This window comes from Panthera tigris, chromosome A1, assembly GCF_018350195.1.
Source record: "Panthera tigris isolate Pti1 chromosome A1, P.tigris_Pti1_mat1.1, whole genome shotgun sequence".
Lineage (NCBI taxonomy): Eukaryota > Metazoa > Chordata > Mammalia > Carnivora > Felidae > Panthera > Panthera tigris.
The window spans coordinates 173668878-173740054 of record NC_056660.1 but is presented as its reverse complement, the minus strand read 5'-3'; the positions used below and the strand labels follow the sequence as shown (position 1 = coordinate 173740054).

At 45.6% G+C, this 71177-nt stretch overlaps 2 protein-coding genes across 4 annotated transcripts in view; one reads left to right on the top strand and one right to left on the bottom strand.

Moving 5' to 3' along the window:
• DRD1 (dopamine receptor D1) overlaps positions 1-47 on the bottom strand; it is a 1461-nt gene extending 1414 nt beyond the window's left edge. Inside the window, exon 1 of the mRNA XM_042959741.1 lies at positions 1-47. This exon is cut by the window's left edge and continues 1414 nt beyond it. The gene's annotated coding sequence lies outside the window, so the exon portion shown is untranslated.
• Positions 48-25542: 25495 nt separating this feature from the next.
• On the top strand, positions 25543-65317 carry SFXN1 (sideroflexin 1). Of its 3 annotated transcripts, none has more exons than XM_042992016.1 (11): positions 25543-25615; positions 38670-38844; positions 45258-45428; positions 46171-46269; positions 47570-47645; positions 48162-48247; positions 49211-49338; positions 51214-51263; positions 58268-58317; positions 58724-58771; positions 63155-65317. In XM_042992016.1, the coding sequence occupies exons 2-11, from the start codon at positions 38681-38683 to the stop codon at positions 63249-63251; spliced, it is 969 nt and encodes a 322-aa protein (XP_042847950.1). In that variant the 5' UTR covers positions 25543-25615; positions 38670-38680; the 3' UTR covers positions 63252-65317. The 3 variants fall into 3 exon arrangements, with proteins under 3 accessions (XP_042847950.1, XP_042847954.1, XP_042847940.1); XM_042992020.1 differs by lacking the exon at positions 25543-25615 and adding an exon at positions 30597-30669; XM_042992006.1 differs by lacking the exon at positions 25543-25615 and adding an exon at positions 31973-32031.
• Positions 65318-71177: the final 5860 nt, after the last annotated feature.

Here is a 71177-nt window from a genome sequence, read left to right as displayed (position 1 = left end):
CTGCAGTTCTCACCCACTGGGCGGCCCCTCGCACAGCCCCACCGGCTCCCGGGGCCGCAGGACCTCACCAGCATCCCATCAGAGGGCTGCAACTATCGCGGGGCAGGAGCCTACCCTTGGCCACCCACGTCAGCCCCTTGGAAGGTCCTCCCTGCTCTCTAGAACTGTCTTCTGACTCCCTTGCTCCAGGTCACTGTTGCATTCACCAGCTGACCCTTCAGTTCCCAGTGGAAAGCACTGGCTTTTTAGCATATTCTAGGCTATCAATCCGGAGATTCCCAGGCCTCTGCGGATCTAGTCAATCGTGGTCACATTTTGGGGCGGTTGCCTCTCTGGTGGTGACAGAATTCTCCCCTCTCTGAGGTGCAGCTGAAAATACACGCCTCACTCCTCCAAGTCCCTGGCTCCACAGCAGCCCTCCATCCGCCCTAGAAAGCAAAAAGAAGGCAAAGGTCGTTCGCCAAGCCTTGAGCAGATCGCAGCTTTACCCACATCAACCCCAATTCAACGCAGAGCGAGCCACCTACCTTGCCTCGAGGTTGTGTCTCCAAAAAGCCCCCGGAGCTCCGAAAGCGGGCTTCGCTAGGCGCCGCAGCACCACAACGCCCAGGAGGCGCGCCGGAGTCCTGCCCGGCGCGCGCAGCCCGGGTCTGGCTTCCGATGCGCAAAAATCGCAGGGCAGGTTCGGAAAATGATCCCGGGCCAGGTCCCCCAGAGCCGGCGCTGCCCTACCTCTCCAGCGGCCAGAGACTGTTCAAGCCAATGACACCCGGGAAAAGGGCTCCCAGGCGTTCAGCTCCTCCTCGAGAGAGGGCACCTCCAAGACTAGTCACTTGGGCAGCTTCTCTTCCTCGCTGCCTTTCCCCCGGGGCCGAGCGCCCGGGCGCCCCTTGGGTGGCCTCCGGCCCCTCGAGGCAGGGCTCTGCGCCTCTCCACCGCACTGTCCGCTACCTCCCGGGAGCCCGTGGGAACACCAGGCGAAGAGAGCCGAGCTGGCACCGGAGGGCGCACGGGCCAGCCGGGTTCCCGCGGGGCACAGCCCACCTCGCCCCCGCGTCCCCTCCCCTGCCCTGGGGGCGGGCTTCGCTTGACAGGCAGAGTTGCGGGCGACAGCCTGCACGTGGTTCCCTGGGTGATGTCGCGGGCGAAACGGGGTGGGGAACGCCCAGGTGAGCGCTCGCACGCCCTGGGTTACCCGCCAACCCCCGGACCCCCGGACCCCCGGACCCCCGGACCCCCGAACAGCATGCGGCAGGGCCCGCGAGAGAGATCCCCGTGTTAGAACCTCAAGTAAGCCCGAGTCTCCAAAAAGCGCAGCTCGGCCGGACACCCACCGGGCACGACCCCAAGCCCTTCCCAAAGACCGACGCAAGCAGGGACCCTGCCCACTCTCCCACGCATACCAAACCCTGCAACAGCCCGCGTCCGTCCGACCTGCGTCTCCAAGTGTCCCCCAACCAGGGTGAGGGGTGCCCCGCCGGCGCCTGCACTCACCGTTCGGAGAGGGTTCCGCGCAGCGGCGCGCCTGGCAGGCGCGCGCCGCTGCGCCCCGAGGGCGCTCACTTCAAGCTCCGCCCGGGCGGCGGGCGCGTCGCGGGCTGCGGTCAACGCCGGACTGCAGCCTGCGCCCCGCGCGGGGCGAGCGCCCCAGCCCCAGCGCCACGAGCTCAGCGGGCCCGGGGCGCCCTCTGCCGGCGGCGGCGGCGGCGACCCAAGGCCCGGCTGCGCCCTCGCAGGTACAGACCTCACCCGCCCCGGCTCCCTCCCTGATTCGCGCGGGACCCGCACTTCCTCGACCAGCACTGCCGGAATCTGGAAAAGGGGATGCGCAATATCCCTCACTCAGGGTTCATTGGGCTTGAGACACCCCTAAAAATTCATAAGGGTGAAAAATTCCTTTTGCTGGAGCTGCATTCACTGAATGGATATAGTCTCCTGAGCACTCATTAGGTGCCAAGAGCAGGGGCGATAGATAGGGTTAGCAAGATGCAAGCCTTATTCTCAAGGAGACCAGAGAGAACTGGCATTGGCTGAGCAGCCTCTGTGTCCCAGGCGCCCGCCTTCTGTTGTTCACCCCTTAAAACAATCCCTCCTCATAGGCCCGCTCACCTCCCCTTTGCCCAAATGGAAAATGGGGTTCAGAAAGGTGTTCAAAGTCACAGGGCTAGGGAAGGTGCTGGCTGCCTGACTCCCGCCTGCGTGTTCTTTTCACTTATGCGTCACTGCCGGTATACCGGGGAGCTCCGGGTCGAGTGCCGGAGCCAACAAGCTAAATAAGTAATTACCCACAGGTCTAAAATAGGGCACAGGATGGAGGCAAGAGGGCCTAGCAGAGAAGGATCTCCCCAGCTTCTTCCCAGCTGCCCTGGACTATGCCTCACAGGTCAGACTTCGAGCTAATCGTACATAAATGGCGCTATCGTCACGCCTTCCTGTGCAGGGGGTTTGCATGCCAGACTGTCTGGCCTCCAGCCCTTACCCTGCCACTGCTGGCTGTGTGGGCTCTCTTTTTTCCCCAAGCTTGGACTCTTCCTCTTTAAAACGGTGAGGACAGAGCAGGATGGTTCTAAGTATTAAATGAGATGATATTTACAGAGGGCTTGGTCCTGAGCCTAGTTGCTGCTCAGTCCTCCAGGGCAGAAATCCCTGAGGGCTCATTAGGAAACCAATAGCCTTAGCTCCACTGTGAGAACCCAGCACCACATCGGAAGCTACAATTTTCTCTGCAAAAATCCAGAACCTAATAATTCCATTCAAGTAATCAGTACAACCTGCACCTTGGCTTTAAATGAAAGGACTGTGTTCCTGATACAGACCTTGGGGTGTTTCCACCCCCACCTCTGTGCTCCCACCCTCAGCCTCGCTGTCGCACACAGGGACACCATGAGCCTCGAGCCCAGGTCACAGACAATTTAGCCACATACATGCTCCCAAAACCACATTCTTGTAGAGACTTAAGCCATGCTTAACATAATACTTCCAGATCGTTTTCCTTAAAGCAATCATTCCCCCAAGTCCCTTGTTGACTTCATTTCCTCTTCCTTTCCCTTTTACTACTAAGTCCAAATTACAGGATAGGCTGCTGATGCAAGATGGCCGTGTGAGCTTGAACATTTAACTCTCCCATTCTAACCGCCCCATCCTGAAATGCTTTCAATACATTCTACCTGGAAATACATGAGTAGGAGAAATTCAGCATGAGCCCTGGAACATTGGAAAGAGTGGGGTCTTTTTCCCATGATAAGGGGTAGATGGGATTGGACTAGGGGAGGGAGAGCATCTCTGGCATTTTCCATATGGGAAGACCTCCCCAAAAGAACATACTACCAAGATAGAGGTAACAGGGGTCAGGATAAGGCCAATCTGAGGGGGGAAATTTCTGTCTAGTGATAGCCCTTGAGAAGTGCCTCCGATGCCCAAGCCCTCCGGAGCCTATAGCCCCAGCAAGGCCCATTGCTTTTTAAAATTAAAATAAGGACAACAAACACAAGGAAACACAGGGGGGGGGGGGGTCTCATCTAAATAAAGCCCGGTGGTGACAGGTTTCAGGTGGCATCACATTTAATGAAATACCAGTTCCATGGTATTTGATATGGAATATTTGATATGAAATTTACCTACCACCCAAAAGCTTGTTCGAAACAAATGACATTCATAACATACTCCTTCCTGCCCTCGCTTCTCCCAAGCTAGGCAGCTGCTCCAGAAAAAGAAAAACAAAAATCTCTCTTTCTTTGCTTGAAAAAGCCCTTAAATTCTTTCCAAACTAGCCCACGCTGACCTTTGTCATTTTCTCTCAGTGCATTCACCCAACAGGTCTAGGTGATCAAATCAACCTACAATACTGCTGGGGTGGTTGAGAGGTATTTCTCGTCTACAAGTAAATGTCTGCCATTTTCAGTGTCAGACCATCAAATCTCCTCCTTACCCATAATACACACAAAAAAACTCAGGAACTCAGCTACAGAAGGAAAGAATTCCCAAGGGGGTATTTTACTTCTTGTCATCAGGAAAACAAGAGGGTTGAACCATTTCTTAGGATTCCAAGACAAAATACCTGAGCTCTCCTTCCAGCAGACTTAGTTCACTGATTTTTGAATACGATTGCCGAGGGAACAGGAAGGAGTAAGATGTAGCTTAAATCTCATGGTTTTTTTTTTTCACTTTGCAGAGGGTGAATTTCAGAGGAACTTACAGTTTGGCTAGAGATTTGGACTTTCTTCCATTTTTTCTCTCTTGAAGCTAAGGTGAAACAAAGGCTCCCGTTTTGTTCTATAAAAATCTCCCCCACAGACATCAAGAACAGGAATATAAATGCAAGCAGGTATTAGCACTAGATCATGCTGAGAATGTAAACCCAAACACAAAAGCACCTTTATTTCCCAAATTGGCATGTCTTTTAAGCTCTGCTGCGATTTAGGCACTGCAGGAAGGAGGAAGTGAAAATGATGCTTTTAAACAAGTTTTTATTTAGAGTTTGTAAAAGTAAATCAATACAAAGGGCATGTTATCACGGGGGTGTCTTAAGCTCATAAAAGAATAAATGAAACAACTGAACCGTCAGGTATAACAAATGATAAATTTGGGAGGCTTTAGGATTACTAAAGCTGGTTTTGTACCAAAAAGGATTGTTTATAATGTCAATGAAAAAAGTATAATAAAGCTTGGCTGCCCTTGACTAAGTAACCAGAATGCTTGTTTTCGACCAGAAATATAGCATCTCTGAAACTTCTAATCCCATGTCAAATTTTCTTCTCCTGTAGTTATTACGGAATTCAAAAATCGACATTATTAAAAATTTTTAAATCAACACATATTACTTTGCATAATGGTTGAGATGCAGTTCAGCACGCTATTTTGTGCTGTTGCTGCATTATGTTCATGGTAGCCTTTTTCCTCTTCTTCTTCTGCCTTCTTAAAGCTTAACTGGGGTGCCTGGGTGGCTCAGTCGGTGAAGCATCCGACTTCAGCTCAGGCCATGATCTCACGGTCCATGAGTTCGAGCCCCGCATGCGGCTCTGTGCTGAGAGCTTGGAACCCGCTTCGGATTCTGTCTCCCTCTCTCTCTGCCCCTCCCCTGCTTGCATTCTGTCCTTCTCTCTCTAAAATAAATAAACACTAAAATAATTTTTAAAAAAGAATTATGTTAGAGGGGAACCTGGGTGGTTCAGTCACTTAAGCATCCGACTCTTGGCTTCAGCTAGGGTCATGATGTCACAATTTGTGAGTTCGAGTCCCACATTGGGCTCTGTGCTGACAGCTCTGAGCCTGGAGCCTGCTTCGGATTCTGGGTCTCCCTCTCTCTCTGACCCTCCCCCATTCATGCTCTGTTTCTCTCTGTCTCAAAAATAAAGAAACATTAAAAAAAAAAATTTTTAAAGCTTAACTGAATAGTTTTTAAGATTCTATTTTACCTCCTGCATTGCCTTATGCTCTACCATTTTTTGTTATTTTCACCGTTGCTTTAGAGTTGACATCATATATATGGTAAGAGTTTTATGATGCAATTTACATGATATATATTATGTATCTATATAAGGCACTGGTGTATATGAATATATACGATACGTATTTTGTATCATACCACAGAGGGTACATATCTATATCTTACATCATGTATCCTGTCTAAAGCCTGTCTTCAAGTGATACGATGTCATTTCATGTACAGTTAAGACTCCTAAGGTAATATTCTTCCATGTTTCCCCGGCAGTCTTTACGCCATTGGCATACATTTAAAATTTTTTTTTAACGTTTATTCTTTTTTGAGAGACAGAGACAGAGCATGAGCGGGGAAGGGGCAGAGAGAGAGGGAGACACAGAATCCGAAACAGCCTCCAGGCTCTGAGCTGTCAGCACAGAGCCCGACGCGGGGCTCGAACTCACGGACTATGAGATCATGACCCGAGCTGAAGTGGGATGCTCAACCGACTGAGCCACCCAGGTGCCCCAATTAGCATACATTTTACTTCTACACATGATATAAACCCCGCAATACACCATCATTTTTCTTTAACCAGCCAATTATGTCATTAAGGGATTTAAATAGTAGGGAGAAAATACCTGTATATCATTTCTGATGTTCTTCATATTCTTTTGCGTAGACTCCTCCTTTCCTCTGGTATCATCTTTCCCACTTGCAGGATGACATCCTTCGTTTTTGAGAGATGTTTTTGTTCCGGTTATAGTTCTTGTGTCATTTGGAAATTGGGGGGCTATTAGTTCTTCAAATATTTTTTTTCTGTCTTCCCCCCTCCCTTTTTTTTTCTCTTTTTCGGGTTCTTCAATTACGTATATATTGGACGTATATATGAGGTTGACGTACAACTCACTGATGCTATTCTCTTTTATTTACTCATTTCCCTTAGTGTTTCATTTTGGATAGTTTCTATTGCCGTATCTTTAAGTTCGCTATATTTTTTTTCCTTTGACGTCTAAACTGTTGTTAATCTCATCTAGAGTATTTTTCATTCACATTTTGTAGTTTTCATTTCTATTAGTTCCTTTTGTGTCTTTTTTACATTTTGCATGCCCCCACTTAACTTTCTGACTCTATGAAATACAGCTCTAATTATTTTCACGTCCCTGTTTGCTACTTCCAACCTGTATGTCAGTTCAATCGATTGCTTTCTCCCCTCATTATGGGTTGTAATTTTCTGATTCTTTTCACACTTGGCAATTTTTGATTGGATGCTACATATTGTGAATTTTATCTGGTCTGGGTGCTAGCTAGGTCTTTTAACACTCCTACAAATATCCTTGAGCTTTGCTCCAGAACCCATTTATACTTAAGAACAGTTTGATCCTTTCAGGTATCGCTTTTAAGGCTCTTTGATAGAACCAGAGCAGAATTTAGTCCAGGGCTAATTCTTTGCCATGACTGAGGCCAGATTCTTTTGTGAACTCTACCAAACACCTTGCAAATTTTGAGATTTTCCAGTCTGGTTGGTGGGAACAAGTACTGTTCCTGGCCCGGTATGAGTTCCAGATACTGTCCCTTATAATCATCACACTCCCATTTCCTCATATCATGCACTGATGGGTTCTCTGCCGAATGCTCAAAAGGACTCTGAAGGAATCTGGAGTTCTCTCTCTCTCTCTCTCTGTCTCTTTCTCTGCATGTCTCTCCTCTCCAGTACTCTGTTCTACGACCTCTAGATCCTCTAGATGCCTTAGTGCTCCTGGACTTGCAATTCTGTCTCTCCAACTCAAGGAGTCCACCAGACTCCACCTGTGTCCCCCCACCCCCGCCCCACGCCATGGCCCGGAAATCCCGAGTCAGTAAGCAAGGGTGGTTGTCGGGCGGGCCTTATTTGTTTCCGGTCTCTCTGGGGTCCCTGTCCTTTGTCGCCTGCTGTCTGCTGTCTTGAAAACCATTGTTTCGTTTTGTAGATTCTGCCCATTTTATTGGCTGCTTCAGTTGGCGGGATCAATCCAGGCCCGGTTATGCCATCTTGTTTGGAAATAGAAGTGTTGACATTTTATTTTATTTATTTATTTATTTATTTATTTATTTATTTATTTATTTTATTTTTAGCAAAAGTGCCTTTGTTTTTATTTTTTTTAATATATGAAATTTATTGTCCCATTGGTTTCCATACAACACCCAGTGCTCATCCCAAAAGAATAGAAGTGTTGACATTTTAGATTTCAAATCTAAAAAAGCAAAGAAATCGGCAAGGGAAACTGGGATTGGCAGTGGAGACTTGTTAAACAATACTGATTTTTTTTTCCTGTGTTTTTTTGCACCCTAAGACTGCTACTGGCCCACTGCTCTGGGCTGCCACAAGCACTAAATCTAGCCCTGGCTCACTTGTTACTGTAGCTACAGAATTTTCCCTTCCCCTTGCCTAAATCCCTCAGTCTTGAGGGAGACAAGGAATCAGTTTGGCCAAGCATGGTCTTCTGGGGCTGTGGACAGAGTCAACTCTGAGAAAAGACGGAATGTTTACAAATGCCGTCACACATTCCATAAATGTTTATTGAGTGTCTATTATTGGCTAAGCACTTTTCTAGGTGCTGGGAATACAGAAGCAAACAAAACAAACATTCTTATCCTCACAGAGTTTATACTTCTGTGATAAATGATAGATACATTTCACACAACACAATATAGCCTTGCTAGGAGTCTCAGTTTCGTTGAAAAAAAAAATTAATGCTCTTGCTGGCAAAATCATAAACTGAGTTAAGATGAAAGACAGCCTAATTTGAGAAAATTGTTTATACTGTGTAAATATAGAATCTATTTAAGTCACCTTAAAGATACTTCTTTAGGCCATTTACAGAAAACATGAAGCCCAGGGGAGATGCTTTGCAGAGAAAATGCCTCAGCAGGCTCTTAAGGCAGTAAATCGATGCTCTGTGGAGAACAAAAGCTGATGATTTGTTTGTTGGGTCCATGAAACAATGTATGATTGGAAAGGCCCAGAGAATCCTTCAGAACAAACTTCGTAAGCTGAGGCCCGTCTCCCAGCCTACCTCTGCCATTGGTTACATTACGTCCCCTCCTCAGGACATAATCACCAGTCAGTCTTACCCCCCAGCTTCAGGTGTCCCAACTCTGCAAGAAAACAGCATGGACTGCAGAAGAAGGGACAAGGAGTCAGACAGGCCTGGCCCTGAATCTTGGCTCCATTCGTATCTAGCTGTGGGAACTTAGTCTAAGAGCCTTCACCTTTCTGACCTCCTTTGCTCACCCCCCCCCGAAAATGCAAACACTACTATTTGCCGTACAAGGTTGTTGAGATTAAATGGGATCCCGGCCAAGAAATGCCAGGTAGGTAGGCAGGCGGAGATCAGGAAATGTCACCTCACTTTCCATTCTGTCTTAGTACATGCTGTTGGTCAAATGTCATTTGTTGGGTTTTGGCAGCTCAGCAACCGGTCCCCCTTCTTCTGGTAGAAGCATCGAGATTTGTAGCAGGGAGTTTCCTGTTCTCTATTGATCACGTTCTCCTGGTGCGATAAGGTCGGTTGACCCTCTGTAGCAGAAAGGGTGGGCAATGACCCGAGGATGCTTCCTCCCTGAGACTTGACTCGCAAGCAGGAGGACAGAGAGGCTGCAAGCATTTGGCAGTCACCCATCCCATCGGGATCACCCTGACCGTCTGCTGTGAGACTTTGTGTGACTCTTGCCCCTTGAGAACGCTTTGTTCCCCATCCACTCCCAGGCTTGTCCTGCCACCTTGCCCTCTGTCCAGTGCTAACTTTCCAGGGAATCTGTTTTCATTGAGGTCAGCCACAGTGCATTTCTGTTACTTACAACAGGGAGCTCTATCTGATGAGAGAAACAAAAGAGCAAAAAACCAACAAAACTCGCATCTTGTGTTTTATTTGTATTCAAATCAATGAGAGACACCAGTGTTACTTGCCTGGCCCACAAGGAGAAATAGTAGATACAGGAAGTGCCTGAATCTTCCTAATTGACAGAAGAGCCTGTATATTCTCTATAGTGGTGGGTCCTCCCACTGACTTATTTCATTTAACGCCGCCATTCCCTCCAACAATCACATTCAGTAGATTCCGTGAACAATGGAGCGTACCCACCTGCTTCCAGTGATCCTTTGACTTGCCCCAGCCACCTCCACCTGGAACCCTTGGAGCCAACGTTCACTAAATCCCCACTTTTGGACACTGGGATTTTTAACTGATTGACTGCTTCTCCAAAGAGTAGAAGCTCCCACCCCAGCTTTTGGAGGCTGGATTGGGCCCAAGGGAGACTTCCCAGAGAAGACAACACTCAATCTCATGGCAAAATAAAGGCAGCAATCATCTAGGTGAAGAAGGAGGGAAAGGTATGTTTGGCCGAGGGAACGATATGTGCAAAGACTTGGAGAAAGTGATGGTCAGGGAGAGAAGAGAAGAAATGAAAGATGAAGTCGGACGATCGGAAGACATGTAAAAAGCTCCCACCCCTTCTTTGGAAACCCAAAAGCATTTTTAAGGCCAATATGTTTTTATTCAGAGGCTTATGGGGACGGGGAGTCTCAAGCATATCCAATAGGTCTTGCGTTCGTGACGCAGAAGCCCCCATATGTCTCAGCGGCTCCGGTTTGGAAGAGATAAGGAACTTTGAGACGGGCTGGGAGAATGGCCAATAACCTTGCAGCCAGAATCCTGGGGGCCTCGGGAACGGGTTTCCTTTCCGTACTGCCCATACGTTGTGTAGCCCCAGTGTTTGGCCGCCCACCTCTCGGAAACTCTTGTGTTGCACACTGTCTACTCAACATCTCCACCAGGTCATACAGCTGTGTCCTTTGTTAATTCGTCATCTTCCTTCAAGATTTGCTGCTCTTCTCATGATTCCTTTCTTGGTCAAAGACACCTCTGCCCTCCCAGGTACCACAACAGAAACCTATGCGTTACCTGTTGTCTTTTCTCATCTCGTATATGACTTTGGATGTTCAAAGTCATACACCTCTGCCCGTTCTTCTGGGATTCACGGAGACATCTGCCCCCTTTTCTCTACTTCTGCAAATACTCGTCTAATTCAGGTCTCACCATTTCTCACTTGGTTCCCACAGCCAGCCTCCCAATCATATGCCTAGGACACCAGTTTTTAAGTCATGGGTTATATATAGCTTTAATCGTCAGAGCCACCTTGTGAACTGGGATTGGCAGGGATGAGCAGAATCTTTCATTGTTCCCTCCATGTTGTTACCTGAGGCTACCAGATATCACGGCAAATATTATTCACCCTTTGCCCCTTAAAAAATCTATTACTTCCTAATGTATTATTTTTTTTTAAATGTTTATTTTATTTCTGAGAGAGAGAGTGAGACAAAGCGTGAGCGGGGGAGGGCCAGAGAGAGGGAGACACAGAATCGGAAGCAGGCTCCAGACTCCGAGCCATCAGCCCAGAGCCCGACGCAGGGCTCGAACTCACAGACTGCGAGATCATGACTGAGCCAAAGTCGGACACCCAACTGACTGAGCCACCCAGGCGCCCCCTAATGCATTATTTTATTAGGTCTTATATTTCTTTAGGCATCACCCTGTTGGATTTAATCCTAGCAAGAGGAATTTTATCTTCAGGCTTGAAGAGGAATCCCTCCTAATTAAAGGTAAAGGAACAAAAAAATAGCTGCCCACAGCTCTACTCAGGGGAAGAAATCCTAAACAATACAGCCTTTGGGGAAACACATTTAGATAAGGTTAGAAGAAGGAAATATTTACAAGAATCTAACTCAGTTTTCTGTTTAATGACCATGCAAGGGGCCTCAAGTATCTATAAAAGTCTCTTTGGTGATGCCTGAGCTCAGGGTCTTGCCAGTGTAATACACCTTCATTCACACAAGGCCTTTCGTAATCATTGGCCATCATAGGGAACACTGTTCAAATTGGCATCTATCATTCCTGGAAGGTTTTTAAACTGCATTTTTCTTTACCAGATGTCATTTCTTTTTTTTTTTTTTTTCTTTTTTAATTTTTAACGTCTATTCATTTTTGAGAGACAGAGAGAGACAGACCATGAACAGGGAAGGGGCAGAGAAAGGAAGACACAGAATCTGAAGCAGGCTCCAGGCTCTGAGCTGTCGGCACAGAGCCCGATGTGGGGCTCGAACTCTTGAAGTGCAAGATCACGACCTGAGCCGAAGTCTGACGCTCCACCGACTGAGCCACCCAGGCGCCCCAGATGTCGTTGCTTTTTTAAAGCCAGAGTTAGCAGGGTAACTAGAGAATGTGAGACACAGTGGCAAAGCCATAGATCACGAAGATCCACTTGGGTCAAATTATTGCAAAGCACAGCCAATGCCAAATCAATGATGTTTCTGAGTCAAAGCAGTATAAAAAGGTTCTTTTGTATTTGCTGCAGTATAATAACGGTGGGTCGTGTTCATGCTCAGGTGGGCTAAAATGAAACACACACCAGAAGAATGATAAATTCTTAATACTAAATACTTAATACTAAATTCTTAATACTAAAGCAACAATGTAGGAAGAAACTGATGTCTTTAGCGCCATCTATGGGACAGCCCCGGTGGAAGTTTTACTGTCTTTATTTTAAATAAGAAAAACCGAAAGCTCAGTAATATTTGTCAATTTGCCTCAGACGACGTACTAATAAGAGACAGGTCTGGGCTTCCCACCTAACTCCATCTGATTGAAAAGCGTGGGCTCTTTCTGTGTTTTTTCATATTTATGTGTTCTTTCATTCCATAATGATTTATCGAAAACCTTCCATGAACCCCCTCACAGTTTTTAAATAAGTGTGGATGTGTTTAAAACTGACAACTATAACTTGCCATGAAAGAAAGAAAAAAGAAGAAATAAGAGGGCACTGGCGGGGGGGGGGCTCAGTCGGTTAAGCGTCTGACTCGATTTCGGCTCAAGTCACGATCTCACCGTTCCTGAGTTCAAGCCCTGGGTCAGGCTCTGCACTGATATCGTGGAGCCTGCTTTGGATTCTCGCCCTCCCTCTCTGTCTGCCCCTCGCCTGCTCAGGTTCTTTCTCTCTCTCAAAATAAACAAACTTAAAAAAAAAAAGGAGGAAATAAGAATATAGGCTGGGAACAACCTTTTTGGTAGATTATATTATCGTTCAAAATAATTCCTACCCTTTCCTGGGAGAAGATTCTACTTCTCCAGCTCACTGACTTCAGGCTTGTCCATAGAACTCATGGTACCCTCCATATAGGAACATTAAGCATCCACACCCTGTTGTGCATGTGTCCATATGACTTTGAGCACTAGAATGTGGCTAGAAGCGACATGCATTTTTGTCAGACGGATTCCTTTAATCCAGCTCATGGTTCATCATCTCTGTTCTCTTTTCCCTAAGTCCAGCAATGTCCCAGGTAGAGGCTGTCCATCAGTCTGTCCCAGAGTGAAGCCATTGTGGATCAAGCTGACCCTTGATGGACATGCTGTGGCTATAAGTCACTGAGATCTGGGGGCGATCTGTTAGTGCAGCATAACACAACCTATCCTAACTCACACACCTTCTTACCAGAGTGTGGGTCCGTGAAGACTCCTTTGAGGAAGTAACAGAGGACCTGAGACCTGAATGAAGGATTCTGCTAGGTAAAGAGTGGGACAGGAGAGCTTTCCAGAAAGGACAAAATAGCCCGTGCGCATACCTTGAGGTGAGAAAGAACTTGGCACATTTGAGGAAACAATGCCTGAGCGTCTGGAGTGGACAAGAGTGGTGAGAGATGAAGCTAGGGAGACATCTGGGCCTGAGCATAAGGACCTCAAGAGCCAAGTGAGAAGGTTGGATTTTATTCCATGTGTGACAGGAAGCCACTGAAGGATTCCGAGCAGTAGGATGAAGTGAACAGATTCAAGTGTTCACACACACACACACACACACACACACACACACACACACCTATATGATACAAAGGATGTATAGAAAAATAAAGTTGAATCCCTACCTCACACTATATACAAAAGTAGATCCTAGATGGATTAAAGAACTACATGTGAAGCATAAAACTACACAACTTAAGAATTAGATAGTGGAGGATATCTGGGGAGACCTTCTAAATCAAGACCTCAAAAGCTCAAAACATAAGGTAACACATTGATGGATTTAATTACATTGACATTAAACATTTCTGCTCGGAAAACCACACTGTCCACAGAGTTAAGAGAAAGATGACGGACTGGGAGAAGGCACTTGTCGTGTCTGTAACAGACACTGAATATCTGCACAGTAACAAAAGCAGGAAGCTTTTGAAATTGTTTGAAAAAAATAGGCAGAGAATATGCCCAAGCAAGTGTTAATAAATGGATACGAAGATCTTCAAATTCATCAACAGCTAAAGAAATACAAAGTAAAACAACAACACGGTGCTTTGTTCTCACTGGAGGGGCAAAGATCAGAGAGAAGAATGACGTCAGTTCTTGGTGAGAGGTGGAGAACCAGGAGCCCTTTTGCACACTGCCGGCGTGTTTCGATATTGCCACCGTTGGGAAGGGTCCTCTGGCAGTGCTCATCCACATTGAGCATGTCTGTATGCACAGAAACCTTCCCCCTGAGCGCGTTCCCAGAGTCTTTATTAAGCAAGACTATCACTGGACACATGAGAAGATATTCATCACAGATTTGTTTACGGCACCGAGACGTGGAGGGCACCCTGGGTATTCGTAATGGGTGCTGGATAAGTAAAATATAGAGAGTGGCTCTCCACCACAGAATTTATCCATAGGTAGAAGGAACAAACGAGGCGCAGACAAAACGATGTAAACAGATCCCCCAAACTTGGTGTTGAGTTACAAAGCAAGACACCAAAGGAGGTGTCCAGCAGAGCACGATTTCACCATTTGTATCATTTAAAAAACCATGCGGCCAAAACAACATTACACTTTCTACCGGGATACATAGTAACATGTTAGAACTGTTGCCTACCAAGGGAAGGAAAATGAAAAGCAGAGAATGAGGATAAAGTGAATAAATGTAAGCGTATATTTAATCCAAACAGAGTGTCTCCAACTCAACCTCTTTGCATTACCTAAGAGCTCAGGTTTACTGAAGATCAGAGTCTAAAAACTTCCTTTCTGCCCTGTGGCAACTTTCCACTGAGGAAATTAATGCAGAACAGCCTGGTCATTCGGAGAGAAGTGAGGGAGACAGCAAAGAGTGTTGGGGATAGAGATCAGTTAATCAGCTAACCAGCTAAACTCTCAAAATATTATTCTACTGCAACTGTTTCAGGCTTCTCGGGGAGAGTTTTAAAACCCAGAAAAAATAACCAGAAAAAAAGTATTCCGTCTTGCCATTTTCCTGCGACTTAGGTTAGTCAGTTTTAAATGAATCCCAGTGAGGGCTGCTATGTACAGTCGTATAGTCTGTGCACTGCACAAATATGCCTCCCCACTCAAGAGAATGAGGAGGAGCTAGAATCCAGCAGGGGCTCTGCTTATAAGCCAGCTGACCTGGGGTTCCTTCAATCACAGGTAGGAGTGGCTTTTTGCAACTCATTTGCCAAAGAGGGTGACTTTTTATAATTCCTACAGAGGCACTGTATGTGCCAGCTGGAGCCCTGAGTCTGCCTCATCAATATTCTTCTCAGAAATTCACATATCGACTCAAAGGTATTTTTGCAGCCTCTGCATTCAGTTCAGTCTTAAGGCTATTTCACTTGCCCTCACCTGTCTGGAATGCTCCTCCCCTGACCTCTGCATGGCTCCTTCTCTCCCTTCATTCAGGTTTCTGCTCCAACATACCTCCAAAGAGAAGCCTTCCTTGAACATCCCCTCTGAATTTCCAACCCCATCCTCACCTTGCTTTGATCTCTTGTTTTTAATGTTTATTTATTTTTGAGGGGGGGGGGGAGCATGAGTGGGGAGGGGCAGAGAGGGAGAGAGAAGAGAGAGAATCCAGAGCAGGCTCCATGCCATCAGTGCAGAGCCCAACGTGGGGCTCGAACCCGTGAACCATGAGATCGTGACCTGAGCCAAAATCAAAGAGTCGGTCACTTAACCGACTGAGCCACCCAGGCGCCCCTCACCTTGCTTTGTCCTCTTAACCAGCTTTCTTCATTCCACTATTCACTTCCTGAAATCCCATATGTATTGGCTCAGTGCGCATCTCCCCAGTGGGAAAGTAAACTGCACAAAGGGAGGGGCTCAGTCTCAACGGGTGCCTGTCTAGCTCCGGCACAGAACAGGTGCTCAGTAAGTAGATGTCGGACGAATGAATGGATCGGATCTAAAGAGTAAGCAGGATATGGATTCTTCATTGAAGAGTTAAAGAAATGGAACAGCACGTACTTCACCGGAGCAAAAAGAAATGTGAAGTGTTATTTCTTCCTCACTTCTGCCCTATTATGTTAAGATTAATTTGACTAATGAAGCAGTCCCTTAAAACTCATAATGGAGTGAGTCAGCTTTCTCAGAATAATCAACATTATGTTTAGCCTCCAGGACCTATTTAAAGACACAATTGGCTTCCAAGAGATATTTAGTGTTGCTTTATTTTTAAACAAAGAGCCAATTCATGATGTGTTTTTCAGATGCTCTGTATGTGAGACACGCTGGGCTTTCACCCCCAAACAGGAATGCTCTTAGGATGATTGTCTGTGCATTTGAGGAGCAGGAGTCTAAGGCTTGTTCGCCTGCTGACCACAATCCAGCCTTACTAATGAGGGGGTGGGAGGGGGGGACAGCAGGTCAAGTCTTTACAGTTACCACTTTACATCCTGAGGCAGACCCCCTGTGTCGCCAGAATGGAGGGCCGCTTTGAATCAATTGAAGGACGACTTTGTTGGTTCTTTGGTGTTTGGTTCATCCTGTTAAGAGCAACAGCTTCCATCCCTGGCTGCACTTTGAAGCTTTAACATCCAGATTTCAGAGGCGCCTGGGTGGCGCAGTCAGTTAAGCATCTGACTTCGGCCCAGATCTTCAGGTTCCTGAGCTCAAGCCCCACGTTGGGCTCTGTGCTGACAGCTCAGAGCCTGGAGCCCGCTTTGGATTCTGTGTCTCCCTCTCTCTCTGCCCCTCCCCTGCTTGTGCTCTCTCTCTCTCTCTCAAAAATAAACATTAACATTTTTTTAAAAAAAATCTAGATTTCAGGCCCCACCTTTTAAGATCCTTTGTCCGAGGAATAGGGGAAAAAATGAGAATTTTCCAAAGCTCCCAGGTGATTTTAAGCTGGAGCCGGGGTTGAAAGTCATTGTTTTAAAAGGTCCCTCATAGGACTTGGGCAAAACAACGTGAAATCTCATGCTGCCTGTACTCTGCCTGGAGAAATGCCCTTGGTTCCCCACTTGTCCACTTCGCTACTCAGGCCTCTCTGCTTTGCTGACGACTCCTGGTCCCTGACTTCTGGCCCTGACCCCACTCTCTCCTAACCTCTTCAGTAAAGCAACCCCATGAGGATACTCCCTCCAGCTTTGTTTCTTCTTTTTGTAATGTTTTATTTATTTATTTTGAGAGAGAGAGAGAGCCCACAAGAAGGGGAGGGGCAGAGATAGAAAGGGAGACAAAGAATCCCAAGCAGGTTCTGTGCTGTCAGTGCAGAGCCCAATGCGGGACTCGAACCCATGAACCATAAGATCATGACCTGCGCCAAAACCAAGAGTCAGACGCCCAACCGACTGAGCCACTCGGGGACCCCACTCCCTCCAGCTTTGACCTCAACCCGTCTCCCAGGCAGAATTCCCGCATGTCACCTAGCTACACACCCCCCATCGGGGGTGGGGAGAGGGCTAGGCCTGCCCCTCCTCCACCCACCCCTGCTCGTTGAGATCGGCCACCCCAGGCCCACCCCATGCACAGCACTGCCCACATGAGCTGCAGATTTCTCATCCACACCCAACGGGTTGGGCCTCTACACTGTTGCACATACTATTCCCTCTGCAGAGAACAGCCTTTCAAACCCCTTCACTTTCTCTTCCTTGTCGCTTAAGCCCTGGTTCGCCTATCACCTCTGCGGGAGCCCTTCCCTGACGTGTACCCAGAACAGGCCAGTTGTTCCTCCCTCTGGGCTCTAGGTCGGCTGCTTAGACCACCTGGCCCTGCCTGCGTTGTGCTCACTGGCTCACTGGACCCGAAGCGTCTTACCGGCAAGACTGTCTAACTCGTCCTGGTGCCCAGAGCACCTTCCTGTGCCCCGACCCAGCGCAGCATCAGAGAATGTGGCAAGCGGACCGATAAACGAATGGGATGTGAGGGAGAACCAGGAGATTTCGCTTGGTTTACAGGGGAATCTGTGCTTGGGCCACAGGCAGTCAGTGATCATTTTTGTTTTTAGCCTTCTAAAGATTAGCATCCTCATGGTAAGAAAAATCAGATGGTAGGCTTAGTACCATAAGGCTCTGTGTGCAAGGAGCAAATTAGTGAACAGAGGCCTTAATCCAGCCCACAGATGTCTGCTGATTGTCTTACCTTGTATTTAAAATAACAACTTAGTTGTCATCCAGATGGCTGACAGACACATGAGAAGATGCTCAACATCACTCGTCATCAGGGAAATACAAATCGACACCACAATGAAATACCACCTCACACCTGTCAGAATGGCTAAAATGAACAACCCAGGCAACAACAGATGCTGGTGAGGATGCAGAGAAAGGGGAACGCTTTTGCACTTTCGGTGGGAACGCAAAATGGCACAGCCACTCCGGAAAACAGCATGGAGGTTCCTTAAAAAAATTAAAAATAGAACTACCCTATGACCTGGCAATTGAACTACTAGGCATTTATCCAAGTTACAAAAATGTGATTCAAAGAGGCACATTCACCCCAATGTTTATGGCAGTGCTTATCAACAAGAGCCAAATTATGGAAAGAGCCCAAATGCTCCTCAGCTGATGAATGGATAAAGAAGATGTGGTGTGCATATAAAATGGAATACTACTCGGTGATGAAAAAGAATGAAACCTTGCCATTTGCAACAACACGGATGGAACTAGAGTGTATTACGCTAAGGGAAATAAATTAGACAGAAAAAGATAAGTATCATATGATTCCACTCGAATGTGGAGTTTAAGCAACAAAACAGGTGAACATAGGGGAAGAGAAGGAAAAATAAGATAAAAACAAAGAGGGAGACAAACCATAAGAGACTCTTAAATACAGAGAACAAACGGAGGGTTGCGGGAGGGGAGGCGGGGGGGAAGGGCCAAAGGGCTAAAGGCTTAATGACAGGCATTAAGGAGGGCACCTGTGATGAGCAGTGGGTGTTACATGTAAGTGATGAACCACTGAATTCTACTCCTGAAGTCATTATTACATTCTATGTTAACTTGGATTTAAACAAAATTGTTAAAAAATTAAAAATAAATAAAATAAGAACTTAGTTGTCAACATTCAACAATTAGGAAATTCTACAGCTTTTACAGATTTTTGGCTTCTCAGACAGGGAGCCCCCCCAAAGCCCATATTTCCATGGCAATAATTTGCCGGATTGGGCAGACTCTGCCACGTTCCCTGGGCTCAGCTCCATAGTCGCTGCTGCCTTCACGACCCAGCTGACCCTCGAGGGCCTTTGAGCTCCAGCCGCCGGTCTCAGCCTCATGCGTGGTGACTGGCCCGCACTCCGCCGTGTGCTGTAGTGTTAAGAGCACCTGACCTAGTGTCACGGCAGCTGCGTGGCCTTAGGTATGTCACTTCACAACTCCGAGCTCCTTGTCTGCCTTCCAGCAGCTCACAGACAAGAAGAGGAAACAGACCGCGATTACAGAAATATATGTGATGAAATAAGTGATTTAACAATATTAAAACCAAAGCATGACGAATGCCAGAGATTAACACTAAAGCACCCAATGGCAAGTGCAATAAAGTGCCTGGCAGATGATGGGCAGCTTCCTGGAGGAGGTGTCTTTCGAGCTGGGCTTTGAAGGACGTGTAACAGTTTGTCCATGTATCAAGACTCTCTGGGAGACAGTTATTCCGGCCGAAGTGTATGCAAAGGCAGCAGCAGGAGAACAGCTTGGGGCATTCTGGAAACAGTGAGCTGGAAGATGTGCCTGTAGCAGGTGTAAGGCAGGAGGTGAAACTGATTGGAGGTTGAGGTCAGTGTCAAAAAGCCTTGAATGCCATACCAAGGAGGTTGAACTTAACTGGAGGACAAGAACAGGCTTTCAGCTGCAGTGTAACATGAGCTTCACATCTTGGAAATATCACCCCGGAGGCAGAGCTTATGGGTCAAAGCACATTGAGAACTAAATGCAAAAAAAAAAAAAAAAAAAAAAAAATCTGTTCTTATATCCATAAGAAGTTAATCATATGAATGTTCATAGCAACTTTCTTCATGACCCTAAACTGGAAACACTGTAAATGTCTATTCCCCCAAAACTGTCGTAAATTCTTACAAAACAGAACTCTACACAATGAGAAAAAACTAGCTACAACTAAATCCAACAACACGGGTAAATCCCAAAAACATATTGAGTGAAAGAAGCCACACACACACACACACACACACACACACACAAGCATTTGCTGTATAATTCCATTTGGATGAAGTTTCAGAACAGACAAAACCAGTTAGAAACAAGTGATGGAAATCATGGAAAGTAGGTAAGAGAAATCAGGATAGTGTTACATTTGGAGTAGGAATGTACTAAGAAAGGGCATGAGGGAAATTTCTGGAGTGATTCAGTGGAGAATACAGCAGATAAAACACTTGCTCTGATGGTAGATGACACAAAGAAGAAACAAGTCAACAAATAAACAAGGTCATTTTGGATAGTGACCACACAGGAAAGGAAGGAAAAGAACGATGAGCTCCAGTGTGCGTAGGAGAGGCTACTCAGATGGCCAAGGAAGGCTTCTCTGAGGAGGAAACATTTGACCTGAAAGCATTCTAGGCAGTGAGAACAGCATATGCAAATGTCCTGAGGTAGGAATAAGTTGGCCTATTCAGGGTTCAGAAAGTTTGACAATATTAACACGGACAAGGGGAAGGATGGCATATGGTCTCACTGGCAAATAGGACAAGACAGAGCATGAGGGCCCACAGGCCATGGTGAAGAGTTCATATTTTATGATTAGTAAAATTGAGAGATCCTGAGGATTTTAAAACAAGAGATGACATGATCTGATTCACTTTTTCAAAAGACCAGAGAATGGATTATTAGAGGCACGAGTGGAAGTGGAGTTGTAAAATCAGGTGAAGAGGAGTACGAGGTTTAGTTTTAAGTGTCAACTAGGCTAGGCTATAGACCCAGTTATTCCATAAAACACAATTCGAGATACTGCTGCAAAGGTGCTTTGTAGATGTGATTAACACCTACAAGCAGGTGACTTTACATAAAGAAGATGACCCTCACAATGAGGGTATGCCTCATCCAATCTGTTGAAGGCCTTGAGAGCAAAGACTGATTTCCCTAGAGAAGTTCCGTCTCTCAAGACTGCAGCATCAACTCCTGTCTGGGGCTGTCCTGCCCTACAGATGTCAGACTTGCCTGCTCCCCCCAGCTGTGTGAGCTAATTCCTTACCAGAAACTCTCATCAGAAAGAAAGAATGAAAGAAAGAAAGAAAGAAAGAAAGAAAGAAAGAAAGAAAAGAAAAGAAAAAGAGAGAGAAAGAAGGAAGGAAGGGAAGAAAGAAAAGAAAAGAAAAGAAAAGAAAAGAAAAAGAAAGAGAAAGAAAGAAGGAAGGAAAGAGAAAGAAAGAGAGAGAAAGAAGGAAGGAAGGAAAGAAAGGAAGGAAGAAAGGAAAAAAGAGAAAGAAAGAAGGAAGGAAAGAAAGAAAAAGAAAGAGAGAGAAGGAAGAGAAAGAAAGAGAAAAAGAAAGAGAAAGAAGGAAGGAAGGGAAGAAAGAAAGAAGGAAGGAAGGAAAGAGAAAAAGAGAGAGAGAGAAGGAAGTAAAGAAAGGAAGGAAGGAAGAAAGAGAAAGAAAGAAAAAAGAGAAAGAAGGAAAGAAAGAAAGAAAAAGAAAGAGAAGGAAGGAAGAGAAAGAAAGAGAAAAAGAGAGAAAGAAGGAAGGAAGGGAAGAAAGAAAGAAAGAAAAGAAAGAAAGAAGGAAGGAGAAAGAAAAAGAGAGAGAATGAAGGAAGGAAAGGAAGGAAGAGAAAGAAAAAAGAGAAAGAAAGAAGGAAGGAAAGAAAGAAAAAAAGAGAGAAGGAAGAGAAAGAAAGAAAGAAAAAAGAAAGAAAAGAGAAAGAAAGAAAGAAAGAAAGAAAGAAAGAAAGAAAGAAAGAAAAGAGAAAGAAAGAAGAAAGAGGGAGGGAGGGAGGGAAGGAGGAAGGAAGGGGGGGCAGAAAGAAAGAAACAGAGATGTATCCTCTTGGTTCTGACTGACTCGTGAACCCTGACCACTACAAGTAGTTCACCCCTCAGGGTTTCTGTGCCAACTAGAGAAGAGCATTGTGAAAAGGACTGCTCTGTGCCCGGCTCACAGTGGGCACACAACTACTATTATTGCCCTTCCTCCCTTCGATAAGGCTCTGCTGAGTTGCTGGACACACAGCCTCCAGGTCCTTCCTTCTCAGGAGAGGATCAGCTCAGGTCATTTTCAGAGCAGCACCGCGAAGTTTTTAGAGACAGAGAAGCTAAGGTCCCCACTGGTTTTGGGTCTCGTAACCAATCAGGGCAGAGATGGAACCAGAAGTCAGGTTGGTCTGCGTCCAGAGCCTGTGTTCTTAAGCACTGGGCCACATGCTTCTGTTATATGTACAGAAAACAGAAGCCGAAGCACGGGATGAACCGAAGTTTGGTGGGTCAGAAAAGAAAAGGAAATACTGGAAGGAAACTTACTAAAAAAAGTCTGTCAGGGAGAGCATTGGGGAATAGCACGGAGTGTGTACAAGAACTTTTCCATTCTCTTCACATTCATACGATTATGTATTTAGTTGATCATCATAAATAACTTTGCCGATATAATCTGGAGCTTAAAGTTTTCACTAGCATGTTAACATAAAAGGGAAAAAAAAAAAAAAAAGATTCTCACCAAATTCCCTGTTCTACCGTGAGGAAAACGTCATCTTGTGAGATACTCAGCAAGATCTCTCTCCAGCTCACTGAACTTTTACTATGCTCAGAAATGCACCCCCTTCTTTGCTGACTTAAGCATTGTTTTATTTTTGCCATGCCTCGAACAGTTCAAAGTCCACATTAAAATGCAAGGGTTTTGCAACCTTTGTTGATGCAAGCCTCGCAAGAATTCCCAAGCACTCAGCTTCCTTATCAACAAAACTGAAAACTACGATCTTAGTTTCCATGGAAGCTGTTTCCAAAGGCCGTTTATTTGAAACAATGGACACTTTTTATTTCTGCATCCTCAGCTCCTTTCTACTTCCTTCCTCTGCCTCCTTTTCCTACTTTTTCAAATCTGGTTGCACTCAGCTCAGATGTCACCATCTCTGGGAGTCCCCTTCCCCCAAATCAATCAGGAATGGAAATCTAACTTGAAAGAACTTTGTGATTTAAAAAAGAAAAGAAAAAGAAAAGAGTGTATGTGAGTAGCTTTCCAAGGCCTGAAATGATGTCATCTGAACTCTGTCTCCCTTGCATCTTTCAGCTTAGTTTCTCTTCTGTAGATTGGCAGAAAGTCCGCCCTGACCAGTAGCCCCTTATCCATGTTCTCCCAGCTCTGTAACTCCAATAGGGGCGCGGGAGGGCGACGAGTCTACATATAAACACAGGACAGGATTCTGTTTGGTCCAGCTTGGGTCTCGTACCCAGAACGTGGTAGGTATGAGAAGATAAGAGATTGATGATCTGACTAGGATCAAATGAAACAAGAAGGGGGATGAATTGGAAGTGAAGGCGTGTCAGTTCTCTTTTTTTTCTTTAATGTTTATTTATTTATTTGAGAGAGAGAGAGAGAGAGGGAGAGAGAGAGAGAGAGAGAGAGAGAGAGAGAGAGAGGAGAGAGAGAATCCCAAGAAGGTTGTGGGCTGTCAGTGAAGAGCCTAATACGGGGCTCGAACTCATGACCTGTGATACGACCTGAGTCAAAATCAAGTGTCAGACTCTTAACCTATCGAGCCACCCAGGCATCCTGAAGATGTGTCACTCCTAAGCCTTGGCCTCAAGAAGCACTGAGTTTCCTTCTTCTATCTCTATCTCTGTCCCTCCACCCCCTTGTCGGTCCAATTGTCCCAGCTGAGTCCCCAGACATGTAAAAGAGCCCTGCTAAGATCCACAAAGCCACTGACAGCCCACAGCTGACCAGACATGAGTAAGCCTTGCTGAGCCCAGCTCCTATCAGCACAACTTCCAGTCAACATAGGCTCAGGCACAAAAATAAATGTTCATTGTTGTATACTCCTGAGGTTTCGTGGCTGTGCTGGAACATCACTGTGGCAACAGATAACTGATACGCTCTGTATCTACTCTAACTCTCTTGCAACCCCATTCTGCAGGCAAGCTAGTCAGTCCCTCCTCCAAGCTCTCAGCACTTAGCTATACAGCCCGCATTATACTGTTGCAATTCTTATATTGAATTGTAATCATATCTTGTAATTACTTGTTTACATCTCTGTCTCCTTGCCAATAAGCCCTGTGAAGGAACGATTTCTTTTCTTTTTTTTTTTTTTTTTCCATCTTTTTGAGCCAAACACTTGCACAGGGTTTGGTAAGGAACATAAACTGCTTCAACATTCGTAGGAATTCTGAGGATAAGGAGTGCTACCAAAAATTTTGTGAAACCCGTGCTGAGTGCCCAAATAAATTACTGACCAGCTTGAAAATCTTTACTTATGCATTGGGACGATTTCTTTTTCCTTCTCTGTGAGTTGCATAGCCATGATTTTCGTATGTCTTTCCATTGGGTGGTTTCTTCTTATTAGTTTGTAAATTTTTTAAAAATATTTTCTGGATAGGTATTCTTTACCATACCCATGCATTGAAAATATTTCCTCCCAGTCTGTGAACTTTTCACTTTTTATGGTATCACTGGTGAGCATGAATTTTTGAGTTTTAATAAGGTTTAACTTTTCAATCTTGCCTTTCTATTTTGTACTTTTTGTGTTTACTTAAGAATGACTCCTTCTCCCAGGGTCATAAACATACCCTCCTCTATTGTCTGCTAAGAACTTGAGAGCTTTGTTTCTCATACTTGGGTCTTTAATCCACCTGGAGCTGAGTTTTGTGTATGGTACAAGTAAAGATTCAATTGCCCCAGTATTATTTAGTGAATATTTAACCTACGCCCCTCACTTGGGATGCCAGCTCAGAGCACATTTCTATACGTGCAGGGTCCATGTAAGGTATTGCTGTTTGGCTGCACTAAGCTATTTGTTACACAAACATACTACCTCTCTGTATTTATAGCATGAATCACTCCCCCCTCCTCTTTTTCTTCAAAATTGTTTTGGCTATTTCTGGTTCTTTGTTTTTCTCTATACATTTTATAGTCATCTTACCTAGCTGTGCGTACACACTCTTATACGCACTGGATTTGTCAGGATTTTGTTTGGGATTGCATTATATTTATAGGTTATTTGGGGGAAGAATTTAGGACTTAAAAAATGGAGTCTTCCTCCCCGTGAACTTGATGTAATTCACCATATACTGCATTTCATCTAACCCCAAGATATACCCAGAACCCAATAATTCTCACCGCCTCGCTTGTATCAACCTGGTCCAAGCCGCCATCGTATTTCCCTGGCTAACCAGGGTAGCCACCCTACTGACCTCTTTCTGTCTCCATGTCCTGCAGCCTATTCTCCATACCGTAGCCAGAGCGAGTCTTTTCAAAGAAGTAAGTCAGACCGTGGCACCTGTACCACCTAAAATGGCCTTGTGGCACTCCACACTCGGGGGAACCCGGGTTTAAATGAATGGATGAGCGACTGAATGAGCGGCTGCGAACTCTATACCAGACGCTGGCCTTGAAGAAATGATTTGCCCAATTTCCATTGGGCAAGCCCAAATGGAAAGCGCTGGCACCGGCCTGAGCAGAGAGGGTCCGCGACCGCCTGGAGGCCGAAGTTGGGACTTCACCGCGGGGCCCGAGAGCGGGGAGGGGCCAGAAGCGAGAGCGCGGGCACGAGGGAGCGCGCGGGGCGCAGCGCGAGGCCAGGCGGACGGCGCGGCGAGTCGGGGGCGGGTCCGGGGCTCCACGCGGCCGCCTGGCTCCGCACGGGGACGCGCTCCGAGGGCGCGCGCGGGGCGGCGGCGGCGCGCGGGGCCGCCCTGGCGGGAGAATCGCTTCCGGTGGCGGCGCGGGCAGCGCTGAGCGGGGAGTGCCAGCGGCGCGGGCGGCGGGTGGCGGGGAGCGGTGAGTTGCGGGCGTCGGGCCGAGCCGGGGTGGGTGGGAAGCGCGCGGGGAGCCCGGCGGAGGGGCGCGGGCAGGGGCGGAGGGGCGCGGGCCGGCAGGCGGGTTGCGCGGAGACCCCCCTCCCCCTCCGGGCCGGAGGTCGGGAACCCCCGCGCCGTGCCGGGGACTCCCGGGCCAGGGGTCCCGGCACCTTGGGGACCCCTGCCCTCCCGCTGTCTGGCCGCCCCCCACCTGCAGCAGCCCGACCTGTCCCCGAGGCCCCCTGAGCCCCGGCGGTGGAGTGCGGTCTTGCCCCGGACGGGAAGGGGCTCACCCATCCACTCCCGCACACGCCCTGCCACGCTGTGCTCGGCCGCGTGACCAGACTCCCCGCGGTGAGGACACCCAAAATGGCTGCCGCGGGGACAGGCCACCGCGCTACGGGCGCGAGTGATTGCCTGGTGACCGGGTGTTACCGACCCTACCCTCATGTCCCCAACACTCTTAGCTCTTGGTTTCTCCTCCCGGCGCAGAGCAGGGCTCCTTGATCGGGTTAGAGACCACCCGGCCCCTGCCCTAGAACTCGCGATCTTGCAGGCAAGAGGGGAGCGAGTGGTCCTGGCCCCACCTTGCATCTCCATGCCCTCTTGATCTTTCCCACGTGTCACAGGTCTCCAACCTCCCCGGAATGACAACCACGGTATCTGCTAAGCTTGTGCAGTGATTTCTTTCGGTCCATTTACTTTTACATTCTTTCAGCCCCGTGAGGTGCTTGGTGGTGTTGTCCATGATCTAGATGAGGAAGCTGGTACTCTGAGAGGTTAAGTAACCAGCATAAGGTCGCACAGTTGGCCATCAGCTTAAGTGTTACTTGCCCATGACTGTGTTGTCTAAAATTGACCCCTCACGCATCCATTCTTTGTTAGGTTACCCCTGTGGGTTTTCTTCAATCGCATTTGTCACCAGTTGGAATTAACTGTGTTTACTTGCTCGTTTTCTTCTCTCATCTTGTGATCAGGGCCTGTTTGTCGTGCTCACCTATCTGTCCCTACCTACATCCAGCAATCTCCTGTACCAGGTAGACCCTCAATGAATATGCGTTGGGTGCCTGAATGACAACGCCTACCTCCGAGTGACTTCGGAGCGTAAGCACTTAACCACCTCACGGGCAGCTGCCTTCTGAACCCCCACTGCATTTTGTTTGTACTTCTCTCAAACTCATAATCTCTCTTCTGCCTCGCCTTCTAGATTTTGACTCAAGTGCCTCTTGCTTTTTCTCTTTCCTTGGTCAATCCCTGGTTCACTGAGCTGCTTCCAGGCATTGCAATAGGTGGGAGGTGGGTATGCAGGTAAATAAGGAGGCTCTGCGACTCTTACGGTGCTGGAGTCAGACTTGACATACAAGGTATACAGGATTGGGGGGGGATCTCTGAAAAGATGCTTGGAGGCTCTACCAAGAAGTTCTGGGGCCTCTAGCCGGTCCTTTCTCCCTAGGACTGCAGGTGTCCAGCTTGCAAAAATGACAGTGTTTGGAAGGGAAGATCTATCAGATCCTGTCTCAGTCGTACGTATAATTGCTCTAAGTATGCCCTCAAGGGTTAGATTGAGGGTGCAGGCTTTTAAGCCCCATGGGCCTTCAGAAAAGGGACAGTATCTGGTGTAGTTGTCAGAGAGGAACCTGCATAGCAAAGCAAAGTCTGGCTGGACTTCAGAGGTGGTCATATATTTAGAATGCTCTTAATGCTCTGTAGAAGTCTCATGAAATCTCATGCAGATGGATGTAGGAAGATGCCAACAGGGAGGAAACATCCCTCCCCCTCTTCGCTTCCTGGGCAGAAATCTTAGAGGACGACCAGAGCAGCAGTGACCTTACGAATCGGTCCATCATCCAACTTCTTTGCTCTCCAGTGCCTTAGAATAAAAATATGGATGGCATCTACGTCCATCCTCCTATGCAGGCAGTGGTCAGATGTATTTAGTTGGAGTATAATCATGGGTGGAACTGACCTTTTGTATGAGGTTAAAGGTAAGACATCGGTAGCAGTAATCAAAAAAAAAAAAAAATGCTGACTTATCTGGAAAGTGAAAAATGAAAGTAAGTATCAAACCTGTATGTAATTATACAAAGTTCAAAGTTAATTGACATTTTAGTTAACTGTTACTTTGTCACATATTTTCAGGTACAGTATCTATAACATGATTTGATTCTTTTTTTTTTTTAATTTTTTTTAACATTTATTCATTTTTGAAAGGCAGAGAGAGACAGAGCATGAACGGGGAAAGGGGCAGAGAGAGAGGGAGACACAGAATCCGAAACGGGCTCCAGGCTCCAAGCTGTCAGCACAGAGCCCGACGCGGGGCTCAAACCCACGGACCGCGAGATCACGACCTGAGCTGAAGTCGGACGTTTAACCGACTGAGCCACCCAGGCGCCCCCATGATTTGATTCTTTAAAGTGGGTGGTAAAATAGTCAACTGAATATGTCTAAAATAGTATGTTAACATTTGTATAGGCTGATGCCACCATCTCAAGTAGAAACCAATAGCATTAAAAAAAAGAAAGAAAATGGATGAGAACTTCACCCCATCCTAAGAAATTGATTAAGAAACCCATACCCAAAGTTGATCTTGACTGCTGGAATATGACTGATGATTGTATTGTCACTGGGATGTTTTAAAGTTAATCCAAGAGTGGGATCTGCCTTGTGGGGTGGGAAGTAGGGGGCTGGGAGGGTGCTGACAGGGAGATAGGCAGAAGGTGTTAATTCTCCATGTCCTCCCTCGGTTCTAGAAAAGCCCCCTGGAATAGAGGAGAGTGTGCAACAGAAAGCCATTGATGAGTGGAAATGCGCTCTGAAGGAATCTAGTTCTTTGCACAGGATTCAACTTTCTGGTCTGTTATTTGATCTCCTGTGTGGCCACACCCTCGAGAAAGGAACCCTGTGCCTGGACGACCAGCCCAAACAAATTAGTAAATGTGCTGTGTAGGCTTCTTGAGTTAGGGTGATTGCCCCTGGCAGGCACATCACCTGTGGGCCCCTCGGGGTCAGAAATGTGGTGGAAAGTCAGACAGAAGCACGGATTCCAGGTTGTGCCATCTTGGGTGTGGAACTTGATTTTTCTGAGCAACTCTACAAAACTGGGGACGTTTTCTTGGAGAACAGAAATGAGGGTTTGGCATCGAATAATCCCGGAAAGCCTAGCATCTGGCATAGTGGGCACTCAGTCACATCGCCCAGACAGTGACTTTGACGGGGTGTTTCACACCTGCCTGGCCCTAACTAAACCAGGGCAACTAGGCTTTCTTACCTCTTTCAAACTGCAGTTGTTTTAATCAACAGCAAGGGTACAGTTTAATAATTTCCATCGTTAATCTTTAGCCAGGGTTAAAGGTCTTTGTTACTAAGTCCCTGATAAAAAGCATATTCTCTGCTAACTTGTTTCCTGCAAAGTTTTGGCAAGAAAATTTTTTCCAATATTTAAGCATTTTCTTGGCATGTAGCTAAAAGTTTGAAACAAAGTTTATCTTGGAGGGAAGTTATTTTTGATAGACATTTTCGATCAGCATCTTCAGGCAGCCAAGCTCCAGTCCATTTCTCCCCCAACCCCATCACCACCACCATTGCCAGTGACTGTATTTATGGGCAGGACTTCAGCCAGTGAGGACATCCACTCACAGGAAACTGGCTTGTTAGAAATGTTTCCTACCTTTATTTAGCATTTTGCAATTAATAAAGGTTTACAGCTCTCTTGTGTACCTCAGCTTGCTCTATGAGCCACCTCTTATCTCCATTTTATAGATGATAATATTGAGGCTCAGAGATGTGAAGTGAGTCACCCAGTGACATGCCTACAAAGGAAGTGACAGAATCAGGACTCTAGTCCAGAGTGCATTTGGTCCAGTCCTGTTCTGATTCCATACACTGTCAGGGCAAGTGCTCGCAGGACCAGGCCATAGGGCAGGAAGCTACTCTCATCAGGAACCAGTCAGAAAGAACAGACCCAGCAACCAGTATTAACGGCCAGGGAGTCATCTAAATGTCTACACTGGCCCTGCAAAAGGGTAAGCATCTTCCCTTAACTGGGAGGGCATTTGGTCATTATTTATTTATTTATTATTTTTATCTTCTTCCCATGGTGTTTCCCAAACTTACCTAATCATAGGATTCCCCTGGTGTACTTCTTAAAAATCTATTTCCGAGGCCCCATCCACAGCTCTACTGAATCGGAATCTCCGGGGAAATGCTATCCTGGTTACAACCCCTTCTCCCAGGAGCAGGGTTCTGGAGGAGCCAGAGGACTTAGGTTAACGTTCCAACGCCCCTACGTACTTGAGCAAGTTAGCTCAGGAAACTGAACTGTTGTGAGGGTTAGAAGAGTTGGTAATCTAAGGAAAGCTCTTAGAACAGATGGTTGTTAAATATTAGTGGTGGTTATTAGGTAATATCCCAGTTTCATCCATAAAGATCCAGAAACTAGGAACAGTGGGCTAATGCATACAAGGTCGCAGAGTCATTGGTGGAGCTGGGATTTGAACTCAGATCTGCTGCCTCCACAAACACAGTCTCCTAACCACTATACCTGGTTCCATTCAGGGATCCCCCAAGTTATAAGACAGTTGGTTAAGTACAACCAGACGGATGGAAACCAAACGATCACCGTTGCCCAATTGGTGCAGACTTCAGCAGCCGTGAAGGCTTATCTGTAGTAGAAGGTGGTCCTGGTTCTAGGACCCGGGGGTGGGGGGGGGGGGGTGGTGGTTTTCGCCTTTGTATAGCTGTGCACTGACTGTGTGACATCTAACAGAAATGCCCTCCCATAATTGTTCGTGAAGATTGTGATGTAATTTGAATAATGACTTGGAAGGAGACGGAGTTCATTAACATTGCCAGTAGGCCTATGATAGATAATGTAGTCCTGTGTTATGAGTAGAGGAACTTGGTCATGCCACTCTGGCTTTAAAAGCTTATGGATTCTGTGACTTAGTCATTGTGTACCTCAGAGCAGGCTTACTCCATATAACGGATATTCTTGAGAATTATGTACAGATTTGGAGACCAGAGTCACTCAGCAAGGTTTGTGATCTGATAACTCTGTTAAAGACTTTATCGGCAGAGTTAGGCGATGTCCATGCATAATAAGCTCTATGTACGAAGGATGTCTGCAGGTTTTGGGGGGGAAATTTAGGTTGTGATCATTAAAATATGTTTGTTTTTCAACTACCGTTCACAGTATGTATTGGGTCTTTCCAAACCCAAGACCAAGCCGGTGTTGGGTACAAGGGAGGCCTTCAGTGGATACTGAATATATCAAGTAGTTTTGTTTGTGAATTAATGAATAAAAAGGCTTGGAGAAATGTATTTTGATGAGGCTCCCCGATACTATGTTTATGCAAACCCTTAGCCAAGGGTTGGAATTCTGACAGTTTTCCTCCTAAGAGATTATTTCTGTCCCCTCTCATGGGTTAATTAATGAATCAACATATACAATTTGTAAAATAATCTCTTTGGCAATGTCATTTAAATTCAGTCTAATTCTCTAATTATTAATGGTGCCAGATAGCCACATCCTGAGTTCATTCCAAGTGATTTTGTCTTTAAGTGATAAAGCTTTGGCTTTCTTTTAATTGCAAAGTGATGTCAGTCATCCACAGAAAACTTATAAAGTATGTCTATATATATATATTTTTAATTAATTTATCATTTAATTAATTGCTTATTTAATTTATTTATTTTGAGAGAGACAAAGAGAGCACAAGTGGGGGAGAGGCAAAGAGAGAGGGAGAGAGGGAGGATCCCAAGCAGGCTCCACACCTCCTGCACAGAGTCAGGTGTGGGGCTCAGACTCACAAACCATGAGATCATGACCTGAGCCGAAACCAAGAGTCGGATGCTTAACCGACTAAGCCACCCAGGTGCCCCTGTATGTATGTATTTTTTAAGAGAGAGAGAGAGCACATGAGCTGAGGAGAGGGGCAGAAGGGGAGAGAGAGAGAGAGAGAGAGAGAGAGAGAGAGAATCTTAAGCAGGCTCTATGCTTAGTGCAGAGCCCAACGCGGGGCTCAATCCCACAACCCCCTGGGATCATGACCTGAGCTGAAGTCAAGAGTCAGACACTCAACTGACTGAGCCACCCAGGCACCCCTCATGGAAAAGATTGTTGAGTAAGAATTCATACCTCATTTGGTCAGGCTTCAGGAAGCTCCTTGCAGCTACTTAAACATATAAAGAGGTCACCTTCACCAGCCGTTTCCTCGTAATATCTCTGTTCTGGACCCTTCACAGCCTCCTTCCCTCCTCAGCAACCCCTATTCCATCATTTCAGATCGTGCAAGCTGAGTCTGTTGAACGTCAGAAGTGTGCCAAGATGGTGTTGTGTAAACCATAACATTTTGCTGTTGGGCATGTGCAGTTGTCACACTGGCCGGGAACTGGCTCGTAAGTTCCTGCTGGGGGAGGTCTTCACTTACGGCCTCCGTGGCTGTGATGTTCCACAGTCGTGTCTCTCTCTCCGTGGCATCTCCGAATTTCTGAAGGTATTTCAGCAGTTCTACGTAACTGTGAAGGCCTCAGGTAGACGTGCGAAGGGGACATCCTCCCCACTGCTGTCTTCTGATTCTCGAGATGACCTTTCATTCACTTCAGGTGCGATAGAGCTGGTAAACTCACCCATTCTTGAACACATTCTTTGGCGTCCCGTGCAGGCATCCCTTTAAGGTATTGCATTTTTCCTTATCCGTGCTGCTTTGGCAGTCCAGAGATCTGCATCTTGTTCTCTGAAACTTTCTTCTGAACCATTTTGGCTTCTTGATCATTCCTCCTGCCACCAGTATCACAAGGTTGTACATCATGATGACTTCCTCCGGTGTTCTCTGCAGAAATTCCTGGTTGATGAGTATCTGTCATAAAACTGTCAGCATCTGTTGTTCATGAAAAACTGTCAGAACCATGTGCTCAGCTGTGTTTGAGAACATCTCTCTAAAAAGGTGTCTGATCTTGGACCAGTTTCAAGCCAGTCAGGGTGAGGGAGCTAGCCCAGGGACCCCAGACCTTCAGATGACTGCTCATTTTATGGGTGAACCAGACTGTGAGGAAACCAAGCTCATTCCTTCTCCTCCCACCCCTGGGGACTCGGCTTCCTCCCTACAGAGGTGCCCAAGGGGGGCACCCCCAACCCTCCAGCGCAAACAGCTGGTCAGTACCCAGTATGTGGGGGCCAGTGCCATCTGCCAGTCAGTGGGCACCCAAGACGTGGTGGTTTGACCAAGCGGTCAGGCCCAGTCATGGCCCAGCAAGCAGGCAGAAAGGGGGCATGCCTCAGAGACCCCCGCGTGGTGGCAGAGGCCATGCTGGCTCATTCACCCTGGAGATGGCTGTGTGATCAGAGGCCCAGATGGGTCTCAGCCCCCTCCCTTAGCCAGCTCCAGGTACAAAATGGAGCGTGCCTGGGGTAATGATGAGAGGGGTCCCCAGCAGCGCCTCGGTGCCACCTCAGCCTGCAGCCCCCAGCACCCTGGCTCGGTGCACAAAGTGCTGCCGTCTGGTCTGCAGTCAGAGCACCCAGGCCCGGGCGTGGACAGGAGGGGAGACAAGTACTCCAGGGCAGTGGCGGGACCACTCCTGGCCCCCCCCCCTTTTTTTATGTTTTTATTTTATTTTTGAGAGAGAAACAGAGCATGAGCAGGGGAGGGGCAGAGAAAGAGGGAGACACAGGATCTGAAGCAAACTCCAGGCTCTGAGCTGTCCGTGCAGAGCTGACATGGGGCTCGAACTCACGGACTGTGAGATCATGGCCTGAGCTGAAGTCAGACGCTTAACCGACTGAGCCACCCAGGTGCCCCATGGCCCTACTGGTTTTTAATGTGGAATAGGAAATACATTTTTGAAAAGAAAAAAAAAAAACAACCAAAAAACCCGAAAGTGGAACTCCTGATTCTAGACACTGGTTGATTTGTTTAAAGTTGAGAAAGTGGATGTGCTTGAAGGTTCATGTGTGAAAAAGGCTTGTCTAATTGAAACATGGGCATCACAGTTAATAATTAAAAATTTACCTGGTTTGAGACCAGCTGTCTTGGTAAGCGTGTTAATATGACATTCCTGATGAGGCTTCATGTTTTTGAAATGCATGGGGGGCAGAGACAGGTTATCAAGGCTAATTGGTATGTCTTATGCCAATGTACAGTGCTATTTGAAATCCTTTCTAAGCAGGGAGAACGGTGCTGTATTAGTTTCCTTTCGCCACTATAACAGACCACGACAAAATTAATATTTGTAAACCAGCACGTTATTTGATAGTTCTGGAGTCCGGTGGTCTAAAATGAGTCTGTGTTACTTCTGGAGGCTCTTTGACTTTTGCAGCTTCCAGAAGCTGCCCATGTTCCTTGGCTCACCGCCTCAGGTCACCCCAGTCTCTGCTCGTCTCACATCTGTTCTTCCGGCTCTGCCTCACCTGCCCTCCTCTTGGTCTCGTGGGGGCTCTTGTGATCGTGTCAGACCCACCTGAGTAAGCCCCGGTGGTTCCCAGTGTCAAGAGCCCTGCCTTAGTCACAGCAGCAGAGTCCCTTGGTCACAGAAGGTGACCGTGCGTGCGGCTAAGACGTGCACATGTTGGGGAGGGGCATCATTCTGCCTACCACAGGTCCTTACAGGGCCCATCACTAAAAGCTTTCAGGGTTGGGGTTTTGGTGGGCTTGGCCGGGAGTCTGAAGATCAGCCTCCTGGCTCCCTTGCTGGGTAGGTGAGGATTAGTTGTGAGTAGCATCTCAGAATCTTGCTTTCCTCCTCGTTGAGCACGCTGTCAGGAGAGCTGAGGTAGACTCTTCTGCCACGGCGTGTAGCAGGAGCTGGCACTCTTAGGCTAGCATCTAGCCCAGTTCCTTGCATGTAATAGAAACTCCAGACGTGTTGGGGTTCCTTTCTTCCATCTCTCCCCTTTTCCTTTGCCTAAAGAAGGACTCCTCCTTTAGGCAAAGAAGACCTCCACAGCTTTCTTCTTGCTCACATGTTCTAAGGTCACCACAGGGTCCTTGTTGTGCAGAACTTCATAGTGTTCGTAGACATGTTAGTATTTAAACAAAAAAGGAGGGCCTCAAAGGTACCAGTTCTGTGCAGGCATTAATTGATGTACTTTGAGGGGAAAAATAGCTAAATGAGAGTGGTAGAGTAGAGTAGAGAGAGCTGGCAGACCAATGCCCAGGAGTGCAGTCCTGCTTTGGGCTGTCCAGCTTGTCTTCAGCCACCAGCACCAGTCACACAACCCGGGCAAGTTATTTGCAGCCTCTGGGCCTCCGTCTCCTCATCTGTGTGGTGCGGTTAAAAATGGCGGGTCAGGGGCCCCTGGGTAGTTCAGTTGGTTAAGCGTCCAACTTCGGCTCAGAGCATGGTCTCATGGTTCATGGGTCCGAGCCCCGCGTCGGGCTCTGTGCTGACAGCTCAGAGCCTGGAGCCTGCTTCGGATTCTGTGTCTCCTTCTCTCTCTGCCCCTCCCCAACTTGTGCTCTGTGTCTCTCTGTCTCTCAAAAACAAATAAATGTAAAAAAAAAAAAAAAAAAATCTCATGCCTGGCCTTCTGCTAGGCCTACTGGGTCAGAATCTCTAGACAGGAGATAGTAATTGCCTTTGCGGGGACAAACCGTTCCCTAAGGAGGAACACTTAACGTGTGTGTACCATCTCACCCTACTTCCAGCCACCATTGCTGAGAGTTTTTAGAACGGGCAGAGTTCTTCAGTGTTCCCCTCCCCCTAGACTGGCTCCTCAGGGGGCTGTATTCTCCCGTCTTCACATTCCCAAAATGGGAGTAACCATCTACCAAGGTGTTCTTCATTTTGGCCAGCTGGACTACCAAGGGATTCACTTGACCTGGTTTCTAGGACACCACCCTGTCCTGCTTTTCCTCATGCTGGTCACTCCTTGTCAACATCCTCTGCTGTAGCCCCACCTGCTGAATCCCCTCCACTCCCTGTGGGGCACGAAGGTGTCTCAGCAGACAAGTCTGGAAGCTACTGCTCTCCTGGGTGTGAATTGGAGTTTTTGTTTTGCTTTTTGTATGTTTTGTAAGTAACACATTTGATGTATTCGAATTCATAATTTAGACATTTCTCTTAACAGTGGCACAACTCTTTGATGTGTACTACATAGCCCTTGATTTTGATGTGTTCTAGTTTGAAATTTAAGACGTTTTCTCTTACCATAGCCCAGTCAGCCAAAACCCAGCAGGGACAAAGCTGTAGTCAACAAAGTCACGTTCATTGGCTTCTTGCATTGAGGGAGACCACACACCAGAGGAACCAACAAAGGAGGAGATAAATCTTATAGAGCATCTTGGAGAACAGTGGACTTTAGATGAAGTTCAGTGAAACGGTATTTTGATTGGCTTCAACCAGGGCTGCGTGTTAAGGTCTAGACCCTGAAGTGGTCCCACTGCCCTGTTTCCTTGGAAATTACAGAGTTAAAATTTGTGGAATGTCGTGTCCAGAAACTCTGTGATAAACTCCACACCTAGGCTGGAAATCCAGGCTCCTTTTCTTTTCTTTCCTTTTTTTTAATATGAAGTTTATTGTCAAATCGGTTTCCATACAACACCCAGTGCTCATCCCAACAGGTGCCCTCCTCAATGCCCGTCACCCACCCTCCCCCTCCCTCCCACCCCCCATCAACCCTCAGTTTATTCTCAGTTTTTAAGAGTCTCTTATGGTTTGCCTCCCTCCCTCTCTAACTTTTTTTTTTCCCCTTCCCCACCCCCATGGTCTTCTGTTAAGTTTCTCAGGATCCACATAAGAGTGAAAACATATGGTATCTGTCTTTCTCTGTATGACTTATTTCACTTAGCGTAACACTCTCCAGTTCCATCCACATTGCTACAAAAGGCCATATTTCATTCTTTTTCATTGCCAAGTAGTATTCCGTTGTGTATATAAACCACAATTTCTTTATCCATTCATCAGTTGATGGACATTTAGGCTCTTTCCATAATCTGGCTATTGTTGAAAGTGCTGCTATAAACATTGGGGTACAAGTGCCCCTAGGCATCAGCACTCCTGTATCCCTTGGGTAAATTCCTAGCAGTGCTATTTTTTAATCTTTTGAGGAACCTCCATACTGTTTTCCAGAGCTGCTGCACCAGTTTGCATTCCCACCAACAGTGCAAGAGGGTTCCCGTTTCTCCACATCCTCGCCAGCATCTGTAGTCTCCTGATTTGTTCATTTTAGCCACTCTGACCGACGTGAGGTGATATCTCAGTGTGGTTTTGATTTGTATTTCCCTGCTGAGGAGTGACGTTGAGCATCTTTTCATGTGCCTGGTGGCCATCTTGATGTCTTTAAAGAAGTGTTTATTCATGTCTTTTGCCCATTTCTTCACTGGATTGTTTGTTTTTCGGGTGTGGTGAGGTCTTTTTCGGTTTGGTGAGGTCTTTATAGATTTTGGATACTAGCAGGCTCCTTTTCTTTGTGAAGAGTGGAATGTTTCATTCTTTCTGTTGGATTTCCAATAGCAAAGTTTCTAACAGTTTGTGATTATAGAAAACAAGGTGTCTGGGTGAGATAAGAAAGCAGTGGTCACTCCAAGAAGGACAGTGTTATGACACTTTACAGCTGCATCGTGACCTTGGGAGAAGTATGGTTTCCCATTAACTTTGCAGTTGGCTTCATCCGTGTTTGCTAGTCCAGCTGGCTTTATGAACAGCAGACCTGATTTTTACCTTCTCACTCTTCCTGACCAGCTATGTCACACGCACTAGATTTCTCACGTCTGTTGTCCTAACACGTTCGCTTTTGATCCGGTGGGCTGTGATACGTATTGAGAGTTTGATAAAGCCCGGTGACCAGAGTGCCTAGAGTCTGCACCTGGCATCTTACCGTACCTAAGAACTTGTGAAGCACCTGGAAAAGAAAGCTGCTATTCGAACTGGTATTAGAAATGTAGGGGAGGGAGACAGGAATACAAAAGCAATGGTTTGAAGCCTTCATAGTGATCCAGTCCTTCAATCTGCTAATGTCATGCAGAGATCAAGCCTAAGGAGATCACCAGCTTTGAAGAGATCAGAGACAAGGATACAATATGATTTATCATGGTGAAAAACTGGAAATAACTTAAACATTAAAGGTGTTGTTATATACCCAAAACGAATATTTAGTGCTGTGGGAAATGCACATGAAATAAGCACAAAACAAAAAAAAATCAGGAAATTAAAATACAGAGTATGATATCAACTTTACTTTGTTATTTATATGATAATATGTATTAAAAAATGCCTGCAAGGAATTACCCAAACATTAAAGATGTTTATTTCAGTGTGGCTAAATTAGCAGAGGTTTTGTTTCTTCTGTATTTTCTACAATAAGCTTACATTATTCAGAATACTACTATAAGCATGCATTTTAATAATACAGTGCAGTTTTAAAAATAAGTGTATCACTCAGAGAAAGAAATTATTTACTTTTGGGAAAATAGTAATGGTCCTTAGCCATAAACTACACTAAATGCTACAGTGTTACTCTTATTCATGGGATTGTGCCACTGTACTTTTTCCACTATGTTAGATTGAAGAACATAACTTGTCATTTTTGATTGGTGGCTTATATGCTCAACAAGCCTGCCTGAATCTGAATCTTGTTCTAATTGTAGGATGTTTGGCATTTACTTAACCCTTTTTTGCATAATTAGTCACTTCTACTGGTAGAAACAACAAATTTAATAGACCAGAGTACAGTAGTAGTTTGAGAAAAGGGGTTTCAAACTTCAGACCCTGTTACTGCTGATGTTAATTTTAACTTTTTATATTTCTATTTTTTCTAGAGTATTTCTAGGCTTCCAGAAGTTAAGGAGTGATGAGATACTGTGTGTTTATAAAGAGAAATATGTGGGAAATTAGTGAAATTTGGTTAAGATCAGGTGGGATTTATGGACAAAGTAAGCTTTGGATGTAGATGGTCCTTCTGCCAGTTATAGCCAAGTTATTTTTGTAAATAGGAATGTACATAAATCTTTGCCTGAAGGCTGATGTGACTCTAAGTTTGTAAAACGTGTTGGAACATTGTAAGCCTTGACTAGACTTGTCTTTTTGACCCTCCGCAGAGTCCAGGACGATGTCTGGAGAACTTCCAGCAAACATTAACATCAAGGAACCTCGATGGGATCAAAGCACCTTTGTTGGACGAGCCAATCATTTCTTCACTGTGACAGACCCCAGGAATATTCTGTTAAGCAACGAACAACTAGAGAATGCTAGAAGAGTGGTGCATGATTACAGGTAATGTTAACGGCTATGCTTTTTGGTGACTATAGTAATAGGTTGTCATGTGACCTATTATCTCTAAACCTTCACTTAGTGATTTTACAACTTTCTTTTTAACCAAAAAGAAGAGGAAATAGGAACACACAGTTTATCCTGTTTTATGCTGAGCCTGAATGCAGATATCCAGGGTTCAGAGTAACCTGGAAATGAGACAGCCATCCCTCCAGCTCCTAAGTACCAATCTGTGAGGTCCCCTCTCCCAGCGCTCTGCCTCCTCCTCTTAAGTACACCCCAGCATCTGTAGCCCCCTGTGTATCTTTCTATCTCCAGATGGAGACAACATTGTGTAGAAAACAAGTTGTTAAGAATTAGGGTAGGTTCGTTGCTTCTGAGCTGGAATCTCAGTGAATAAACTGCACAGGCAGGAGCTCAGATGGAAAGATGCTGGTGGCAGGTTTGTAGGTTTGGGCTGCAGTTCATCAACTCAAAGAGTCGGTCATGAGGTCAGAAAAGACAGATGCTCTAGTAAGGCAGTGGTCACACCTGTCTCCATCGAAGACCACATAAGAATATCTCGGGCTTTGTGGGCCACAAAGGGTTTCTGTCGCCTGTTTTTCTTAGTTTGGCGTTTGTGTTGTTGTTGTTTCTTAAACAATCCTTTTAAAAACTTAAAAGCCACTCTTAGCTAGTGAGGCAGGCAAGCCAGAAACAGTAGTTTACAGACTCCTGCTCTCGGGGAGAGTCCACCGGAAGCTGAGAATCGGAGCAGTGGGCACCCGGGCCACAAGCCGCATACACAAGGCAGGAGTTTGATGGTCGGTCACATGGGTGGTTGGGGAAGGAACCAAGGGCAGCCTGTAAACTCTGTGACCAGCTCTGAGGCTGGCCGGATCTTCGTATGTGCTTGCGCGTAAAGAGAGAATAGCCGGACAGCAGTCCTGGAAGCATATACAAAAGTACTGAAGAACAAGGCAGGGAGGACAGCAGAAGCACAGTCAGGAATTCAGAAAAGCAGGTGTTCTATGAATCTGGAACAAGCGCCATAAAAAGAGGAGAGGTGGAGAGGAAAAGACGAGTTGAAAAGGCATAAACACATTGCAAAGAAGCTAACAGTTCTTTGTAAGAGCATGATGAAGCTTCCCGGCAGTGGCAGGGCATTAATGACGGAGCTGGCTCGGTGAGAGAGTAGAAACAAAGACGTGGGGAGCGAACCGGGGTGCTCTTCCAGCGGTGAAGGGCGTGGGGTGGCCCACCTTTCCCACAGAGGGCCAGGTGGTAAATATTTTCAGCTTTGCAGGCCATACAGTCTGCATATTCTCTCTTGCATATTCTTCTGTGTTGTTTTGCTTTTTTTTTTTTTTAATGTTTATTTATTTATTTTGAGAGGGAGGGACAGAGCATGAGTGAGGAGGGACAGAGAGAGAGGGAAAGAGAGAGAATCCCAAACATGTTCTGCTCTGTCAGCACAGAGCCTGATGTGGGGCTTGAACTCACGAAACCACGAGATCATGACCTGAAACGAAACCACGAGTCAGATGCTTAACTGACTGGGCCTCCCAAGCACGCTGCCTTTTTTTTTTTTTTTTAAACAACCGTCTAAAAACATACAAACCACTCTTAGCACACAAACCATTCAGAAGCAGGCCATGGGCTGTAGTTTGCCAGTTCTGATACAGAGGAAAAGGTGGAAGCTGACTGGGGGTTGCCAGGAAGTGGCAGAAAGGAACGGAAGGAACTTTTGGGGAGATGAAAACATTCCATACCATGATTCTGGAGGTGGCCACACCACTGTGTACATTTTCCAAAACTCATCAAATCGTACATTTAAAATGGGTGACTTTTATTGCGTTTAAATTGTACCTTAATAAAGCTGATGTAATTTCCTGAAAAAAAGGAGATGCTTCCCAATTCATGTGCAACCCTGGTACTGTAAATGACAGAAGTGTGCTGAAAGAAAGCAGTGGCCCATCTTACAAATTCATAAGGCAAAACTCCGAAATAAAATCCTGGCACATCAAATCCAGACTTACGTTAAAACCTGAACAGGTAGGGTTTATTCCAGGAATAAAAAAGATGATCTACTTTAGGGCATCTATCACTATAATCTATCACACCCAAAGCAGGAAAGTCACATCTTGATAGATGCCCAAAAGAAGGTGAAATTATCCATGTGTTTCTCAGAAAGTAATTTCTCAGCTGGGAATAAGGTACAGTGTGTCTTTAATATGGTAAAAAACACACATTCCACAGTAGCAGCCAGCATCGCACTAAATGATGAAACAGGAGAACTGAACTTCCCAGACAGTTCTGCAGAAAAGCAATCCTGTGGTATATTTCCCCCCAACACCAGAGACCAAGAGAAGGAGAGAGACACCCAGAGAGGGAGAGACAAGGTGGCTTCCATAGTCAAATTTGAATAAGTTTACATCCCATTTTTTTTGTTTTTTAAGATTTTAAGTAATCTCCAAACCCAACATGCTCAAGCTTACAACCCCCAGATCAAGTGTTGCACGTTCCACCTATGGAGCCAGCCAGGCATGCCCCTGCATGCCATTCTTGAGGATGTCCTATCCCATTGACTTTTTAAGTATTCCACAAAGTCTTGGACTAAAGAAAGCTGTTGAATCCTTTTTCTCAAACTTGAACATGGGCCCTTTTTACATCCAGGAGAACACTCCTAAAAATCCTGCCCTAGAAGTCATTCTCTCTAAAGTCAGGGACAAGTCAGGGATGCTTGTATCTTCACTATTGTATAGTATTTTTCTAGAAGCTCTAACTAATTCAGTAAACATAAAAAAGGAAGGAGAGGGGCACCTGGCCAGGTCAGTCAGTGGAGCATGTGATTCTTAATCTCAGGGTCCTGAGTTCAACCCCTGTGTTGGATGCAGAGATTGCTTCAATAAATAAACTTAAAGGGCACCTGGGTGACTCAGTCGGTTGAGTGTCCGACTTTGGTTCAGGTCATGATCTCGGGGTCCGTGAGTTTGAGCCCCGCATCAGGCTCTGTGCTGACAGCTCAGAGCCTGGAGCCTGCTTCAGATTCTGTGTCTCCCTCTCTGCCCCTCCCCACTTATGCTCTCTCTCTCTCCAAAATAAACAAACATTTAAAAAAATAATAAACTTAAAAAAAGAAAGATGTAGAGATCTAAAAACATGAGACAATTTCTTTTTTTCCCTTCCTCCCTCACTCTCTCCCTTCTTCCTTCCCACACTCCCTTCCTCCCTCCCTCTCTCTCTCCCTCTTCCTTCCTTCCTTCCTTCCTTCCTTTCGATATTCTTACCAATCAACTAAAAAGCTAGTGGAACAAATAAGAGAATATGATGAGTGGGCTACACCCAAAGAGTCAATAGTTTGCCGTACACCAGCAATAATAAGACAATATTTTTTAATATCATTCCTAAGACCAAAACACGTATATACCTGTATATGAAACATCTGGGCATATACTTGCCCGGAGGTGTGAAGCAGTTAGACGACCATGGAGGGTCATTAAGAGAGGCCTTTGAGTAACTGGAGAAACATGCAGTCAGTCTGGACAGAGTTTCAATCCAAATACAATTGTGTTCACATATAAAATTGGCAAAATAGGGGCCCCTGGGTGGCTCATTCGGCTGAGCATCCCAGCTCTTGGTTTCGGCTCAGGTCATGATCTCACAGTTCATGGGATGAAGTCCCACATCAGGCTCTGTGCTGACAGCATGGACCCTGCTTGGGTTTTTCTCTCACCCTCTCTCTCAGCCCCTTCCCCCCACTCTTTCTCTCTAAAATAAATAAATCAATATTGAAAAATGACAAAATAGTTCTCTCTTTAATTTTTTTTAATAGTTATTAATTTTTTTGAGAGAGAGAAAGAGAGATCGCACATGCGTGTGTGCCCAAGTGGGGGAGGGGCAGAGAGAGAGGGAGACAGAATCCGAAGTAGGCTCCAGGCTCTGAGCGGTCGGCACAGAGCCCGACACAGGGCTTAAACTCGCGATCTGTGAGATCATGACCTGAGCCAAAGTCAGACGCTCAACCCACTCAGCCACCAAGGCGCCCCCAAAACTGACAGAATAATTCTAAGCATTGTCTGGAAGAATAATGAGTATAATTCAGGGGCTTTTGAAAAGGGAAATGAGGAGTCATGGTAGGAGAGACCTCTGCCTTCTTACCAGGCATAAAATGGACTGTCTGTAAAAGGGTGGGGATCGGCCCCACAAGGTGTAGATAGTGGGAACTGCACAGAAAGCCCCAAAACCAAGCCTGGCATTCACAGGATGTCAGCAGATGATGACTGTAACATTTAAATCTTGGTGTTAGCACAGTAGACCAGCCAGGGGGAAAGCAAAATTAAGCAAATTTCACATTTTCATAACTGAAGATAAATTCCAAATAAACTAAAAACTTCAGTGACAACAACAGCAGCAAAACAATGTTGAAAGTATAGGACGTAGAGGTGAATGTTTGTACAACCTTGCAGTGGGTCAGGCCTTTCTAGGTATTTGTTCCTACCTGACCACATAAAGATAAACATGTTCTGGGCAGCCGGTAACACAACTAACCAGATCAACCACAGTGTGTTAAGTGTACATGTGAGTTGCTTAAACAGTGAGGTTGCTGCTGCCACTGATAATAAAAAAAACAGTCAAGTAAAGAAAAGGATAAAAGGCATATTTAGAGTCTCAATATTTCATATAACTTTTGCCACAGCAAATGTATTCGTTTCTAAATAATCTTGGATGCAGAAAAGATTTATTTATAAGAAGATTAACTTCCTCATCCTTTACAAATGAAAAGATTAGAAGCAATTAAAATGTCCAACAATAAGGGATTGGGATAATCTGCTATCTGAGATTCAGTGGAATGCTGTAGCATTTGAAAGGATGATGCGTTAGTTTCCTAAGGCAGGCGGCTGTAACCAACTACCACAAGCTGAGTGGCTTAAAACAACAGAAATGTATTTATTCTGTTGCAGTTCTGGAAGCTAGAAGTCTGAAGTCAAGGTGTGGGGAGAGCCATCTCCCTCTCCCTGAGAAGGATCTAGGGGAGAATCTTTCTTCCCCTCATGCAGCTTCTGGTGGCCCAAGGCGTTCCTTGATGTTCCTTGACTTGGAGCTACATTATTCCAGTCTCTGCCTCTGCCACCATGGGACTGCCGTCTTTGTCTGCACATGGCTCTTCTGAGGGCCCCAGTCATTGGATTTAGGGCCCACCCTAATTCAGCATGACCTCATTTTAATTGTTACATCTGCAGAGACCCTGATTCTGAATAGGGTCACATTCTGAGGTTCTGGGTGGATATGAATTCAACCCAGTATAGATGATATAGAAGAAGGAAGATCCAGAGAAATGTTTACAAAATATTTCTCGTTTTAAAAAGGTGGTCATAAAGCAGTGGGTGTGGTGTTTTATAAAGGTCCTAAGTGGCGTATTCAGGTCCTGCAAGACACTGGCAGCACATTTACCACAACAGTGTCGGTGGGAATGAGTAGTTACAGGCTTGAGTGGTTTTCATTGCAGTAATGAATTTCTGTGTTTTCTAAATGTTTAGCAATGAACATGCGTTTCTTTGATAACAAGACAATGAGCCTTTCTAACCTAGGGTTTCGAACTGTAGGTTTAAAAATAAATTAATGGGGCGCCTGGGTGGCTCAGTCGGTTAAGAGTCCGACTTCGGCTCAGGTCACGATCTCGCGGTTTGTGGGGTCGGACCCCGTGTCGGGCTCTATGCCGACAGCTCAGAGCCTGGAGCCTGCTTCAGATTCTGTGTCTCCCTCTCTCTCTGCCCCTCCTCTGCTCATGCTCTGTCTCAAAAATAAATAAAAAAACATTTAAAAAAAAATAAATAAAAATAAATCAATGTTCTTGATCACCACGGCTTTTGTCTAGTTGGCTAAAAATATTTTAGAGTTTGCAAAGTTCAAGATACATTTTTATTATTTATTTATTTAATTTTATTAAAAGTTTTACTTATTTATTTTGAGAGAGAGAGAGACAGAGAGCGGGGAGAACAGGGAAGGGAGAGACAGAATCCCAAGCAGGCTCTGTGCTGTCAGTGCAGGGCCCGACATGGGGTTTGAACTCGCAAACTGTGAGATCATGACCTGAGCCAAGATCAAGAGTCGGACGCTTAACCGACTGAGCCACCCAGGCGCCCCTCAAGATACGTTTTTAAATACGTCATTTAAAACAAAGGATATTTCAGAGTTGAGTACTTCAAGATATAAGGTAAGTTTTTGTTTTTCAAAATTACAGATGATTTGAGATATACGGGTGTGAAATGTACATTGTGTTTACTGTCTTTTGTGTTACTAAAATTTCACTTAGTAACTTGCAGGCACGGTTGTTTCAGGTAAGCGGAAACTCAAGAACTTTCTAGCTACACATCTCTAGAGCACTGGTGAGATAATTAAGATGAAATTTCCCTTGTTATTTCTTGTTTCCCTAGGCAAGGAATTGTTCCTCCTGGTCTCACAGAAAATGAGTTATGGAGAGCAAAATACATCTATGATTCAGCTTTTCATCCCGACACTGGTGAAAAGATGATTTTGATAGGCAGAATGTCAGCTCAGGTTCCAATGAACATGACCATCACAGGTTGTATGATGACGTTTTATAGGTAAGTTCTGGAAATGTGACAGCAGTTCGTTTTACATCACAGAAGCTTCAAGTACAGTTTTGTATGTGAATAGTTTTATTGAAAGAAATGTCATTTCACGTTGAGTTCCACTTCGTATAGATGTTGTAACTCTAGGGGGTTGTTTTAACTTTTCCCTGTGCTAAATAAATAGTATTCTCTTCGTTGTTCAAAAGGAGACTGAATAGTTCCCTAAATCTGAGACCCAAAAGAAAATGAGATGGAGGAAAGAAAATTAAAAAACGCTCTAAGCAGATTCTCTTTTGAATCCGTTCATGTGACCCACAGTGTAGGTGCAGCTATAGACGTGGACACTTAGGCTTGTGCATGTGGTTGGTTAGGAGGCATTAGGGCTACTTTGCCTACAAATGGCTTCTTTTTTCCCCAAGAGAAGGAACCTGACATTTGTTGAGTGCCTACTGTATGTATGCCAGGCTCTTTACAGATTTAAGATAAAATGTAAGGAAGATAACTTGCTCCTCACTGTAACCCTTTGAGCTTGGTGTTACTCGTATCTAAAGAACGGGGGAGCTGAGAACCAGAGGGCGAGCATCTGCCCCGCCGTACAGGTCCGAAGCCCTCGACCCAGAATGCACGGTCTCTGCCCTAGCGTCCTCCTTCCGCAGTCCATCTCCCCTCTGGTTACTGGTGTTCACATTTTCTGTTCTGCACAGCGGCTAGGTCACAGGCGATGGCCGGTATGTGATGGATCGCTCTGTTTTAGGACCACGCCGGCGGTGCTGTTCTGGCAGTGGATTAACCAGTCCTTCAATGCCGTGGTCAATTACACCAACAGAAGTGGAGACGCTCCCCTCACTGTAAAGTAAGACTGTAAGAGTTAACTGTTCCCTGACTTCTCCAGCGTGCCCTTGATTCAGTGCCGTACGAATTGTTGATACTGTTCGGAATATCACGGGGCATGGTTTTCAGTAGTGTTTCTTCTCCTCCCTTCTCAGGGCTCGTGCTGTTAGTGGTGCTGGTAGGTGGGTTTGTCTCCCATACCCTCGAGCTCCCCCTGCAGAACGCCTGTGGCAAGTTTAGACAGCCCCCACCTACCCTGAGCCTGTGGCCAGACAGCAGTGTCCAAAGTAGCAGGCTCAGTAGTGCGATCTCTGCAGAAATCAGGGGGACTCTCATACAGGATTTGTCTTTCTGGGGTTTTACTGATGTTTTTATTATTTATTTTAGAGAGACAGAGCATGAGCGGGGGGAGGGGCAGAGAGCGAGGGAGATGCAGAATCCGAAGCAGGCTCCAGGCTCCGAGCTGTCAGCCCAGAGCCCGACGTGGGGCTCGAACTCACGAACCGTGAGATCATGACCTGAGCCGAAGTCGGATGCTTAACCGACTGAGCCATCCAGGTGCCCCAGGATTTGTCTTTAAAATAAATCATCTACAGAGCCAGTCCTGTAAACAACTGTTTCAATGTCCTGAAGTGATTAGCTAACCACAGCTTTTAGCTCAACTCGTACAACACTTCAGAGTGTTTTCTTTTTCGTCGCATCACTTCAAATGGCTTTTGACGGTCCACACGGTCTTCTTTCCCCAAATGGAACAAAGGCTGTGGAAATCTGCCACCAGCAGTGTTTATCACACCTTCGTTTCTTCCAACCCTTTGAACTAAAATTTCTTTTAAAGTGAGAGAAAAGCGCTGTGCTTGGCTGACTGTCGAGGACGGGACCTTCAGTAGTTCCATACGACAGGTTCTATCGTTTTAAGAACGACAGCAGCGCAGGTTTGCTTTCAGTGTGTATGTTTATATTGGGGAAGTATCTTTCGCTTGAGCAGCCGTGCTGCCAACACGCAGACCCGGCTGCTCCTCCCTCCTCCCCGCGCTGTGGCGTCGTGCACGCACAGCCCCTGCGTCCCACCCTGGAACCGGCTCCCTGTGGCCGCTCGTCGTACGTGGCAGGCGGCTTGTGTGCGAGGGGTGCCCCTTCTCCGGGGTCTGCCTGCTCCCCTTCGGCGTTGCTATGTGTAGACCGATAACAGGTGTTGTTTTGGGGGCTCTCCGCTCCCAGTCACGCTTTTTCACATCTTCCCCTCATTTCTTCAGAAAACGGCGAGCCCAAGTTTCCTGACGTGCCCTCCTTTCTCACGCGCCGTTCTTTCTCTTTGTTTTCAGTGAATTGGGAACAGCTTATGTTTCTGCCACAACTGGAGCCGTAGCAACAGCTCTGGGACTCAATGCATTGACCAAGGTACCCAGATTCTCATTTCTGTAGCAGAGCTTCTGAATTTCTTCTCACCTGCCTGGCTCCAAGCCTCTCAGTTATTTCCCAGAATAGTTCAGGTCCAGTTGTGTCTTCCAATGAGCTTGGGAAGTGCCGTCACCCATACCGTCTGCCAAGCCCCCGGTCTGTCCCTGGCACTGTGCCCAATGTCCCCTGACCCTAACTGCCCGCTAGAGGCTGTGTGCAGAAGAACGTGCCTGCGCCCACACCTCCGGAGAGGTAGGGATGCCAGTACGTGGACTCCAGACTCTGCGACTCCAAAGCCCCCCAGTCCGTCAGCCAGGCTAAGCTGTCACATGTCCCGGAAGTGCGCCCATGCGGGAAATAGACGGACACCACCAGGCCACGAGTTTTGAAAGTACTCCTGGCCTGAGCGTCCGTGCAAAGAAGGCTCTGGGTTTTTAGCGGTTTTCAGGGAGAAATAAGTGCATTTAGTCATCCGGGCAAAGTAAGGTAATGCTTTTGGAATTCTCTTTTCTGCAGCACGTCTCACCACTCATAGGACGTTTTGTTCCCTTTGCTGCGGTAGCTGCTGCTAATTGCATTAATATCCCGTTAATGAGGCAAAGGTAAGATCCACGTGCAGTCGTCGAAAGGACTGGTGCTTGACAATGGAGCCGCTTGGGATAATTAGTTTTGTCGGAACTTTTATTACAAGTTCATGTTAATCTTTGCAGACGGAATTACGGGAGACTACGGGAGACGTGGGGTTTGCTTCAGCATAATCCGTCACGGGCGCGGAGATGGGTCCATTAATGAAGCAAGCTTAGCCATGACCTGCTAGTTACTAAAGTAGGCTGTGGGCATGTGGGGGGATAGAATATTCTTTCTGCTTCTGTGTAGTAAAACGTTTAAAATGTGGATCTCAAGCTCACATAATGTTTGTGCTAGGGCTAGGCAGAGAAGGTCTCTGCACTGAAAGTGTGTTCTCTAAAATAGGTTCTCCCCGACCACAGCCCAGAACCGTCTTCTTGGCTTTAAAATAATATTCATGTCTATTTTTGAAAGTATTTTATAGCCCTGGCAAAAAATTAGGAGAGAAGAAAGGACAAGGAAAAGCAGCTTGGAATGGATAACGAGGAAGGGTAACGAATAGGAGGTGTACTTTTAGTGTTAGTAACTAGAGTTAAATATCCAGCAGTGCCACGTACTAGTGAGTCCTGCGTCAGTCTAGGCAGTTAGGTCACTGATGGCACATATCATGTATGTGTCTCTCATTTGGAGAGTTGCCCAGGTTTGCACGTGAGCATAGGAGTTAGCTTTATCTTTAAGTTAGCATACTTGCCCTTTGAGTCCTATTGTTCCTAAAAATGAGACACTTTCTGTAATGGAGTTCGCTAGTGTTATTTTACTCTTGAGCCCGTCATACAACTTGTTCGTGGTATTTGAAAACAGGCCCCTTAGTGCCAAAAATGACACCTGAGTGGCCAGTTGGATTAAGTGGGGACTTGATCTTCCACAGGACAGTGCTGTTTCCAGCCTTTTCACGAGAGGGCGTCTGTGAACCTCTTTGCATGTGTTTTGCTCGGCAGGGAACTCAAAGTCGGCATTCCCGTCACAGACGAGAATGGGAACCGCTTGGGCGAGTCGGCCAATGCTGCAAAACAAGCCATCACACAGGTGGTCGTCTCCAGGATTCTCATGGCAGCCCCGGGCATGGGTTAGTAGCTGTCAGTCAGCGAGGCCTGACTGTAGTCTGAGTGGCCATGAGGCAGTTTGGGCAGGGGCGTGGGGTCATCTTTCTTAGGCTTTTGCTGCACGACACCTGGCGCTGTGGGTGCCCTGTGGAGGCCAGAGGGAGCCAGCAGTGGTGGTGGGATGGTTGGGGAGACTGGCCGGGAAGCTGGCCCACCACAGCAGACCAGTGTTGGGGACAGGTGTGGACCTGGGCGGTGACAGTATGGGTTATGAGAACCTGAAGGCAAAGAATTTGATTTTCATCACTCTTAAAAAGAAACTTCGAAAAGTTCTTGAATCAGAGTAATTTCTGCTGGAGGTTGATTTGTATCAGTTGGAGACCCTTTAGAACACACACCAAGTCGGGTTGGTTAGAGCAGCTCTTAAGATGTGCACCAAGCTTCTACTCAGTTTTGTTCGCAGGGCTTGGAGTCAGCACAAGCGCCAGCCAAAATCTGCATTGTGTTTAGTTCCCCTGAGAAACTCTGGGCCCCTCCTAGGGCTTTCTAGAGCTACCCTCAGACCCAAGGCCGAGAGAAGATTCTCAGACTTACTCAGAAACCAGATGGTCTGGAAGGTCTAGTGCTGTTTATAGAAACAAGTGGAAACTCGTATGATTAATTTCATCATCTAAACTGAATGCAGAAAGCACTTGGCTATTAACCAGGCTCTCGGGGGAAGCCTACTTACTTAATCAACTGCTGTCAGGTTGTCCCGCTAGTATATTTTGTTGTCTTTAAGTTCATTTTGTCATTGTGAATCTCATCAGGGGATAAGTAGGAGTAGGCAGCAAAAGTTGAAGAAAAGGGCCTGAAGGAAAACTCTGAGGAACATGGTAGTGGCATCCCAGGTAATTGGGATTATCCGATTTCGCCACCATTAATTCATTCAACAAAGGCACCCTCGTGGACCCTCATGAGACAGCAGTGTCTGCTCTGGAGGTGGGTGCACTGTGGAAACCGCAGTCCTGAAACAGGCCAAGAGTCCCCCCGAGTCTGGCACCAATACACCGTCCCCAACCTACGAGGGGCCGCGGCGCCCTCCCCAATGCACCTGCTGAGCCCGGATTTCCAGATTTGCCAAAATCAAGCTTGCAACTCCTGCTTCTGTCCCGTATCTGTGTTTGATTTTAGTTTTGTTCTTTCTCATTTTGAAATACAAGGTTCCCCTTTGGAGTTCAGCCAGCCCAACAGATCTTTCTATTTCTAGAGGCTTGGTTATTTTAAACATTATTTAGTCCCCAGAGGAGAAACACAATCTTTCTTTCCCAGTGAAATCTATAGAGGTAATTGCCATATTGAAGTGGTTGACGTGACAGTTTAGTCTGATGGAAATTGTGAGTAAATAATAAATGAACTACCACTCCCCGAAGTTTTATGTGCATCATTGTATCTGACCGTCCCAGCCAGTTTGATAGAATTTTCTCCGCTTTATCAATGAGGAAAACAGAAAGCTGAGGCTCAGAGAAGTTAGGTAACTTTTCTAGGGTCACTCAAGGCAGGAATCTTTTTTTCTTTTTTCTCTTTTTTCTCCCCCCACGTGGGATGGATGCCTGGGGGAGGTTGCATGTGTTTTGTTAACACAGGAGAGGAAAGTTCCTGATGTGTGTGCTGTTGCATACTTAAAGTAAAATCTAAAGTTCCCTTCAAGATTATAAAATTTTCTGGCTGGTAAAGACCATCACATTAGTTTTAAAATCTTTTTTAAATACTAAAGTATTTTAAAGAATTACTGCAAATAATTGCACTCTGCCAGCGAAAATAGCCTAAAAGTGACATAAGCGTTTTGTGAAATTGTTGAAAAAAACATAAGCTGAAAATAAATATTAAGACTTAGGTGGATCTGTCTTTACTCGCAGCCATCCCTCCATTTATCATGAACACTTTGGAGAAGAAAGCCTTCCTAAAGGTAAGCCCCGCTTCTATCTCTGCCTCAACCCTTTCGGATTTCAAACTGTGCAGAATGTTTCCTACACAGCGAGTAAAGAGTTTGAAGGCCGTTGGCACTTGGGCACTCGCGTAACTAAAAAGATGTTTCGAGGGACATTTTACTTGTGATCTCAGATATTTGAAAAAGCTTTCGTAAATGGAAGGTGGCTGCTCACTTCTCGAGAGGTCACACCCTCGGGATGAGTGAGACACTCATCCTCGTCATCACTGGGATGCCTAGCTAGGTGATAATGAAGACGTGGTGTGAATTTGGAGTGATGTGTTGATAGGTCACTGTGCCGACCACCAGAAATGGAAACGTCGTTTGGAGTAGTAGCTTTGTTGAACCCTGAATATAGCGCCCCGTGTATTTTTCTTTGGTGATCATAGCTAGTAATTCATTAGTCTCTCAGCCACCTCCCTTCAAGATCTGAAAACATCATGGGATGAAACTGTGACCGAGGACCCTCGATGCTCCTACACTGCTGTTTGTAGCATCCGCGGTTTAAAGCAATAGTGTTCACGCATCATCTTCATTTTCCAGTGCTTTAACAATTGGGATATGGTAGAATCGGGTGACTCATGTGGCTCATGCGGTTTGGAAAGTGGCTTTGTTAGATCTACCAGGAGAAAGGAGGCAGGCTCCTCGCTGAAGGAACAGGTGTCTTGTGGGGAAGACCGCAGCTGTCTTGGGGTGAATCGTTTTGGGTCTTAGAAACAGAAATGTAACATCGAAGAGACACTATAAAGCTTTGAAAAAGGACCTAGTTCGCAGGCCAAACACTTCCTGAATGGTTTCCTAATCCTAATCCCATGATTAGGAGAATTCTAATGGGCCCCAGGAGGAAAGCTACAGTCACCGCTAAGTGAACACTTCATAAACACTTGCAATACAATTAATGTTCTTAGAGAAGGAAACCAGAAAGTATGCCGTGAGGAGATAGTAACGTCGAGTGCCTCATTTGACCCATGTACCCAGGCTGTGGCCTGTCCCTGCGTCAACCCCATGTTAGGGAAAGGGGACCCTCTCTCCAGCACCTTCTCTCGTATTCTTTCTTGGGTGCTGTGGGCACATGAAAGAGTTGTATTCCCTGAGCACCCTCCCACAGCAGTCTTGCACATCAGTATGAATTGTGCAATAGCATGTCATGGTGGCCCTGTAGCCATTGAACTGTCCCCAGATACAAAACAGTTCTATATAGATACAGATATAGATACCTATCTATATCTATATCTATATCTATATCTATATCTATATCTATATCTATATCTATATGCATGTATGTATTTAAGCAGTAAAGCTATCGGTATAGACCAAAATGTCATTGTGGATTCACGTGACATTTTACCTACTTCAGTAAGCTGTTATTTTAAGAATTAATGAAAAAATTTTGCCCATCTCTCCTTCTGGTGCAAAGCTTAGAGAAGATGGACTCTTAAAAGCTGCTAATGGATTAGTTTATGTACTTGAACAGTGACTGTATCCTAAAACTACCAGATTATATACATATCTGGAATTCATCAGCTTTGACATCTCAGTGCTTTTCAGAAAATCTGAAAAAAACTAATGCAGTGCTCCTTTCTCTGTCGCTCCCTGCTTTACTTATGGGAAGTGATTTCAGCTTTGAAGGAAAAAGCTCTTCAGGGTGCTAGTAGTGAGTGGCCCATCCAGTACATGCCTAGCTTTGCAGACGTTGAATTGATGCCCTGTGTTCTTCTCTGCCGGCTCTTGCTCTGGGAAGGCATTAGGATCCCACTGTTTCTGCAAGGGCATACGTCGGCCCAGGCAGCCTTTTTGGCTCCTAAGGTCTTGGCGTGCCAACTTCAGGAGCAATGGAGGATCAAAATAAATCTAACCCCCCACTCCTGCTGAACTGAAGAAACAATCAGGTTTTTAAAGCAAGACCAGATTTCTAGGTTGGTTACAAGACCTGGAAGCTGTCATCTTATATAGTTCGTCTGACGATAAAAGTGACGCTTTCGTAAGAGACGGGTCATCAGTGTGGCTCATTCTGCCGATCGTGTCACAAGGTTATGATTGTCATGAATCTGCAGGTGGCTGTGAAAGCTGTTGGGAGGCCACCTTCAGTGACGGCATCCCCACTGCCGAAGCCCTCCCGTCCTCTTCTCTCTGTCTCTCAAAGGCCACCCAGCAGAAGAATCTCGGCAGCCTGGCTCTGGAGCAGAGGCTCCGAGTCTCGCTGCGTCCACCGCGGGTGGGACTCGATTCTGCAGAGTCTGGCTGCAGCCTGGGGGCACGTGGTGCCCTGTGGCTGCTGACGCGTATCCCGATCATGGCTAGGGATCCCAGAAATTCTCAAGGAAAGTCTGCATTGGAAGCTACGTTAATGCTGAAAAGTTAGATCACTGGAGAAAACGCATGGAAATGAGGCTGGTACATCATTCTCCCAGTTCAGTCGTGCCTTGGCACTCCTGGGGTCTCGGCATTGTTGGAAAAGTTGCTATAGTTACTCTGAGTGACAAACACTGGACAGGGGACGTAGTTGTGCATAATGCATCATTTTCTTGTTTCGGCCTAACAGCATTTTCTACATGAAAGAAGCAGCAAATGATCCAGGCAGTTAACCCCCCATTGCCACTCTCTTTTAGGCTTTTTCACGTTAATAAATGAATACATATTTTGTTCTCCTCCCCCATCTCAGTTTGCAGTTTTTAGCTTCGCTCGATACCATGTACTTAATAATAATTTGGAGGTGTGCCACCCACACATCCTTCACGGAGAAGCCCTCTGCCTGCCCCGCTCCCCAGCCTGCCCCTCCGCCCCTCTGCCCCTCCACCCCTCCGCCCCTCACCTGGAGCTGGCAGAGGCCGCCGGTTGCAGATCCCCGGGGTGAGGTTGGGAGAGGCGGTCAGAGTAGCTCGTGGATCAGTCCCAGGGTCTCGCTAGCTACCGGGGGTCTGGTTGTGGCTGCACCCCTTCAGACCCCAGGGGAGGACGTCGCTTTGAAAAAGCAGTGGCTAAATGTTGGGCTATTCATGCACACATTCCACTCCCCGAAAGAGTGCAGGGTTGCTGTTAGGCTGAAGTCCTGCATTTTGCGCAGTAGAGAGTTCCCATGGGACTGAAGGGATAGTGTAGCTGCTACTAAAACATAGGCAGAGGTGGCTTGTGTTAATAGCCATACATTTCCATCTTCGGAGCGCTTTCATGTGCATCTTGAAAGGCAAGCTTTACCATGCTCCTTTCACAGAGGTTTCAGAGATCATTTTTCAGCAGCTCGTAACGTCCATGTGGGTGATGTCTGCCTCGCCTGGCCCCCTGATTGTTCCCACAGCTCTAGCGGCCGCATGTGCCCCTCTGTAAGGATGCACTTGCCTGGGCTTTTACCTTGGACATGACCAAACTCCTCTGCCAACATGAAACAAATTGGACATTCTTGGCTTTTTTAATGGTGAGCTTGGGGAGCATTCGGTATGACTCATCCCTCCCCCCTACGCCTTATCTTTTTCCAAGTGGAGTGCTAGCTAGAAAAAAGCATCATCTGTGGGCAGGTGACTCACAGAAACCTTTGCAGTAAATCAGAAAGTTCACTGCCTAAAATCTGGCACTTTGAAGAATGGTATTCTTGAAGAATAACTCCTGTGGTCTCTTTACCTTGCTGGCACTTTCATTAGGAATAAATAAAGTTACTGTGGTTTAGATGAGATAATAGTTCCTCATCCCTTAGTTCTGCTTCTTCCTTATTCCTTTTAACAAAGGTAGACAGCTCTGTCTACTCAGTGTATTTTCAGGATTTTCTGTTAATTAAGTGTGAGTGTAGCATTTATTTGTTCGTTCACTCATGTATTTACTCAGCAGCCCTTTGCTGAATGCCCTGTTACAATCCAAGGAATGTGCTGGGTAATTGAGTCATAGAGACAGAGCCCTGCTCTCAACAGCCAGAAAGCACAGTGACAGGAAGAGGCACAAGGCAGTGGTTCCAACACTTGGTGATTACAGAATGCAGCACAGAGGGATTAGAAATGTCTCCCCCAAATGCAGGAGGTGGGCAGAGACTTGAATGGTGGCCAAGGATACATGGTCCACAGAAGCTCAGAGAGGACACACAGCATGGCTTATTGGGAAACTTCCAGATGGCCAGGTTGTGGGCTATGTATAGGGAATTGACTGTACCATATATAAAAATTAACTCCCCATGGTTCATAGACTCTAAACGTAAAAATCTACAACTGTAAAATTTCTGGCAAAATATAGAAGAGGCCATCTTTGAGACTGAGAGTTTGGCCAAGATTTCTTAGACACAGCAGCAAAGGCACAGTCCATAAAAGAAAAACTGATAAACTGGACTTCATCAAAATGATAAAGTTCTGTTTTTTGAAAACTTTATAGTTTTGAAAAGGCAAACAGACTGGGAGAAAATCTATGCAAGCTTGTATCTGATAAAGGACTTCTATACAGAAGATATAAAGAGCCTTCAACACTCGTTCAAGAAAACAACCCAATTTAAAAAAATGAGCAAAAGGTTTGAACAGACATTTCCCCAAATATATACATATATACATATATATACATGTATATATGTGTTTATATACATATACATGCTCAGTATCTTTAGTTACTGGGGAAATTCATGTAAAAACTACGTGAGCTACCACTAAACACCTCCAGGAGTGGCTAAAGTCAAAAAGACTGACCATAGCCAATGTCGGTGGCAATGTGGAGAAACTGGAACTCTCATATCCTGCTAGTGGGAATGAAAAACAGTACAACCACTTTGGAAAATAGTTTGGTAGTTTCTTAAAAAGTGAAACAGATGTTTACCACCTAACCCAGCCATGTCACTCCTAGGTGTTTACCTCGGAGAAATGAAAGCATGTGTCTATAAAAGACGGATGTTCACAGCAGCTTTATTTTTATTTGCAATCTCCAAAAACCAGAAACAACCCAGATGGTCATCAGCAAGAGAATAGATTATCAAGTTGTGCTGTATCCATGCAATAGAATACCTAACTCAGCAAGCAAACGTAATGAACTATTGATAACGTGCAACAACCTGAATGAACCTCAAAATGATTACACAAAAGAATATGTTCTGTACATAAGATGCTGGAAAATATAAACTGATACATATAAGTGACCAGAGATCAGAGGTTGCCAGGGAATGGGGTGCGGGGTTTCAGAAAGAGAAATTGCCAAGGGCACAAGGCACAAGGAAAGCATTAGGTATGGAAGGATATGTTCATTATCTTGATCGTCGTGATGGCTTCTCAGCCAAATACATGTATCAAAACTTTACACATCAAATCTGTGCGTTTTACCATAAGTCAGTAAAGCTGTTGGGGAAAAGATCACGATCCTGGCGGAGGGAAGATTTTAGAGTCATATTAACTTTTTGCACATTGGCCTCATGAATATATACCTTTTAAATTGATGGGTAGTGTCTCTAATTCATTGAAACTATTATTTAAGATAGCCTCTGTTGGCACAGTTCGAGGTGTGGGAGCATATGAGGGAAGACCAAACATCCACAGCTCCCTGAATCTCAGGCTAAGTGCTGTTTAAAAAGTGGGGATGAGTTGAGCGGATGGGGTGCTGGAGAGGAGTCAGGAGAGAGGATGACATCCAGGTTGGATGAAGTCAGAGTTCTCCAGGATCCTTGTCACTACTGAGAGCCTTTCCATGGAAACTATTGGCATGAGGCACAGTCGGCCTCTCACTTGCACACGTCCTTGGAGATTACTTGCAGCTGCTCCCTGGTTTAACAGGTTAGCCCCCTTCCCTTCAGACAAGAGTCCACTTGAAATAAGAAGGCCGCTCTCAGGGGCTCAAGTTCATCCTTCACAAAATCTCCTTGCTGAGCTTGCCTTCCTGTCACCCAGCGCAGACGTCACAAGTCTGGGCAGTGCCAGGGCGAGGATTTACATCTCCTGATGAAAATCCATCATCACTCCAAGCCAGTTGCCCAAGATACCATGTGTCCTTTTCTTACTGTCCTTGGAGGGGTGGGTGTGTCCTCTCTTGATGACATTTCTCCCTTCCTCTCTAGTCCATGCCTCTCTCCCCTCCGCACTACCCTGCGTGATGTACCTGTTCTCCAGAGGAGTCTTCTCAGGGACGAGGGTATGCCTCTCCTGCAAGCATCTTGGGGGTCATGATTTTTTTAACAGCTTGTGTTGACTCTTCACTAAGTTGGCTGATTTCATAACGACCAGTTCACAGCTTGGTTGCAGACGTTTCAGTGGCCTTGTTTCTATAACCATATACCCCACCGTTCTTTATATTGTGTTTTTTGGTACCACTCCTTTTTGAAAACTAAAAAGCTAACTGCTTATTCTCTGAAAGACCAACCAACTCCTTCGTTTCCATTTAAAAAAAAAAAAAAGAGAAAGGCACAAGTTTTCTGTGCCAGCAATAGTTTTAACCATATTGACAGCAACTAAAAGCAAGAAAGGGAAGATGCAGGGGAGGAGGGAAATGTTGGGTTTCTGCTACGTTCCAGGCACCGTTCTAGGTGCCTTATGACCAATACCTGACATATCTTCTCTCATTCACTGTTGGGAAGCCCGCTGTGATCCTCGTTTTGCAGATGAGAAAACCAGAAGCTTGGAGCGCTTGGGCTCTGCCTGTCTTTCCCCCACTGTCAGGAGCGAACTGGCAGGGCAGAGATTTGAGTACAGGTTAGTTTGTCTTCCAACCTTGACACCAGGCTGTATAGCCTCCCCAGCCAAGAGGTGAATTACAATTAAATGGTAATGATTTCTCCACCTGTTTAGAGCCAAGCATCTCTCAGATTATATGTGCAAGAGAAAAAAATGAGAAGCCACTTGATCTCTGCATGGACATTTACTGACAGATCAAGGAGGCTGCAGGAAGTCAGAACTAATGTGCCTGCTGCAGTGTTCCCCCCACATTTCACTAATCTGGGTCTTGTAGTGTGGAGAGTTTCCTTCCCGCTAATCAGGAGAAATTGTCTCAAAGAGTCTGTATAAAAAGCATTCAAAGTAATTTATTTCTCCACACAGAGGTTCCCGTGGATGAGTGCACCTATTCAAGTTGGATTAGTTGGCTTTTGGTGAGTGGAATCACTTTTACATACTTAATTTCCTTTATGGAGGTAAATATACAGCATAAGAAAGGCAAAGCAATGGGTAGATAATGTGAGACACAGGTTTTGAAAGTGAGACCCAGAACAGATCCCGGAACTTAGGGAACGTATGGTCCCAACAATTGGATAGAAGCAAAGGGAAACCTACAACATTTGGGACTCTGTGTGATTCTTTTTTAAGTTCTGGATATTTCTCTGATTTTTTTGAAACTTATTTTGACAGTCCCTGGTGATAAAATTACACAAACAGGACGTATTTTTGGGGAGGAAATGTAATATTTGAAGGATCGTTATAAAAGTGAGACAGACAAAGGATCTGAAAGTTGCCATTGGAAAGGCTCTGACTTGTCTTTTTCTTTTCCGTTTTTCTAAGTTTGGTGTTTGCTACGCCGCTGTGTTGTGCTCTGTTTCCTCAGAAAAGGTATGTATTTGCTTTTCTTCGGAGTGATCACCAGCTTTAATCCTAAAAACTATTTGAAGACGCAGGTGCTGCTGTCCCATTTCATTTGTATGGACGTTGAGATTCACAAAGATGAATGAAGCCACGTCCCTCAAAGGACAAGACAGAGGCAGAAATCAAACACACATCTGCTTAATTTCAAAACTCTTGATCCAGCTCTACCACCACATTTGAAAATGCTTTATTCTTTTGTAAGAATCACGTTAACTCCTGGTAAAAGTGTGCTTTTAGAAAACTTTAGATACGGCTCCTGGCTGCCCAGTCCGTTGGCAAATGCAGCTGGAACACAGACGCACTAGAATTTGAGATCCGCCCCAGGGACAGCAGCTACACACACTTAGTCTCAGTGATTGGTATATTGGCTTCCCTTCTTCCTACTTGGCTTTTCGCCTCAAACGCCTTATCGTGTGCCTTCATCCCAGGCCACCCTTCAATCCTGCTTTTGATGTAAGAACGGGACTGACGGGCATTAAATCGGCATCGGATAAATCTAGGTCTTCAGCCTCCTCCTGGTCTAACATGAAAGCACAGAGAGCAGCGTTTTGTTGTTTGGCTTTTGTCTGAGGATTACCAGGCTGCTGCTGCCTTCGTGGCACCTTCACGGGCCGAAAGGCTTCAAACGTACGGTCTTTAGTGCCCTAGGCTTTCAAAGCATGATGAAGTGTTCTGGAACTAACTGTATCAGGTCCCCTCCACCTGAGAGAGAACTCCACTTTTCACCTGCTCTTTCACTTCTGTCTTTGGCTCCTACTGGTACTAAATAGGGCACTAAATCTCCAGGAGAGGGAGCCTTGTACCACTTTGATGCCTAGAGCCCTGCCCTCCCCTGGGAGAGGGCAGGACCTTTAGAACCTCTTCTCTAAGCCCAGGGCAGATGCATTTTTTTTCCATCTCCTAAGAGGGCTAATCGTACCTATTTACTTGTGCAAACCCCAGAATCTCAGGGCTTAACGCAAGAAAAGTTTATTTCTCTAGTATATACCAGTGTCCCAACAGTTGACCTTGTACTCGGTGACTCAGAAATAGTGTATGTCAAATGCCGAGGAGAGCACCTGATACAAAGTAAACCCTTAATAAATATAGCTTTTGTAATTGTGAGACTAAAGGATTTGAAAATCCATAAAGGAGCTCCTTACATAGACCTTGGTTTTGTTTAAGTGTTATGAGAAAAAACACTGTATTTGGTCTAACATTTGTTGTTATGATTGATTTAAATTCTAGGTATGGACCTTCAAAGTTTTTCTGTAACTACTGGTGCCATGAGGTCACCTGTCCTTGGAGAGTACGTGGTTTCCACATTTGGGAGACCAAGGGCACTCTTTTGTGTTCCCCTATCTAAAAATGAAGCTTATCACTCTGGGTTTTTTTTGCTTCTACATTTGCTTATTTTTCTTTTTGTTTCTTGCTCATAAGTTCCATAGAATAGGATTACTCCTGTTCCTTGGTTCTTTACACACTGTTCTTATTGGTCCCAGCATGACCCTATTTTATTTTGTTTACTTTAATGATACAATGAACATCCATGCACCCACTGCCCACTCATGAATAAAAAGATCACCGGTCAGTTACATCTTTTTGTAGGTTCTTCCCTGCCTCCTCTGCAGATTTAACCATTATGCAGAACTTCATAGTTATCATACAATTGCATTTAAAATTTTTTATTTTTTATTTATTTAAAAAAAATAATTTTTTTTAATGTTTATCTTAGAGACCGAGCACAAGCAGGGGAGGGGCAGAGAGAGAGGGAGACACAGAATCCAAAGCGGGCTCCAGGCTCCGAGCTGTCAGCACAGAGCCTGACGCGGGGCCTGTGGACCCATGAACCATGAGATCATGACCTGAGCCGAAATCGGCTGCTCAACTGACTGAGCCACCCAGGCGCCCCTTAAAATTTTTTACTTTATATATATAATATATATACACACATATATATGTATTACTAATGTTTAGTTTTGCCTCTTTGGGAACTTTTTAGACAAGGGTGTCATTACTATGTATAGTCTTTTGGTGTTCGTTCTTTTTTTATTCAATGTCCTACAGCTAAGATTCCTCCGCATTATTGCATGTAGCTGAGTTCATGTACCTGACTGCTATATAATAGTCCGTTGTATAAATATGTCACAGTTACCCATTCTACTGTATAAATGAGAAGTAATAAAAACCCTCCGTATCAAAATTTGTGGGAAGCAGCAAAAACGTTGCTCTGAGAGAAATGATTGGCTTTAAATGTTTATATTAGAAAGGAAGAATGCCTGAAAATCAATGCGCTAAATGTCCAACTGAAGTTCAAAAAGGAACAAAAAGAATAAACTCCGGGGAAAGAGAAAGGAAGGAGGTAGGCCCAGAAACAAAAGGTCAAAAGTTGGTTCTTTGGAAATAGTAATGGATGGTCATCTTGTGACGCCAGTCGGAACAAATCGTGTTGTGAACGAAAAAGAGGTATAACTAGAGACCTCGCAGAGTCTGAAAAGGTAAATGAATATTATCGACATCATTACACCAGTAGATTTGGAAACAGGCACACGGGCAGGTTTCTAGAAAATGTTAACAATGCTAAAACATTAGAAAGTCTGAATTGGCATATCACCATTAAGGAAGCAGAAGGATTATTTAAACTTCTTCCTACAAAGTAAACACAAGAACCAGGTGGTTTTACAGGTGGAGTTTACTCAGCTGCCAAGAAACATATTACTCCAGTATTTATTTATTTATTATTTATTTATAAATGTTTATTTATTTTTGCGACTGGGTGGCTCAGTTGGTTAAGCGTTGACTCTTGATTTCAGCTCGGTCACAGTTCGTGAGATCGAGTCCCGGGTCAGGCTCTGCTCTGACAGCTCGGAACCTGCTTGGGACTCTCTCTCCCTCTCTCTGTACCTCACCAGCGCATGCTTTCTCTTTCTCTCTCTCAAAATAAAGAAATAAACATTTAAAGGTAAAAGATTAATTACATATCAAAATATTACCAGGTTTTCTGTAGTAAGTATTCTGGAAAGTTTTTCTTCGTACTTTTGTATAATAAATACGCATTTATAACAAAAAAAAGCTTTAATATATGTATGCATATAATACATTCAAGTACTTTTTTAAAATTCATCAAAGACTAACAGAGGTCATCTCTCAGTGGTGTGTGACTGTGAGTGATGTTTTTCTCTTGCAATTTTTAGTATTTTCTTTTTTTGTAATGTTTATTTATTTTTGAGAGAAAGAACATGAGCAGGGAAGGGGCAGAGAGAGAAGGGGGACAGAGGATCCAAAGCAGGCTCTATACTAACAGCAGCGAACCTGATTCAGGGCTCGAACTCACGAACTGAGATCATGTCCTGAGCTGAAGTCGAATGTTCAACTGACTGAGCCACCCAGTCGCCCCCATTTTAGTGTTTTCTAAAAGTTTTGCAATAAGCATGTGTTATTATACAATGGACAAAAGCATATTAGTGCCAGTGAATTGTTAGTGTTACAAATTCCACTAAATCGGGACGCCTGGGTGGCTCAGTCCATGAAGCGTCCGACTTCAGCTCAGGTCATGACCTCACGGTTCGTGAGTTCGAGCCCTGCATCTCGCTCTGTGCTGACAGCTCAGAGCCTGGAGTCTGCTTCAGATTCTGTGTCTCCCTCTCTCTCTGCTTTTCCCCTGATCATGCTCTCTGTCTCTCAAAAATAAATAAACATTAAAAAAAATCCACTAAATACATGTCTTTTTTATTAATGGTGAACATTAGATTGTTCTTTTTGGGCAGTGGCATATTACCACGTTTCCCAATATCAGCAGGGTCTGGAAGTGGTGTTGCTTATTTTTCCCAGCGAAGAAGTTTGTAAGCTTTAATGATTGTTGGGTTCTTAGGGCTCCTGTGTGGCTCAGTCAGTTAGGCATCTGACTCTTGATTTTGGCTCAGGTATTGATCTCATGGTTCATGGGATCTAGCCCCACATTGGGCTCTACGCTGAAGGCATGGAGTCTTCTTGGGATTCTCTCTCTCTCTCTCTCTCTCTCTGTCTCTGTCTCTGTCTCTGTCTCTCTCTCTTTCTCTCTCTGCCCCTCCAGGACTCACTCTCTCCCTCTCTCTCTCTCAAAACATAAATAAACATTAAAAAAACTAAGAATTGTTGGGTTCTTAAGTGTATTTCTTGGATTTTTAGCAACAACTAATTGTCTAAAAGGAACTGGACACTCACTTTCAGGGCCCAGGAAGCATTTTTCAAACAGAACCCTGTTTTACAATACCAGTCATGGCGGGGTGGGGGGGTGAGGGGTGGCACGGAAAGGTCCCTTCTCTGCCGTCTGCAGATTCTAGTTCCCTGCTCTGCCCATGTAATAATCCTGTCATTTCTCCGTTATCCCAGTTCCATGTCTGTGATGAGCTTGGAGGCTGAGCTGCAAGCCAAGATCCGAGAGACCTATCCTGAATTACGGCGCGTGTACTTTAACAAGGGATTATAAAATAGGGGAAGAAACTCTACAGCTTGTCCCGCCTACTGCAGACCTGGTGAGGAGAAGCCTGTTCAACCTGGGTTCTCCCAGTGGCAGAAACCTTTTAAAGATCCACATTAGCCTTTTAGAGTCAAGCTGCCACCTACAGCACAGCACCTGGTGTGGGCCTGGCGCCCGACACCCGTTGGCTCCCTTACATTTGAATCACGGTGTAATTTGCAAAAATACCCTTCCTGTGGCTTTTATAGTAATTGTTTTTCAAAGACAATATACCAGCCCTCCCCCAGAGTTTTAAAAAGCACTGTTAGGCATAGAGTAGATGTTCAGTATATACTCAATAAATACTTACTGATTATCAGTGAGCGAAAAGGAAATCTGTTTGAAATACTGAATGTTTATCCTGTTCTTGTTTCAAATCACTCAGCAGTGATTTGGGAAAACAAAGCTCTGAGGCTAAGCTGGAAAAAACTGGACTCATAAACATTAAGGGAAGTTTACTTCCAGTTTGGGCAGTGGGCAACCCCAACTAAGTGACATGTCTTTTGGATTTGTAGGATTGAAAGCTCCCCCATGTACTTCCCAAAAGGCACGGTAATAGACAAGTGTCGTGAGCTGTTCCTGCCGGCCACGATTATATGCATTCACATTGCTGGGGGATTTCTTTGGTTGACTTCTAAATTTATTCTGTTTTACATTCTTACGAAGTTCATCTTACCTCGCACTTGTTGACCTTAGATTCGGTTATTTACACCAAGTAATCAAATCACAGAAATGTTACACGTGTCGGATTTTGGAAGTATATTCAATACCAGTGCTGTGTGACTGGGTTGGATCTGGTTCGTTTGATTCTTTAGAAGTGAGAGCCCAGCTCCAGCTAGCTACATGTGTTGGTCATTCGTCTAGATCTCCTTGGCTTTCAGAAAGATGCGGAAATGTTGTGTATGTGAATCAGTGACTAAATGAATTTTCCTTGAATATTGTCTATTGCATTCTACCCTGTTTGAAAATAACGAATCCATGGACCACTGTTTACATCATCTGTAGTAGCTTCACCTATTTTTAACGTAACGGGTTATGTTTCACGTCTGTAGATGTTCCAGGCATATGCTAGGTGGTTGTTCTGTTGAGTGAAGACCACTCAGTTCACTTGTAATTCAGAGACTTGTAAGTGGGGGGAAAAATGTAGAAGCTAGTTTCGACAGGTTTTTCCCGACGATGTGACCAGTCTGTATTTCCTCATAAAGAAAAAATGGTGTGCCTTGTGTCCGTGTTTCTCTTTTTCTCTGAAAGGATTATGGATCTGAAGCTTGGGGGTACCTCGAGCCTTCCTTTGTGCCACCAGAATTTTCTCTTTGAGATTTTCTGTCTTAAACCATTTGAGGCAAATTGGTTCCCCATGACATTCTGATGTATTTTGTTGCCGTAGATGCTTCTCTTTAAATAGCGGTAAGAGCCTGAAATTGAAGGCAGATCTCCATGAGGTGCTGAAAGGGTGGTTTTTAACCTAACTAAGCGCTTGACGCCAACCCCACCTGCCCCAGCTAATCTCAGAATTCTCACCGCCCCCTCCCCCATTAACTGTTAGGTCCCTTTCAGAATCCTAACCTTCGTTGAGAAATCAGCTAGCAGCTGGCTTGACGCTTGATGAACTAACCAAAATTTTGTACACACCAGAAGGTAGGACCAAAGCACTGTTGTAGAAGGGATCATGAACATGGAGATGTGTCTTTTTAAACACTTACTGAGGCTTCCAACCCCTGATGCTTTTATATAGAAATATTAACTGTATCATTTAATCGTGGTTTATAAAAAGGAACAAATGAACCAAGATTGGCAATTTCGCTGATCTCTTAGAAATATCTTTTCTGGAGAAAAGTCCACATGAAGTGCAATGAGCTTATAAAGGTAAATAGTTGTTCATATTTCTAGTCACGTGATAATTATGATTGTACGTGTTAGTGACTGGCAGATCTTATTACTTCAGTATTAGCATGGTGTCTTTGCCAGTGTTGGAGTCAATGTATTATTTCCGTTCAACTGGATGAAATGTTAAATAAACTCAGAATGAAAATAAATTCTCTCTCTTATTTGTATGTAAAGGGCGATGCAGTTTTTGTGTTACAGTCGATGGTACTTTCGTTCAGACTTAACATCTGGTTACCATCAGGAACTCCTAATGAGGAAACCGTTTTCTGTGGTGCCTTTGGCAGGAAACGTTTTCCTGTTTGGGGCTACCAGTCTTCCACCTTCTCGAACACCATGTGCCCCGGGCACCCACCCTCTGCCCCCCGCCCTGTGGTGTCATTCCAGGAACGTCTGTTATGAGCATGGGGGGGTGGGGGGGGGGATGTCCCACTGCACATGGTTGGTGAGGTGAATTTGCTTTCATACTGTTTGTCAGCTGCTAATGTGGGACTAGCATTTTCTGTCGTTCAGAAACCTAAGTTAACCCAAGATTGGGGAGTGCCTTATTAACAGACTTAATAAAAGATTGCGCATTGTAACCTTGTCGTTCACGTCTCTGCATCTGTTTTGCTACCATCCCTCCGTCCATCACTTAGATTAATCATACTCAAGAACGTGGGTCCAGAAGTCACAGCTGGTAGAATCTTGGTTGTACCCACGGTGGCAATCGATGTGTTTGGGCAGCTGACATTCTCTGTGACCTTCAGTTTTCTTTGTTCGCTTTGGTTATGTGGAGAAAATAATTGAAGCTACTTCATAGAGTTGTAAACATGAGCAAGACCATCCCTGTACGGCAATTCGCATATCGCCGGGCACCTCGTAAACATTCAGTGAATGGCTGCCCGTGGTACATTTATGAGTTCTAGAGACACGGAGAATACCAGTTCCTCGGTATTAATGGTAATATTTTAGAACCCCAGCAACCTTCCCAGAGATAACCCACAGCCTAACTACAATTCCCAGGTTAAAATGGTCAAACGGAGACACTTGGATCTGTCCTGTAAAATGTCTAACAAGGTTTTGCCTAAACGAGACCAAGGTAGGAAAAGTCTGTGCTCGCAGATGAGAAAAGCAGGGCTTCCAATGGCGAAGCGCATGCCCAGGGCTGCTCCTGGTCACTAGAAAACTGCGGTGGCAGCCAAGATCAGACACCCAGACTTCCAGCCCTGTCTGAAAAAGTAAAACACTGGAATACTCAAAATTAGGTTTGTTTTTGTTTTTGTTTTTGTTTTTTGCATATGCAGAATTTTACTGAAAGCTGAAGAAAAATAAGGTCATGTTTGTTGTGATAAATATAAGATGTCACTTAAAATGTAGATATTCAAAGTGTGGTCCATAGACCAGAATATCCAAGTGTGTTAGAAATGCAAGTTCTCGGGGCGCCTGGGTGGCTCGGTTAAGCGTCTGACTTCTCAGGTTATGACCCCTTGGTTCACGAGTTCAATCCCCACGTCAGGCTCTGTGCTACCAGCTCGGAGCCTGGACCCTGCTTTGGATTTTGTGCCTCCTCCCTTTCTCTCTTCCTCTCCCCCCCCCCCCCCCCCCCGCACACACATTCTCTCTCTCTCTCTCGCTCTCGCTCTCGCTCTCGCTCTCGCTCTCGCTTTCTCAAAAATAAACATTAGGAAGGGAGGGAGAGAGGAAGGAAGGAAGGAAGGAAGGAAGGAAGGAAGGAAGGAAGGAAGGAAACTTCTCAGGTCCCACTCCAGACCTCCCAAACCAGAACCTGCAGGATAACAGGAGCCCCAGGGACAGCTTGACAAGTTCTGGCTGTAGCTGAACCTCTTGGTGTTCCCGGAGATCTGAGTGTCCTTGCGTCAATTTCAGATCAACCTACAATTTTCCATGAATTGGCATATTTTGCCCCCCACCAGATTCCAAGAAAGTTCAAGGCTCAGTGTTGACGTACTTAGGAAACCAATATCGATAAGCTTATGAGGGCAGGGATTTCTGTTTTGTCCACTGCCATATCTCCAGCACCTAGAACAACGGTACCAGGCAAGGATCCGTGTGATCATTGGGTTCAAACTGGACTCTTTCCAGGAATCTGAAAAAGCGGCCTCCCATTTCCTTGCAGAAAAGAATCCATTTTGTGTCATCACCAGGATGTGTCAGGAGTGGAGTACGATTTTCTGGGGCTAGAGCCTGAAACAAACACCGTCCCTGGAAATTGAGAGGGGAAATGGCTGTCAGCAACCAAGCTGCAACCACTGTTACAGGAGCATTCCTTTGTCACTGAGGACATCACTGCCCCTAAAGCCTCTGGAGCAGAAAGAACACTTGGGACGATGCACATTTAACCCTCAAGGAGCCCATCATATCCCCATCTCTTTAAAGAGAAGGAGTACCTGAGTGGCTCAGCCGGGTAAGCGTCCGACTCTTGATTTGGGCTCAGGTCATGAACTCGGGGTCGTGGGATCGAGCCCCATGCTCTGTGCTGACAGAATAGAGCCTGTTTGGGATTCTCTCTCCCTCTCTCTCTGCCCCTTTCCCGCTCGTGCACACATGCGCGCGCACTCTCTCTCTCAAACTTTTTAAGAAAACAGAATTTGAGGCTCAGCAAAGTGCACTAACTTGTCTAGTGTCACAGTGGCCCAACCACCATCTCAATCCAGGCCTGTCAAACTCAAGTAGTTCCCACTGTATTTCACAGCTTCTCCATTAATAGGAATAATTATAACGGACTTTGGAATAGCATTTTATGATATTCCAAGTGGTTGTGCCCTTTTTTTTTTTTTTTTTTTTTTTTTGCGTATATCACTCCTTATAATTCCCCCAAAGCTTTCATCTCCATTCAAAGGTGGGAAAACAGACTTGGAGAAGTGGGATGACTGGCCACAAACCTAACTTGGTTCATTCAAAGAACTATGAAAGATTATTCACATTCCCATAGACATACACACACACACACACACACACACACACACACACAAGGTTTGTGGAACATGTAGGTCTGCAAGGTCATTTCCAGATAAAGTCCCAGATTAAAATAAGAATCAGGAGCGACGGTTCTTAAAATGCATTCCCTGGACCAGCAGCGGCGACACTGGGAACTAGAAATGCATGTTCTCAGGCCCTTTCCATAAGTACTGAATCAGAAACTCTGAAGGTGGGGCACAGCCAGCTTTGAACAAGCCTCCCCCGCGTGATTCTGATGCATCCAACGTTAATGAACCACCGCGGGGTTGTTAGGATGAAAGGCTGAGGTCGAATTCAGCCCCGTTCCGTGATTTGAGGCAGGCTAAGCAATCTGAACCTCAGTGTCCACCTCTGTAGCAAGAAAATAACACCGCTTCCCTCACGGGCTACTTGTGACAATTCGGGGAGTGTTAATAAAGAGACAACACTAGCCGGGTGCCTGGCGCGGGGCACACGCCCTCAGCACTTTGTAGCTAAGCTTCAAGTGCAGATCACAGGGGCTGAAAGTTTGACAACACTCTGTGGGGGATCCTGCTGAGAAAAGGCACTCCCATGACCGCCAGTGGGTGTGCAACCTGCTATGATTTCCCTGCAAGACAGTTCGCGGTATCTATGAAAACTTAGAAAAGCACATGCCCTGTTTTAAGCAATTCCTCTTCTAAGAATTAATCCCACAGATGAGCACACTCAGGTTCTTGGAAGGCCCGCCTACTCCCACAGGAGCCATATGGACGCAAGGTCAGGTGGAGGTTGGAGGAAGGGGGAGGTTGAGGGGTATTTCCAGAGAAATTACTAGGCAGGAAAAAAAAGAAAGTTACTCTACTGTGGGGTAATCTAAAATATAAGAATACGTTTTCCCTTGGGAACTTTTCATTTTTTTTTAAGGTTTCATTTATTTTTGAGAGAGCACAAGTACAGGAGGGGCAGAGAGAAGGGGACAGAAGATCTGAAACCCGCTCCTCGCTGACAGCAGCCAGCCCAATGTGATGTGAGGCTCGAACTCAGATCATGACCAGAGCCGAAGTCCGACGTTGAACCGCCTGAGCCACCCAGGTGCCCCTCCCTTGGGAACTTTTTAAAAAAATTTTTTGATTGGAATTCTTGCAAGATAGATAGATAAATGGATTAATAACAGTCCATTGTCGCTAATATAAATAAGTCGAGAAGAAAGTCAATCTCTGGATGATGGGATTATAAGTGATTTTTAAATTTTCTCCTTTATGCTCTTCTGAGTTTTCAGACTTCTGCTCTGGAATTCAGGACACATTAAATACTATTTTTTAAAACCTCTGTGTAGGATAACCCCAATTTTCTAATAATAAATGCACGGATATGTATAAAAGACGTATTAGAAGCATATACACCAAAATGGTGAACAGTTGGTGTCTCTGGGTTTACAGGCAATCTTTGTTTTCTTTATAGTTTTCCGTGTCACATACTTTCTGGAATGCATCTGTATTCCTTTTATAAGCAGAAGAACGCCAAGTTCAGGCTGCTGAATAATGCCTTGGCTTTATCTGCCTCATAGGATCATTGCCAGTCCCAAGCGGGCTCCCCTGGTTTCCGAGCTCCGGTGGGAGGGAGCTGCAGCGCTAAGAGGCGCCGCTAGGGCGCAGCATTGCCTGCGGGATCGTGCGGCTGAGCCACCCCCCCCCCCCCCACCCCCCACGCTCCCCGCAGCTGACCGCAGGTGTCCCAAGGCAAGGGACTGTGGTGGCAGGAGAACTTGCACCTCTGAATTTCCGAGGCCAACTCGGGAAGAGAGGAGAGGACGCTTTGAGAAAGACGATCTCTCCAGCTGCGGCAAGCTGGAAAGATGGCCAGGTTTGGTGTAGGACAGGCAGGGAAGGATCTATCCGTTGAAGCACCTGATGCGGGTGGGGGTGGGGCAGAACACAGAACAATGGTAGACCCACCCAGGGCGTACCCTCAGGGCCATCGGCGCTGTGACACAGGCCAGTGACACCAGGAGCATGAACCCTGAAAGCTCCGGGAGGGGAGCTGGGAATGGGGGGCAGGGACTTTAGGGAATGGTACATCATCTGACATCAGAAGGATGAGGAGGAATTACTGATGGGGAAGAGAAAGGGGAGATGAAGAAAATGGGGGCTTCTGGTTGGAGGGAACAGTCAATGGGAGGACCTGGAGAGCGGAGAAAGGGTGGCTAAATACCCTGTGCAAGGGCCAGTGCTCTCAGGAAGATGCCAGCTCCTGGGTGGGGGATGGGGGGTGGGTAGAGTGGTGAGATCCCTTCAGTGCCCAGAGAAGGAGCATCATGTTCATCCTGAAAGCCTGGGCTCATTCTGAAGGGTTTTGTGCAGGGGAGAAACAGTAGTCAAATCCTAGCTCTGGCACTTGCTATTTTCATGATATGGGAAAAGCCAGTTCCCCTCTCGGAGCCTTAGTTTTCTCATCTGTAAAATGGAGACAGTAAAACCCACTCTTTGGTCTTGCAAAGCTTAAAAGAGGTAAACGCTTGGCGCGCCTGGGTGGCTTAAGTTGGATAAGCCTCTGACTTCGGCTCAGGTCATGATCTCACAGTTCATGGGTTAGAGCCCCATGTTGGGCTCTGTGCTGACAGCTCAGAGCCTGGATCCTGCTTCCAATTCTGTGTGTGTGTCTCTCTCTCTCTCCCTCTCTCTCTCTCCCCCTCTCCTGCTTATACTCCTGTCTCTCTCTTTCTCAAAAATAAATAAATGTTAAAAATTTTTTTTTAAAAAAGAGGTAAACGGAGAACCCCAAATCATGACTTTTCTTCCCTGGTCTTTTTGTTTTTTCTGCAATAGCATTCGAATGGAAAAACCAGACAAACGCCATTTCCAGTATGGCCACGGTGTCAGCTTGGCAAACATTAGTAGTCCAGGGGGGTCATCCCAGCTAGCTTCCAGTGGCCAGGAAATCATTTCATCGTGTGTGATTGCAATCAAGAACACGTTCTGCCCTCTTATTCCCGTTTATAATGAAATGTATTTTAATCATGTGTAATCTCCAGGAAAGATGGTAACACAGAGAACAGTTTTTCTTTAAAAAAATAATAATAATAATAAAAAG

Excerpts from the sequence above, each read along its gene's own strand:
- SFXN1 (XM_042992006.1), top strand. The coding sequence starts at position 31,998 with ATGTGCAGTTGTCACACTGGCCGGGAACTGGCTC. Across the intron at positions 45,429-46,170 it reads TGTATGATGACGTTTTATAG|GACCACGCCGGCGGTGCTGT; the intron begins GTAAGTTCTGGA and ends GCTCTGTTTTAG. Across the intron at positions 58,318-58,723 it reads GTTGGATTAGTTGGCTTTTG|TTTGGTGTTTGCTACGCCGC; the intron begins GTGAGTGGAATC and ends CGTTTTTCTAAG.